Genomic DNA, 64,920 nt, shown 5'->3' with positions numbered 1-64,920 from the left:
TATCCCTATTAATATATTTATTGTATGTTTAATGTTTGCACCAAAAATCGAAGCAAACTCCTTGTAAGTGAAAGAAGAATATTTTTTTCACTTGCTTTAAAACTCGCTGCAGCCTCTGAAAGACAGTACCGTCAGNTTATTTAGTTTTGTATCCCTATTAATATATTTATTGTATGTTTAATGTTTGCACCAAAAATCGAAGCAAACTCCTTGTAAGTGAAAGAAGAATATTTTTTTCACTTGCTTTAAAACTCGCTGCAGCCTCTGAAAGACAGTACCGTCAGCTGAAGAAGGCAGGTGTCCTAGCGGTGTGAAGGCAGTTATCTCATTGTTTTGCCAGTTTCTATCTGTTGCTTCTACATTATCAGTGTGTAACGTCTGTCTCCACAGTCTCCGTTTGACGGCTCTCGGCTGGTCTTCCCTCCGGGCCTGGCCTCATTAGTGGTGGGAAGTTTCTATCTAATCCTCTGCAGCACGCTCCCAGAGATCCTTGGGACGTCCGTGTTTGTTGGAGGACTGTGTGGCTACGTCGTGTACGACATGATCCACTACTACCTGCACTATGGTTCGCCCAAGAGAGGCTCATATATGTACAGCCTGAAGGCGTACCACGTCAAACACCACTTTGAGCACCAGAGAGCAGGTGAGCATTGGAAACCTGAAATCTGATCAACATATACGACGTAGACCAAGAAGGGATTCTTAGGTTTAATTTTTATTGTCATTATGTTTTCGGGTCTTTTCGTTCCATGCTCGTGAATGCAGTATCTCAAAAAAGGGAATTTCTTCAAATTTGGTATAAACATCCACTTGGACTCAATGTTGAACTGATGAAATTTTGGTGGTCAGAGGTCATATGTGACTTTGTCTTATTATTGTAAACATGATATCATGAGAATTTCTTAAAATTTGGCACAAACGTTCGCTTGGACTCAACAACGAACTGATTAGAATTTGTTCACCAAAGGTCAAGGTCACAGTTACCTTGCGTCTGTCTTATTCCCATGAATGCAATATCTCAAGAAGGCCTTGGGGGAGTTTTCTCAAATTTGGCACAAACATCCACTTGGATGATTTGATTTGAATTCGGTGGTTAAAGGTCAAGGTCAGTGTGACCCCAAAAAACATGTTTATTGCCATGAATTCCCACTAATTATGACAAATCTTCACACAAATATTGGATTTATGAGGAGATAAAATAATAAAATTGTGACATTTAACATCAAAAAGTTCAAAGACTAACTTCACTGTGCCATAATTAAACGTCATAACTCAGGAGCTGAAGGGGAAACATTTGGTCAGATACTAAATTGGCGACACTAATCTTGGATGTCCACTTTGAAACTGTGATGATTATATAGGTCTTCTGTGTGTGAAGCATCTATTGTTGTCACAGACACTTTACTGATGCTCGGAGGTGTGCAACCGTTGTAGTTGATGCTGTAGTTTCTTTGTGATCTATCAGATGTAATATTTATCGCTCTTTGCAGGTTTTGGAATCACCTCCACGTTCTGGGACCACCCCTTCAACACAGTCATCCCCGATGAGAAGTTCTAACAAAGAAACGGCTCTCCCGAGGGGCCACAGGACTTATCAAGCACCCTTCTTAGCTACCAGCCCACATGCTTTAACCACCCTGACACCCTTAGTTCAATCTGTGCAGCAACAGCTTACACAACCAAAGAGGAGCTTCTACTTCTGAGGGCCTCTGCAACTAATCCATACACCCATACTGCACCACATATCATCCTGCTTTTTGATTCCAGCCAGCAACACATTCTTTGAGCTCAGTCCTCTGGGCGCGCAGTCCGCATTGTTTCCACGCTGTGATCAGTCCTGCGCAGCTGCAAGGCCTTTCTGTGCCATTTTTATAACCAAAGCAACATCTATTACTGCTGTGCTCTTCACCACACTGACCTTACCAGCCAGTCATCACCTGACCGCCATTCACAGCATCATTATGTACAGATAGAAGTTGGGCAATAGAGAAAGAGAGGGACACACACACACACACACACACACACACACACACACACACTTAAGGAAATTACATGATTCCTCTAAATCTGTAGAATACTATAGAGCACATTCAAAATCACAATGAAGAAACTCAAAAATACTGAAAACGACACTCTTTTCCTGATTCCTAAAAGTTTGCCAACAGCGTTTCACACAAAGGAACAGACACACATTGTTTGTGGAAATGTGCACACACACACACACACACACACACACAAAGGCGCTCTAGTAATGAGACTTAGGAGAGCAAACATGATTTTTCAAACCCACTTTTTGATCATGCCACGTTGCTTTTTTTAAGAGTTTGATCAAAAATAGTTCTATTTGAACAATTCACATGTAGTGTATAAGTTAAAAGCTAAATTTCCCGTCCTTAGTTAAGCTGTTTTCTCCCATGAACTCCAGACCATGTGCAGTGAATCAGGTCCCGACATGTTAAGTTGCCCTTTCACACATGTTGCACTTGACAGGTCCTTGTCAGATGTGTTCTCACCTACTTATAAAATCTGTTCAGTTTAGGCAAGGGGTGCAGGAGTCAGGACATGATGCAAAAAAGTGCTGCGGCTAGCATTTTTTAAACTTTTCACCAGAATATAAATGGTGTTAAAATTACAAGAAGTCACACAAAGTCCTCTTTTCACTTAGTGTCACCTATCTTGCACCCCGACTTTACAATGCAACTATAACCAGGCGTCCACACACACTGTCCAAACTTCCCTCGGAGGACGGTAGAGGGAAAAGGAAGTGATAGATGGTCGGTGAATGTGGAAGACGGAGAAGGGAGGGGTGTGAAAGAGTGGCAGAGAGTGTGTGAGAGAGTGTGTGTAAAGATTGAACATGAGAGAGGCCTTTATCTGGTGAACCAACTCAGGAAACAAACATGTCTATCCTTCCTGCATGCTATCTGCAGCTTTAACCTTCCTCGTCCCTACATCTCTTTTTGCTCTCAGTCACTAAGCTTCCCAGCAATGCTGCTACACTCACTTATACTGCAGGTTTGCAACAGCGCACAGAAAATCCCTCCAAGGTGTTTAGTCTCACTGTAGTTTTAGGAAACAGCTATGAACAGAAAACATTTGGTTTCAGATATTTGACCGTGCTGAGAGATTCGTCTGGCAGTTTAGATTTAATTTATTAATTATCAGCAAAGCTGCACAGGTGAAATGATGCTGTAGGGCACTAATGCAATGTGCTGTTCATGTAAAGCAGAGTCCTAAATGTTTGAAACCACTCTGGAGATATATTTTTGCAAGTGTTTTGTAACATTCCCTTTTCATTTTTCTTTTGTTTTCATAATTAATGATACAACAAAGATGTAGAAAAAATATTTTGTAAGAAGCTTTGTACAGAAGAAGAGAGTCTGTAATCACACCAGCTTGGGCTGTGTGAGCAGATGTTTTCATATTGGTTAAGAAAACCACGGATGGATGTGTTGTCTTGGTGTCAGAGGGACAGAGCTGAAGGCATGAGGCCAGTCCGTCAGATCTTCTGCTGTGGGGATCTCGGGTTTAAAGGGTTGACTAAGTGACAAAAGTCGCTTTATTGTCTCTTGGAAAAATTATATTCAGAATTGATTGATTTCAACACAGAATTAAAAAAAATTGGGTCTTCGAAAAATAAATCTGAAAAGACCCATTGTCACTTCATCCATTTAAACCACTGTTTTTAGTGTCCCTGCAGATCCCAGCAGGATGACGATGGATGAACCATCTGACTGGACGGCAGGAGGTCTTAATAGTGACTGGCGGATCCTCATAATGTCTCTTCTAAACACTCAACAACAACGCTGTTAACTATAGCAGAACAAACCATTAGAATCATTTACATTAATAAGTTGAGCACAGTGAGAATATATTACAGGAAATAATTTTTTATCCACTTTTCTAGTTCGAAGAAAGACCCCCCCCCCCCCCTTACATAATATGTATAAAATAACGTGCAAAATCTGTTTCAGACTATTCTAACATTTTTTGAAGAAGAATAGTAAATAATAATGCTGTAAAATGCTTCAATTTGCTTAATTTTTTTTTCTTAATATTCAGTGCAGCAATAAAAAGGTCCTCAGGTAAACTTTAAGAGGGCTGTGTCTCCAAAACACTGTCAGGGCTGGCAGGATTGAGCTTTAACTGCACTGATATGTGTCCTGTGTCTGCAGCACATATATCAGTCCATCATATCACTTTGTCTTAACATGCACACAGTCCAGTTAATAATGAATGTTAAAGCTGTCATACAGAAAGAATTTGAACTTTAATATAATGACTGTAACACAAAAAAGTAGCTTCAAAAAGAACCAAAAATTATTTTTGTTGCTGGTAATAATGGTGGAGAGAGTGAAAACCATAATAATGATGATGAGTGTAATAATGATTGTGACGGCTGCTTGGCGAAGTGAAAATAAACACCTGTCGGAATGAAGTACATCCAGATCTTATTTATGTATATTTATACGATACAGATGAAAGACAGCAGCTTGTAAGCCTTGATTCTGACAAGTGAACTTTTCCTTGTGCTAAATTATGCAGCGTAACAATAATTTTTCCTAAATCTGTTTACTATAATATCTTATAGCTTTTATTTTGGAATTTAAATGTATATGCAAATGCAAACGTATTTGTAAATAAATGTATATTTCTGATATCAGTCTGCCTTGTACCATTTGTTTGAGAATTTTGTTGTTAAGGAAAAACCAACAAATATTGCTCATCATCTTTAGGGAGACATGAATGTCTGTAAATCCATCGAATATCTGTTGGGATATTTCAATCAGGACCAAAGTAGTGGACAGCCAATTAACATAACTGCTCCTAGACATACAGCGCTAGTGTAGCGAAAAATTTGTATATTCAGAATAGTCTTGCAATAATATGCAATGCAATAATAACAAACAAATCCATATTATTACTAACATGGAGCCTTGGTTCCCAACCAGATAAAACAATAGAAAACCACAGTAAGACCAGTGAGTCCTAAAACCTGAAAATGAGTTTTCACCTCTGGTTCCCTCGTCTCAAAGTCAATGGGTTTTTGGTTAGAAGCCTGAAATAAGATCTGTGGTTAACACTACCTTAAGAGACTTCCACATTTTGTTCACAACATAAAATTTGTCAGTAAATTGTGTGACTTCTAGTTCAACAGGTCGAGTGTGCACCCCGTACAGGCTGAGTCCTCTGCAGCAGCTCATGTTTATTTCCAACCTGCAGCTCTTAGCTGCTTGTTCTCTTTCCTGTTTAGCAAAACCCCCCAAAAATATAATATATAAAAAAAATGTGTAAATACCCCACTTTTATATGTGCCAAAAATGACAGTTGCTAGCAAGATGCTAAATGAGACTACCGAACGTCATCACACCGAATCGCGCCAAACAGCCTGGTAGTGGTAGCGACGCAACCGTGGTGTAGTTCATTCATAGTCTGGCATTAGCTTTTTACTTACGGCAATTACATTAAGGCTTCAAAAATCACCGGAGTTGTGCTCATTTGTGAAGATTATCCTGCTGAACAAAATGTGTAAGTATCAGAATTGTTTGTTTACCAAAGAGCTCATTTTCTGCAATAATTCAAAATCCTATGGAAAAATCCTGTAGGCTTTTTGTTAAGGAAATCAGGATGATGTTAGCTTCCGGGTTGGCCTACAGAAAAACATAATTCCTGGGGTATTCTATTTATTTGGCATTTTATTTTTCATGTAGCGCCACCACCAGATCAACACCTTGTCTAATGCTTTTTTTATGATTTCATCTTTGTACAATTTTTATAATTCCAGTCAGCCTCAATTGTACTTTGTTTGGTGCTAATTAGCAAATGTTAGCATGCTAACATGCTATGGTTAACATTACCTGCTAAATATTAGCATGTCTTGACTGTCAGTGTCAGCATGCTAATATTAGCATTTATCTCAAAGCATTGTTGTTCAGAAGTACAGTGTGGTCGACTCTTTTGTTTGCGTGTAACTCCCTTAACACAGAGTCTTCTGGTGAATCGAATGACATGCAAACATACTGTTTACCTGCATCTATATTAACCCTTTGTCTTAAACGCCCCATTTTTAGCTCTTTTTTCTTTCCTGGATTCTCTGCATTCATGGCCCCACTGAGTAAATGTACAAGTGTAGGGTGTCCAGATGTCGCCGTTTTCCAAAGACAGTCCCCGTTTTTGGTGGCTGGATCTGTCCGTGGAAATATAACCATTTTTAGGGCTGTTAACTTTTAAATGACTGTCAGTCCCACGCCATTGACACTTGACACCTTTGAGACAGTGGGCCCTTAAGCACAGTTATGCACAGGGCCCCCCCACTTCTTTATGTGTCTTCACTTATTTATTATTAAACGTCTCTTAATTGTCATTATGAACCTTGATGTGGTTCTGTGTCTATTTCTATTAAATGTGTGTCATTTTCTTGTCTCTTTAGAGATATTTCTCTGTTTTGTTTCACTTATTTTTGTAATTGTTTTGTGTCTCTTTATTTGCATCTCTCGCATTTTTTCTCATAGAAAGCAGGACAGGACGGGCTTTTCTCTCACATAACGGTCTCTAGACACACAGTGGACACATATGTTGAAAAGTCATGAAGAAGTATGGCTTCATTTTTGCACCATTGTTTGACAAATAGAAAAAAAAGAAATATTAGAAATCCTTATTGTGCATGACAAAATGCTTTTTTTTTTTTCCATTTCCTGTTTTGATAATCATGTCATGTCCTCTAATACTATCTCATGACCTCTTTTAGGGTTGTAACCCTCATGTTGGGAACAACTGATACTGTATTAAAAATCTGGTCCTTGACAGGATGCCAGGTGGCCCCCCAACCATTTCCTAATTCACGATAATAATTGTGTGATTCATACTGGCAATTGTTTTTGTACTTTAAGTACACTTAAGGTGCCAGAGTGCATAAAACTGCATCTTAATAGAGCTTGTTTATCAAAAAAGTGCCCGTAAAGGATCACCCTCATACTCGAACAGGCCCCTAATGTCCTAAAATCCAAGAAATGTCCAAGATATCTAGAAATGTCCTCAAGTCCTAGAAACGTCTAAAATTCCTAGAAATGTCCTAAAGTCCTTGAAATGTCCTAAAATCCAAGAAATGTCCAACATTACTAGAAATATGCTAAAGTCGTAGAAATTTCCTAAAATCCTAGAAACGTACTTTAATCCCAGAAATGTCCATAATTCCTAGAAATGTCCTAGACATGTCCTAAAATCCTCGAATGTCATAAAATATGAAAAAATCCTGGAAACATGTATGCAGTTTCTTTAACTGGCCCCTGACCTCCTGTCATTTTACAAAAGTGGCCCCGAGGCAAAGAAAGTTGAGTATCCCTGCTGCAGTATGTGATTCAGTGTAATCTGAGTGTCAATCAATAGATTTGTTTCGTTATTTGAGGACAGTAAAAGTCATCAGGCTTCTCTGACATGTTCAAAGCAGGAGGTTGTCTGAGGTTACAAACCAAAGTTACCCCGAAGCATCTTTTGGTACGCGTGTGTGTTTTTCACACAGGCTGGTGGAGCAGTAGGACCCTGGGCTGCCGCAGCAGCAGTAAAGCAGAGAGCAGGCAGAAGGGAGGAGCCTGAATATAAACCAAACAACCCTCCACACCCTGCAGTCTCTGGGAAGTTCCTCCGCATTCCTGCCATACACACACACACACACACACACACACACACAGGTACAGAAAGCTGGGAGGAACCTCACACTGAGGCTGGGTGAGTGTGTGCAGAGAGTGTGAGTGTGTTGTTCCCGGATTTTCGTTTCAAACTGAGTGGATGTTGTTGTCTTCATGTTCATGTTCATGCTTATGTGCGTGTGTGTTTGTGTGTGTTCAGACAGGAGTTTGGAGGGGGCCTGCTGTGGGACCAGAGACCAGAACCTCATCATCAGCGCTCCCTACCAGGTGCTGTATTTCCTGACTCATCCTCCGTCACCCTGTATGCCTCTCTCTCTCTGTCTCTCTCTTGCTGTCACTGTCTGTTGAACTCAATCACAATAGGAGGGACATTTGCACTTTCAGTTCTGTCTTCCTGTCTCTGTCAGTCGTCCATGACTTGGTCTCTCTGTCAGTTTATCTTCAAGCTCAGCTGTAATGCAGTCAAAACAGAGGAAGTTATTTTTTAGTACCGAAACAACCACTGTTTCCTCCCTGAGAAACATTAAGCGTTGATTCATATCTGAAGGGTGCAGCAAGTGACTGAAATTACAGTCAGAGTGTGAACGTACAGTACAGCATGCAGATTACTGGAATTGGACTGAAATTGCTGTAAGTTAAACCTCACATGCAAATCTAAGAGCTCTGTAAGCAGTCTAGTGTTAAAATGTAATAGCTGGTGATGCAAATACAGACATAAAAACTTAAAACTTAACTATCGAGATATGGCTGCACTCAAAAATGTAAATAATGCATTATAAAGCAGCATATTGCAGCATCTCACAGAGGAGGTTACAAAGGTTGGTAGTGGTTGGTGCCACACTGACAGAGTCTTTCACAAGGTACATAAGTTCTAACTAACAAAACCGTTTTTTATTGCATCATAACTTTGAACCTGACTGTATGGCCAAGATATAACAGTGAACTAAACCAACATTTGCATGCAAACATGCTCATGCTAAGAATGTTTACCACAGACTGATCTTAGGTTAGCATTTCAGCATTATTTTTTTCTGAAAACTTAATTTCCTGATTTTCAAATTATTGAACAGATGCACACAGTACAGAAAACCGACAACAGCGCAGAACAGAAGTAATAATAATGATAATAATAATACCCCACATCCCTTTCCGAAGCTCAAAAAACAAAACAAAAAACAACAACAAAAAGGCACAAGCACAAGTTAGCATGCTGACATTTGAACTTTGAACCTGCTGCTTACTTTTGTGTTGCTGTGTAACACGAGAAAAAACCCCAATTCTTTTTACAGTTTCACCAAACAATAGGTAGTTTTTGGAAGATGACCTACCTCCCTAACTGTCCAACTGGGAGTTGATGATGATGATGATGATTGATTGAAATGCTCAACTCAAAATCTGACACTGTTTTATCATCATTTCTTCTCAGTCTCACCATGAGTAAGGTGGGAGGTGATGAAGGTGGGGGCGAAAGCAGCAGTGAAGCACTCCTGCAGCCGGAGGAAAAGGCTCCAGCGGGGAAACTGAGCAAACTGAGTGCTGCCACACTCGGACCAGGCTGGACTAAAGTCAGCTGCCCCTGCTGTTACTCGGAGCGGGTGGAGCCGCTGGTTCTGGTGAAGCTGGGAGAAAAAATTCGGCCTGAGACAAAAAGGTGGCTCATAAGAGTGATTGGAGCTCCTCAGAAAGATGGAGGTGAGGATTCGGATATCGGTGAGGAGTTGCAGGAGTCCTGCAAAGCTACTGATCCATCTGCATTGATTGAAACCTTGCAAAGAAAAACATGCACATCAAACATTCATGAGCCTCTTTCTCCCTCATAGTGAAACTGGAGTCATTGCCTGCAGGGTCTCCAGCATTTAAACAACTGATTGCTTTTATTAGTATATGCATGCCAGTTGGCAGTGCAGATAGATGCTCTAGGCTAGAGGTGGTTAAAATTTAACTACTGAAAACACAAAATGAGAAACATGTTGTTTTAAGCAGCTAAATTCACATCACATGCACGTTTTATATATAATATTCAAGTTATTTTATTCATGTGTGGATGGATAATTCATTTTTAGCCTGATTTAAAAAAAATAACTGCTATTTTGTTTCACTTCGCCATTGTCATTATGGTCTCGAAGTCTGGATCTGTTCACTTCTTTTTGGTGGAAATTTGAGATCACTGAAGTCAAAAAGTTTTACACTGGTCGACAAGTCATTAAAGCTATACTGTGCTGCCCAAAAATGTTCAACTGCAAAGAACTCTGAAACTGTGGAGGAGATCCCAGAGTTTCCAAACCCTCTGCCTCTTTGCTCCACCCCAGGTGCTGCATTACTGGCCCACCCGGGCGAGGACGCCAGTGGTGACATCATCGTGGTCTCTGCCCCACGCTGCACGTTACTTAAAGCCACTGAAGAGTTGGGTCTGTGTAAGACTTACCGCAGCGGAGACATGGAGTCCTTCTCCTACAACGACAGAGACAACTTTAAAGATTCAGGTACAGCGGTGGAGCTTTGAGTGTATTTTACATGTTGAAACTATAACATGGTAGAGGGTGTGTGTTAGTAACATTTACAACACTACTAGAGTCAAAATTTATGATCAAACAAGGGCGCACCATGTAAGGTTTTACTGTCTGTTTACTTAACCAATAGCTCAGATTTCCATCTGTTGAAAAGTTTGTATCTATTCTGCTTAAAGGGTTAACATTTTATTGTGACCCACTGATCTAACAGTAGCATCCTGTTTCTAATCCTTTAAAGGAAAGCTTTCGTCATACACCAACAGCCTGGCAGTTAGACAAAAGTTCAGTTGTGTTGTGTTTTTCCATCGGCTTCCTGTTTCAAGGCAACTGTCCACTGAAAGTCATGTTCGTTCAAATTTGGTGATTTTAAGTTTTTCAAATGCAAGGAGGAATTTGGTGTACTTCATTTTTTTTACTTTCTTGATCCCCTGACCTTTCCGATAACTCCATCATCTAGTCAGAATTTCAATCCAATACTTTGGTTTATGACCAAATACCTGCAAAACTATTGACATCATCAGCCGCAGCTGTAGCCTTCTTTGTGTTAGCCAATGTTAGCATGCTACCATGCTAAATGGAGATGATACGGTAACATGGTAGCATGTAAAATACTGAACAACTGCATGTGATTTTAGGAATAAGCTTTAGTTTCTAAGCTGTTCTCTATGGCTGTATACCAGTGATACTCAGTTTACAGCCTGCTGGCTATATCTGGCCCCCAATAGGGTGCCGAGTGGCCCCCCAACCATTTTCTAATTCACAATAAAAAATAAAGTTATTCCACTGGGAATTGTTTTTGTACTTTTAGTATACATAAGGTGGCAGAGTGCATAAAAGCTGCCAGTGGAGGATCCCCTGCACCCCCCGACAGAGGTCCTAGTTAAGCCCCAAATGTCTTGAAATCCTAGAAACACCCCAAAATCCTTGAAACATCCTAAAATCCCAGAGATGTCCTAAAATCCTGAAACCTTCCAAAAACTCGAGAAATGTCCTTAAGTCTTAGAGACATATGGAGCTGCTGCAACCGGCCCCTGGCCTCCTGTCATTTTGCAAATGTGGCCCCAAAGCAAAGAAAGTTGAGCATCCCTGCTGTGGACTCTGAACTATTTTTCCTTGTTGTGTGTGTTTATATTCATGCATCACTGGCTTTATCCATCTGTGTTTGTTCATGTGTGTGACAGACAACATGGAGACGTTCCTGACCCTGGCGGAGCGGCAGTACATAGTGAAGTATGAGCTGGACGGTCTGCGGGCGCAGAGAGACCTGAGAATACCGGGTCTTTCTGACAGAGTCACACTGCAACACCGTGACAACATCTGTGAGTGCTCTCTGTGTCACACACACTGGAAAAATATCTATCCAGATAAATACTTAATTGTGAGGATTTTTTTCTGTTAGTTACATGATTTGATAATTTAAATGAATGCCTTGTGACAATGACCAAAATACACACACAAACAGCAACTGAACATCTTATGATCACCACTTGTTTTAGACATTTTTGCAGCACACTCATCACATCACATTGAAAACTCCCATCTAGTTCATATATTATGTTTAAAATGATCTAATCTGCAGTTAGGGTTTTGTTTTTTTGGATATGTTGACAGCTATGTTGTAAATATTAGTTGTTGACCACACTCAGACAGTATTTGGATGGATTATGTGTATGCTATTGATGTCTAGCCGACCTCAGCTGTTCTCTGCGAACATTCAATCAAGAAATCGCCTCAGTCAGCATCAGCCTCAGTGTGTGTGATGCACTGTATATGTGTGTGTGTGTGTGTGTGTGCATCAGTTCCATGATGCCATGTGTGTAAAACTGTGTTGTTGTTGTTGCAGGGCAGAAGCTCGGGTCAGCTGGTGTTATTGTGGACATGTTTCCCCTCCACAACCCGGACAAACTGAAGGACCTCAGGGAAGCCTGGTACTCTGGGAATCAGCTGGCTCAGCCGCTGGGTGGGTCGAAATAACACACAAACACACTTTACCACATGACTGCTTGTACACTGTAAAAGTTGACCGTTATGAACCAGCTCATGAAGGGAAAGGGAAGCAACATAAAACCACTTTTTTGGATTGTCAAATTAAATTGTTTTTTAACAAAGAAAATCAGGATTATAGACCAAAAAAACTCAAACACAAAGAAATAACCATAAAAGAACTCTTTAAATCAAGAGCTGCTAAACTTATCTAATGAAATCAAAAACAGAAATCAACAACTTGTGTGACCTAAATGTCGTAGTGAAAACAAAATACATCTAGTACAGAGGCACATTAAATTCATTGAATAAAAAAGTATTTGACACTTTTTCTCATAATTACGAGATAAGATCTCGTAACTATGAGATCAGGATCTCGCAATCGCTGCTAAACACAACACAACACAGTAAATGATGGTGCTATCACAATTAATCTGTTTTTACTTTCTTCTCGTCGTGAGACATCTGGAAATATTTACAATTCTTAAAAATGAGGATGGAATAAATATTAGCATGTCAACACTGCAGGCTTTTAAAAATGTTTGGGTTGTAAAATTAATAATAAAATTTATAAAATAAAATTTTATCCATGAATTTTGCTTTTACAGTGTACACACACACACAAGAGCAGAATCACATGCAAATATACAGTAGTTAAAAATATAACAATTGACAAAGGATGACTGTGAGGTTGAATGTTTATTTCTTGCCTGTAAAACAATGAGCCATGCATGCTCTGACACCAGACCTGTATGCTACTTTATCCAGATTCAGTCAATGCGTATTTTGGAAGCTCTGTGGCTTTCTACTTCAGCTTCCTTGATTTCTACACTTGGTCTCTGCTTCCACCAGCGATACTGGGCCTGTCCATCACATACTTCTCAGGTAGGTGTGTGGATGCATCATTTATTTTTCTCATGTGCATACATTTACATTTTGTCCCAGCACACAGTTTTGAAGAGTACTTTCATCAGAAACTTTTTTTTCACCCTGAGATGTATCTTAAAGTTGTATACACACATCACTTACACTTCTTCACCTTGTGATATGAATATTGCAAGTCTTTGGGAAGAAGCCTTTGGGAATTGTTTTTGTATTTTTAGTATACATAAGGTGCCAGAGTGCATAAAACAGCATCAAAATAGAGCTTGTTTATCAAAGAAAGTGCCCCTACAGAGGTCCTAGCTAGACTCCTAATGTCCAAAAAGCATAGAAATGTCATAAAGTCAAAAAAATGTCCTAAAATCCTGGTGAAGTTCCAAATTCCTTGAAATATCCTAGAACCATCCTAAAATCCTAGACATGTTCTAAAATCCGAGAAACATGTATGGGGCTGCTGTGATTGGCCCCTGCCCCCAAGCAAAACTGAGCATCTCTGATTTACAGCAAAAGATAACAAAGGTACAAGAAATGATTGAAATAATACTAACAGTCTGTCAGGCTAATGGCCCTGTGAGGCTATAATACTTGCCAAAAAAAGAAAAGTCATGCTAATCTTATCAATGGAAGCCAGGAATGGATGATGCAATTATTTTATTTAATCCTGTAATCTTGGTTAAAGAAAACTTTTGTTTTTCAAGATAAGATTGTTCTGGATCACCAGAATACAACACTGTTACCACAAGATTACAGGTAATTTACCCATGTTCTTGAGATAAAATAAAATGATTGCAGCTGTTTTTGGCTTCCATACTCATCCTTCACTTTTCCTGGGAAAATGTTTTTTGCCCACAATGTCAAACTTAGCCTGAGGGTGGTAACAGAGTAAGACTATTTTGTTAAGTGTTTGCATGTTAAAGCATGTTAACATGCCTATAGTTCTTGTCACCGAGGTGAGTGCAAAGCGGCAAGGAGCAGGACCCAAATGCAGACAGACCAGGCAGACAGGAAGAGTCCAGCAGCTTATTGTTAAAATGAAAGTACACACGCTTATGTACAGTATGTGTAGAGAAGTCCAAACAGAGGTAACAGAGTGCACAGGTAAACAGGAACGAGGCTGGAAAAAGGTACAGGCAGGCAGGTAAAGATTTCGGTTAGGCTCAGGTTACAGGTTACAGGTTCAGGATTCAGGATTCAGGATTCAGGATACACGTGGCTCGAAAGCAAGGTACAAAGCAATACTGAAACATCTAAAGTCTAACAGGGAGTGAATGGGAATACCTAAATACTGCTGCAGGGCTGTGTGGGGAAACTGGTGAGCAGGTGGGCCAGGAAGCTCAGGTGACTGGGACTAGAGGGAAACAGATCACTGCAGGACAGATGAAAGGGGGTGTCTTTGGGGTTGGACTTGCTTTCGGAGCCAGCCTCAAGTGGCCATTAGAAGAACTGCAGTTTTTTGTTCATCAGCCCGGGGGTTTGCCGCTTCGGTTGACGGGAGGGTAGACAGTGACGCAGTAAAGCCACACAGAGGTAACTGGACACTAACTTCTTCTTGACCATCACAGGTGAGGTTCAGAAGCAGATCGAGGAGTCCGTGTCAGGCTCATCGGTCACAGATGTTGAAGATGACTCAGGACCAACCATCGGCGGTCACATGATCCAGGCGGTTTTCAGCATGCTCTGGTCCACGGTGGTTATGGAGCTGTGGAAGCGGCGGAGCTCCTCCCTGTCCTACCGCTGGGGGACCCTACACCTCGCTGAGCGCTTCGCAGAGCCCCGGCCCGGTTTCCACGGCGAACTCGGGGTCAACCCTGTTACGGGTCGCGTGGAGCCGCTCTTTCCTGAATGGCAGAGACACCTGCGTATGGCACTGGTGTCAATCCCAGTGGTTGGGCTGTTTCTGGGTACAACTTGAGTTTTAAATATGCGCTAAGTGAAAACATGCCGACACTCTGCAAACCTGCCTCTGTCCTCATGTCTCCTGCCCTGTCACATCTCCCTCTGCAGGGTTGGTGGTACTGGGTATGCTTGGTTTCTACTGGGGGGAGGCCCAGGTGAAACACCTCCACGCAGACTGGGACTCCCTGCTGTCTGAGGCTTTGCTCTACATGCCCTCAGTGCTTCACATCGTCTATACAAATGTGCTAGCTACCGTTTACAGGACGGTGGCACGGTGTCTGACTGAATATGGTGAGTGAGACAGAGGGGATGCCACTGTCAGAATTAATTAATACATATATGAATACAATGACAAAGAATTTGTATAAAAGATCCAGTCAGGTTAAGGAAAAGGGTAATGAGACACACTTTTTCATCCCAAGTCATCACATATTGCCACTTTGCAGTGGACGTCTGCATCTACATATTATGTTCAAGGTATCCTTCTGTGTTTGCTGCTGACAGTCCGGGATGGTGCGACCATGATGTCATGTGATCATGTTTATGCACAAGGCAACCACACTGTGATGTAAATGAATGCACATGCTGGCACAGATGGTTAAGGTTCAGGCAGAGCTTGCACATGGTAAAGTGTAAAAAAAACATCACATTTGGATGGGTGTGAACACCGGACTCCCACATGAAAGTCCAGGGTTTGCTGGATCCATCCACTGCCCCTACCGCCCACCCTATGGGACCTTCTTACTCCTTATATTACGTCTTTACCTGCAGCGTTTCAACCTTATCGTATCGGCGTATCATGTGGATGTGACAGGTTCCATCCATTTGGCCGTCCGGCGACATATATTTAACACCTTGAACTCTTCTGTGCAGCTGTGTTCTCAGCTGACGCCGTTCAGCAGCGTATCACGCAAATGTGAAAGTTGGCTTTTGGTGTTGGGATCTTAGCCCAAATCACTGCAAAAGCAGCAGTATTTGACGATTTCAGAATGAGAACGGGCTGTTATGGTAAGTCGTCAGGGACACAGAAGGAGAAGAGAGTATGGAAAATAGTCATCCAGCTAATCAGGTTATACAGTTCTATCACTGACTGATTAGCTGGTAATTTCGCTTCTATTTCGCTTCTATTTCCCTTTAGAGAACCACAGAGAGGAATCTTCCCATGACAACCATCTGACAGCCAAAGTCTTGGTGGTAAGTTCCTCCTCTCCTCTCCAACCATAAGACTTAATATAACCCAGCAGGCTCTTTTACCAGCCTCTTGTCTCTCTTCCCTCAGTTCACCTTCTTCAACTACTTTACAGTCCTCTTCCACATCGCCTTCTTTAAGCAGGATGTGCCTTTGCTTCGTAAGGTAACAGCTGAGCTCTACAAATCTTCCATTGCAGTTTCAGTAAAGTGTTTTGTCTAAGAGTAGGTATTCGACTGATTTAGTAATGCATGATTAAATCATTTTATCCCCATTCAAGTTGGAAGTTAGCTACTAAGATAGTAAGTTTTAACCAGTGAAAACAGCTTTCTGTGCAAACAACACCGAGCATATTCGGCGTGCATGATAAATCTGAGACGTGGGCAGCAATTCAAAGGTCTGGAGCCAAAATAGAGGACTACTCTCTTTATCTTCAGTTGTAATATTAGTTAAATGCCTTTCAGAATGAGTGCAAAGTTGAGCTGTGACCAAAAAATAAGTCAGCAAATGAAATAAATATGCCTCCTAACAATGCATTTACACATTTTCTATGTCTGTCTAAAGCGTCTAGCGTCTTTGCTGATAGTGACTCAGCTGATAAACCAGGTGACAGAGGTGGTCATTCCCTTCCTGGTGGATCGCTTCATCAGCGCCCCCAAAAGAACAGAAAGTGAAGACGACCCAGATGAGGACAAATTTAGGAACCAAGCCACCTTGCCTGCTTTCCCAGTGAGTGTACAATATGTAGAAAAAGTTCACATGAGAACATGGATAAGAAGACTCCCTGCCAGTGTCTGACACAGCTTCTTGTCTCTTCACAGGGCTTGTTTGCAGAATATATCGAGCTCCTGGTGCAGTTTGGGTATTTGAGTCTTTTCTCCTGTGTGTATCCACTGACGGCAGTGCTGCTGCTCATTAATAACCTAACGGAGATTCGATCGGACGCCTACAAGATCTGCAAACTCTTCAGGAAGCCTTTCTCCCCCCCTGTGGCTAACATGGGCGTCTGGCGGGTCAGCAGGAAACAAAACACAGCACAATAGAAATGAGACGCACCCGGTCTGTCACACTCAGCTATAAGCGAACAGCTCAGGTCATTGTCTTGTGTTTCAGATTGCTTTCGAGGTCTTGAGTTTTGTCTCCGTCGTGTCCAACTGCTGGCTGCTGCTGCTGTCACCATGGTTACAAAGGCTGATTCATGAGGGCGAGATGAGCAGCACAAACATTCTGATGTTGGCTGTTTTGGCGGAGGTAAGATGGAGGACGCAGAGGTCGTTAGTGAGAATCACATTAAAAATAATTACAGCCTGACATTTTGACCTCTGTGTGTGTGTGTTTGCAGCATGTGCTGATCCTGGTGAAGGTTATCATGGCGCTGGTGATCCCCGACGAGCCGGACTGGATCCGGAAAAAGAGAGAGCACATTGAGTTTACATCCATGCAGGCCTTGAGAGAACAGGTAAATCCTCCAACACAGATTTCATTGTTACAGGGTTCCTACATTCATGAAAAACCTGGAAAAGTAATATTGAAAGTTTGGGAAGTTTTCGTGTAATTTTTTTGTGTGTAATGGCGATGTTATGGTAGTCTTCTATGAAAAACCCAAAAAGTAATGTAACAGATGATAATCAGACAAGGCATAATGATTTTGTGTTGTAAATTAGTAACATCTATTTAAGATGATTAAATAAATAATAATAATATTTATTTTATATTTTAAAATAATATAATATCATATAATATATTTTATAATATCTTTTCATTAAACTCATGGAAATTAAGGCAGTGAGATCTCATATACAGAGTAAGAAACAGAAAACTTGCAAACATAGTTTTAACAAGTATTTAACAATTGTAACCAGATTTTTTTTCACATGACCAAACACTGAAAAACGGTCCTTAACACTGAGTAAAAAATGTTACCTCAGTTTACTCATTGTAAAATTGGTCTTTAATTCTATGCCAGGTGGCATAGATATATGTAGTATTTAAAAATAATCAAATATGACTTGCCTTAAGCCTTCTGCAGACTGTGAGATTTTTGCAGTCTTATCAGTTTAGTGCAAAGCACACCCTACGACACGAATCTTAATAAACTGTGGCTGTAGAAACCCCTGGTTTTCTATCCTGTACGTTTCTCCATTTTCTCCTTGCGTTCTCTGTGTATTCCAGCTAGCTGATATTATGTTTGAACAGAGTTTAATTTGTCTGAAAAGCACTGGGCAAGTGGAGCTAGAAAAAATATATATTATTATGAATCCTGGAAAAGTCAAGTTAGAAACTTTGAAAACTCGCTTATGAAAATGTGTGGGAACTCTGTTATTAAGCATTTTTGTGTTCTCTTTCATCAGTGTTATAACTTCTTTTTCTTCTCTTTCAGAAACTGCACTATAAAGAGTCTTGATTGCGTTTCAAAGCGTCCTGTGGTGGGCTGCTTCCGCCAAAAGATAAATACCAACGTCAGTGTTGTGTGGACCCACAGAGAAGAAGAAGGGCCCACAAGGTGTACTGCTGTACTAATACTAATACTCCCCCTGCACACTTCAGTGTTTCTGCTGCTCTCACTAATTAACACGGTGCTTTTGCAATGCACGTCCTCTGATATGCAGCCTCATATAACATACAGTATACACTGCAAGTGCAATTAAAACAGCAGCTAAAAAGTTTTTTTAAATGTTAGACAGCAGATAGAATGTATTGTTAATTTGTACAGAGTCTATGACTTTTAAGAAAGAGATAATGTTATGGTAGCAGACGTTTTACAGGACATTTTACGGGGTTTGTTCAGATTTAATGAGGGAAAACCAAAGAGCTCTGTAAAATCACTATGTCTACATTGTATACAGTTAATATTTACTGTAGTAAGGGACAGAAAGGACACTGTATTTGATGTTGTGGGTAGATTCAAAGAGACAGAATACTTGACAAAATCTTTCATTTTTTTGCCTGCTGTAGGACTCTTTCAGGAGTGTTTTTGCTCAGATTACTTTTTTATAAGCTACAGTTTGAGTTCAGCATTTACAAGTAGAGGACAGTATCATCACTCAAGGGATCATGAGATCAGAATAGATGAGATAAAAAGATAAAACTTGATCAGTTCCAAGGAAGATTGCAGTAGCTGCAATATAAAGTGGGAGCAGTGCAAATCTAAGTCTGTAAGACACAAAGCTACAAATATAAAGTCAGCCTTAAAAACTGCTCTAATCAATAATTTGGCAAAAAGGTTTGCTCGTAATGATGAAGCCACTGAGAACGATCACCCAACAGTGCCGTTTCGTGCAGCTCAGCAGAGCATCGTAGCATCTTTTACTTTATTGTTTCACTTTTTTGGCCCACAAATTAGCTTTGTTTATCGACTCTTGCCGCTCCAGTCAGCCTGAATTCAGCTAATTTAAGTAATAAAAACAGCTCTTATCAACCCACTGTATTCAACCAAACAGTCCTCGGACAAATTAGACTAGCTTCTGAACATGGTGGAGCATTGGTGGGCAAGATATTTACCTTAGGAGTTGGTGGAGACCAAAATCAGAGCTAAAAGGGAAGTGACTATCGGATATCAGGTGGACAGAAACCCCACAATAAATAAAAAAAATGCTAATGTTGCTTTGTAACGACTGAAATAATGTCACATAAGGGGCACTGTGTTAAAGGGACAGTTCAACCTAAAATCCAAAACATATAGTTCTTTTTACCTGTAGTGCTATCTATCAATCTAGATTGTTTTGGTGTGAGTTGTTGAGTGTTGGAGTTTTCGGGCATAGAGATGTCTGTCCTCTTTGTAATATAATTGAACTAGATGGCACTCAAATTGTGGCGCTCAGAGCGCTAAAACAAAAAACTCTGTAAAAACTCAACAGCAATGTCTCTATCCAGAAATCATGACCCGGTTACTCAAGATAATCCACAGACCTTGTCGTGAGCAGTTTCATGTAGGAACTATTTCCTGTCTACCGAACTACATCCACCAACCATGTCACCACACAGAAGGAAGCGTGCATCTACTGCTAGCACCACTGAGTTAGCTAATGTTACAGCTCAGCCAAGCGCTGTCACGAGCACAAAGCTCTTGTCCAGCAGTAGATGCACGCTTCCTTCAGCACGGTGATACAGTTTGCTGGCGGTATTTAGTAGAAAGGAAATAGTTCCTACATGAAATTGCTCAGAGAAAGGTGTGTAGATTATCTTGAGTTACTGGGTCATGATTTCTGGAAAGAGATATTGCTGTTAATTTTTTTTTTTTTAAATTAAGCACCACAAGAGGAGAGTGCCATGTAGTTCTATTATGTTGGAGAGAAGGCAGCCATCTTCACCACCCTGCAAATCAAACCAAAATAACTTAGATGGATGGCCAGCACTACAGGTGAGAGGAAAAATATGTTATTTTTTTTATGATGATGATTTTGTTCACTTTAATTTTGTGCTTACATTTTGTTGTGCACTTAAAAACAACATCAACAACAAACAATTATTACAGCTTCAGTTTCAGAAAATTACTAACTTATGCTATTGCTCCATCAAATGGAGAAAAAGCAGTTTGTGTTGTTATCCTTACATGTAAACTGCAGTCTGTATTTTCAGTGAAAGAATGGTGCCAGATGAGTTTAGTGCTCAGTCAGTATTGACAATGAAAAAAGTAAAATAGTCGGAGATAAAGACTTTTAAAATGGTGTATTTTTAAACACATTTATTTATAAATGTCCTCCAATAAGGGGTTTATAATCTGTTATTGTGCAAAATACACATTATGGTCTGAACTGACATTTAAAGGTCTCATATGTAAGATTTGGTGGCACCTAGTGGTGACGAACTGAAACTTCTTGTGCGTGCCAAGTATGTAGAACTTCAACAGCCGACGCAAGTAGCCTATGTAAAAACGCGAAACTAAGAGAGGTACTAGTTCGAGCCAGCGTTTGGTTTGTCCTTTCATGGCTACTGTAGAAACGACATAGCAGACTCCGTGGACAAGGACCTGCTCCGTATGTAGATATAAACAGCTTCTTGTAAGGCAGTAAAAACATGAATATTATTTCCAGGTTATTTTTTAACTAATGAAAGCATAGTTAGGAATATTAAATACCATTTCTGCTGATAGATGCCTCTAAATTCTACACAGTGGATTTTAGGAAGTAGCGAAAAATCATGAGAAATGTCTAAATATTTGTGTCTGGTTGAGTAGTTATTGGTACACCCGATTCTCTACCTTGATGGTGCTGCCCTAAATTATCACACTATGGTTATAGTCTGTAGGGTTATTAAACGAGAATAGATTTGGTTTGCAGTGAAAGTAATGGGGATCTACCAAAGAGCCGCTTAGCTAATTAGGAGTGTGTTTTTATATATATATATATATATATATATATATATATATATATATATAGATATATATCTTTTTTCTTTTTTTTTGTGGATTTCACACTTTATTTGCTTGCCAATCTGTTGTGTGCCTCTGAGTGATGATGATGAAGAGTGATGGCTTCTTTTCACTGTGCTGCAACAACTAATTCATCTTATAGTCACACTTTACATTTATATAATATAGTGTTATTGCACTGTTTCACTGCTGGCAGGTTAGACTTAATATAATGAATGTGCAGAGGAATCCAACAGGGAACTGCACCATTTGCTCCATACTTGTTTAGCAATTGTGTGTTCACTATATAAATTATTGTTTGTAGTAGTAATCTTTGCAGCCACCAGGGGGCAGTATGACCTTTCCATGTTATTCCACATGCAGCTTTTCATAAACCCTGGTGGCTGCAGGACTGCCTCAGTAAAGATGCAGATGTGTGGTGAAACCTCCTCATGCAGCTGCACATGTGCACTCCTGACACTAATCATAAACCTAGGTGTGTGTGTGTGTGTGTGTGTGTGTGTTCGCCCTGTTCTTAAGGTTGTAATGAATTTGTGAAGATAAACTCCTGGTCCCGGGATCAGGTATCAGGTCAGAGACAGAGGTGATGATGTTTGCTGTTTGTCCTACAATAAATTCACAGAAGGAAACTGTTGTCTTTGCTGTGTCTCTAAAAAAAGCTAGTAGATTAAAGGAATCAGCCTTTCCAACCCTTTACACACACACACACACACACACACACACACACACACACACAGATAGATAGATAGATATATTTATCTATATATTCTTTAAAGTCGCCCTCTAAGAACAAATTCAAATCCCCTAAACCCATCAATGTCCCTAGTGCGTGTGTGTGAGAGAGAGTGATATTATGTAGGGGTGGAAGATTGAGAGTCTAAACAGATATTTTATTCCCATTTAAAACCCCATAGAAATTCAGTACAAATGCCTCTATACCGTGCACAATGACACACTGAATAATCACAAATTCATTATCAATGAATGATCATTTTCCCTTTTCAGTCGGTATTATAAGAGTCTGGACAATGTGTGTATGAAAGATTATTAAGATCTGATACTCCAAACCTATTGTTTTCAATATGTGTTTTCAAGCACAGGTCAATAGTTTCCATGTATTCCTATGGGATGATAAATCCTATAGTCAGCCCAAGTATGTTCTGAATTTATTCAATTTTAATTTTTGATATGTTGAATGTTATGTTCAATGTAAACAAAACAAATCTTGTTCTTTTTCAATAATATATTATTAATAATTTATTTATTTTCAATGCTAAAAAAGTAAACATACTCAAAAAGGGCATCACAAAGGCTACAATAATATATAAAATATATATATAATGGTTAAAAAAAAAAACTGAATTTATTAAAAACATTAAGTAGTTAATCATAAATGTCTTCAAGCCTGCAATAATTATACAAGAGAAATCTAACCAGCAATGAATTTATTAAAACATTTCCATCTGTTATGGCCTTTTTCCTATATAAATATGGAAATATTTTCACAAAGAAATGGGTTAATCTGAAGGATTAATCGAGAACAACAAGCTATAATAGGGGGGTTTTCAGCCATTTGTAGGACATGCTAAAATTTGAGATTTTTCGCCATGATATATTATGATGTTTTGGACCTTTATGGGCCTTTGTTTTCAACGCAATATGCTAGAACGCATCTCTATTAGCTAGGATAAACTGTTTTCAGCTATTTTTTTGAAAAGTCAAAATTTGAGATTTTTTGCTGTATGTGGGTTTTGACAATTTTTTTGACATGCTAAATTATGATTTTTTGGCCTTTTGACTCTTTTTTTCAACACGCTATGCTATAACACGTCTCTGTGAGCCAAAATAAGCTGTTTTCAGCCATTTCTTGGACAAGTCAAAATTTGAGATTTTACACCATACTATACTATGCGGTTTTTGACGATTTTTTTGACATGCTAAATTATGATGTTTTTTTGGCCTGTTTTGACTCTTTTTTTCCACACGCTATGCTATAACGCGCATCTACGAGCTATAATAAGCTGTTTTCAGCCCTTTTTAAAACAAGTCAAAATTTGAGATTTTTGCCATACTATACTATGCGGTTTTTTGACGATTTTTTTTGACATGCTAAATTATGACGTTTTTGGCATTTCTTGACTCTTTTTTTCAACATGCTATGCTATAACGCGTATCTACGAGCCATAATAAGCTGTTTTCAGCCATTTTTTGGAAAAGTCAAATTTGAGATTTTTGCCATACTATACTATGCGGTTTTTGACGATTTTTTTTGACATGCTAAATTATGCCGTTTTTGACATTTCTTGACTCTTTTTTTCAACACGCTATGCTATAACGCGTTTCTACAAGCTATAATAAGCTGTTTTCAGCCGTTTTTTTTAAAAAAGTCAAAATTTGAGATTTTCGCCATACTATACTATGCGGGTTTTGACGATTTTTTTGACATGCTAAATTATGACGTTTTTGGCATTTCTTGACTCTTTTTTTCAACATCGCTATGCTATAACACGTATCTACGAGCCATAATAAGCTGTTTTCAGCCATTTTTTAAAAAGTCAAAATTTGAGATTTTTGCCATACTATACTATGCGGTTTTTGACGATTTTTTTTGACATGCTAAATTATGACGTTTTTGGCATTTCTTGACTCTTTTTTTCAACATGCTATGCTATAACGCGTATCTACGAGCCATAATAAGCTGTTTTCAGCCATTTTTTGGAAAAGTCAAAATTTGAGATTTTCGCCATACTATACTATGCGGTTTTTGACGATTTTTTTGACATGCTAAATTATGACGTTTTTGGCCTTTCTTGACTCTTTTTTTTCAACACGCTATGCTATAACGCGCATCACAAGCTATAATAAGCTGTTTTCAGCCCTTTTTAAAACAAGTCAAAATTTGAGATTTTTGCCATACTATACTATGCGGTTTTTGACGATTTTTTTGACATGCTAAATTATGACGTTTTTGGCCTGTTTTGACTCTTTTTTTCAACACGCTATGCTATTACGCGCATCTATGAGCTATAATAAGCTGTTTTCAGCCCTTTTTAAAACAAGTCAAAATTTGGGATTTTTGCCATACTATACTATGCGGTTTTTGACGATTTTTTTGACATGCTAAATTATGACGTTTTTGGCATTTCTTGACTCTTTTTTTCAACATGCTATGCTATAACGCGCATCTACGAGCCATAATAAGCTGTTTTCAGCCATTTTTTGGAAAAGTCAAAATTTGAGATTTTCGCCATACTATACTATGCGGTTTTTGACGATTTTTTTGACATGCTAAATTATGATGTTTTATCCTTTTTTGAGTCTTTTTTTCAACATGCTATGCTATAACGCGCATCCACAAGCTATAATAAGCTGTTTTCAGCCCTTTTTAAAACAAGTCAAAATTTGAGATTTTTGCCATACTATACTATGCGGTTTTTGACAATTTTTTTGACATGCTAAATTATGACGTTTTTGGCATTCCTTGACTCTTTTTTTCAACATGCTATGCTATAACGCGTATCTACGAGCCATAATAAGCTGTTTTCAGCCATTTTTTGGAAAAGTCAAAATTTGAGATTTTCGCCATACTATACTATGCGGTTTTTGACGATTTTTTTGACATGCTAAATTATGATGTTTTAGGCTTTTTTGAGTCTTTTTTTCAACATGCTATGCTATAACGCACATCCACAAGCTATAATAAGCTGTTTTCAGCCCTTTTTAAAACAAGTCAAAATTTGAGATTTTTGCCATACTATACTATGCGGTTTTTGACAATTTTTTTGACATGCTAAATTATGACGTTTTTGGCATTTCTTGACTCTTTTTTTCAACACGCTATGCTATAACACGTATCTACGAGCCATAATAAGCTGTTTTCAGCCATTTGTTGGAAAAGTCAAAATTTGAGATTTGTTTGACTTTCATGGCGAAAAATGTCAAATTTTTACATGCCCCAAAGATGGCTGAAAACAACATATTGCAGTATGTAGATTCACGTCATAGCATACAAAGTCGAAAAAAACGGCCAAAAAAGTCATAATTTAGCATGTCTAAAAATTGGCCAAAAATCACATCCTATAGTATGGCAAAAAATGTCAAATTTTGACACACCCCCTGACATGCCCCAAAAATGGCTGAAAACCACATATTATAGCTGATAGAGACCGGTCACAATATGCAATGTGGGAACAAAGGCCAAAAAAGGCCAAAGACGTGGTAATTTAGCATGTCAAATAAATAACCAACAAAGCAATAGAATGTCGAAAAAAGGCCAAATTCATATAAATCATCATCAAATCATATAAATGGCTGAAAATGACACATTATAGCTTATAGAGACGCGTCATAGTATACAAAGTGGGTACAAAGTCATAAGAAGGCTGTGAATGTCATAATTTAGCATGTCAAAACTGCCAAAAACCGCACAGTACAGCATGTCATGAAATCTAAAAATTTGACGTCCCAAAAATTGCTGAAAGCCGCATATAATAGCTTGTAGAGACGTGTCACAGTTGAGCAAAAACATCATAATTTATTTTAGCATTTTAATTTCACTTTAGCATATGGCTGAAAACCGCAATTTTTTTTTTGCTGTGCTATATTATCATATTTTCAGCCTTTTGTGGCCTTTTTTGGACATGCTTTACTATGATGCACCTCCTCTAGCTATAATATGTGGTTTTCAGCCATTTTTAGGACATTACAAAATTTGAGATTTTTTGACATACTATTCTCTTTGGGTTTTGGGCATTTTTATGACGTTCTATATTATGATGTTTTGGCCCTTTTTTGGCCTTTTTCTTTTTTTAACATGCTATTCTATGACACATGCTATAATATTCACTTTTTAGCCATTTTTTGGACATGTCAAGGCCAAAAAACTTCACAATTTAGTATGTCGAAAAAAATGGTAAAAAATAACATAATAGTATGTTGAAAACATCAGATTTTGACATGTCCAAAAAAGTTGATAAAACAACATATTATAGCCTGTAGAGACACGCTATGGTATTGCACGTCGAAAAAAAAGGGCCCAAAACATCATAATATAGCATGTCGAAAAAATGGCCGAAATCCGCATAGTATAGTATGTCGAAAAATCTCGTGTCAAAATTTGACAGTTTTTTCGACATACTATACGGTGACGTTTTCTCACATTTTTTTGACATGCTAAACTGTGACATTTATGGCCTTTTTTGACGTGCAATACCATGTTGGGTCTCTACAAGCTATAACATGTCGTATTTAGACATTTTGTTTGACATGTCAAAAAACTGCAGTGAAGAAGACACCCTGGACCCCCAAGTTTTTGTTGCGACTTGATCTCATCTCTTGCAAAGATTAGTGGGGACAGCAAGCATTGAAATGTTGAAAACAGGCAACTCATTATTGTCTACTAATAAATGTTATTGTTTGTTTATTAACTGGCCCCTGGACTCCTATCATGTTGCAAAAGAACCCCAAGGCAAAGCAAGTTGAGTATAAACAGCATCCTTGTCCCTTTTCTCTGTAAAAACAGCACACTGCATACATTCACTCTGTTGATTTAATATATTTTAATAAATAAATACAGAAAAATAAGTTCATGGCTCCAAAGAGACGTGGTCCTAGTTATAATGCAGGTCAGTAGACACAGACACACTGAGAAGAGACAGGCTGCAATCACACGGGGACAGATAATGGGATTTTATCCCTCTTTTGCAAAGATTATATGCTTCTATGGCTGATGAAATGTGAGCGATAATCTGATTTCACGTGACATCTGCTCCTTTTATACAGCAGGTGGGGGCTGTCCCATACAGGTCACACGTTTATAATCCACCGTGCAGTGACTGACAGGAATCTGTTTGCTGAACTAAAGGAGGAAAATGGAGTTTATTATACAGCTTTGGCCTTCTGTAACTTTAAAAATGTTTCACTTCTTATCTCAGCTTCAAAACAGGAAAATTACAGTGTGTGTGAGAAAATAGAGAAACACACAGAGGCATTACATGGTAAAATAATACCATACGGCAGGACTCCTCAGCTACACAACAACATATCACATCAGTCGGTCTGAAGGACCAACAAATCTATTCATCAGTCCAAAGATACTGCTCGTAGAAAGCTACCAGCTATAGTAGTCGTACTGTGTGCAATTCATCTTTCAGTTACAGTTACACGAGAAACAATGTCCTGTCAGATCCAAGACACATGGAGGTATATTTGATAAATAACAGTATTAACATGCACAAAGTCACGGATCTCTGCAGAGAATTAATATCTTTGTCACGTTATAAAAAAAACTTCATAGCCGCACATCCAAAATAAGACTGTTAAACTGTTCGGTATGAATAAAAAGAAGACGATGGAAGACCTGCATCCCAATCAATGATCCTATCAATAGTAGTATACAGTATGTTAGGACAAGACTTAAAGGTTTAAGAGAACATATCATCATCTTAGTCTGAGGCATATATTATACAGTATCATATATATCATATATCATAACAGTCTCAGTCTTTCTTTAATAGAGCTTATATTAAGAGCTTTTAAACCAATGAGAGAAGCAGGTTGTGCAAAGGGAAGAGGGAACGAGTGCTACTCTGTAGCAGAAGCTGGTTCAAAGTTTAATTTATGTATTATAAAATATGAAATCATGGATCTACTGCGCGCTCGACCATTCTGACTCTTTTTACAGTCAGAACCAAAATGACACGATGGCCGTGTACAGTGCGAAACCCATATCGTCGCTGTAGGCACCTTTTAAACAAACAAAACGGACGATAGCTTATTTGATAAAAACTGTCGCACCCATCGCGCCTGTCGTTCTTCGTAGGTCCAGTATTGTTCCTAAGCTACAGATCACTGTAATTCTGTATCAGCAGCAAATGCATGAGGTTCTACTAAGTCTGACTACTGTGCTGTACACCACCTCTAGCTTAACACGATGTTTATTACATGAGCACAACGCTAGAACTTGTAGGTATGAAGCTGTACACGTCCTACCCTAGTGTCTGCATGCTGAGGGCCTTTCCTCTCCGGCCTCCAGGTCTCTGCAGCAGAAAGGCTCAGCAGGCAGCTCAGCGGTTTGCCACTTCACAAAGTGTGTGCTCTGCAGCCGGCCGACCGCTCGCTGCTAAACAGTCTGAGAGCGAGCGAGCGGCACGTCACAGGCAGCGCAGTTTCACTTATAGCACATGGCAGCAGTTGTACTGAGCCAGCGGCAGGATCTTGGGCTTGTTGTGTGCCGGTATGTTGAAGGCCAGAGCTTTCTCGCACAGAGGGAACTGAAAGAGTCTCTCACGTAGCTTTATGCTGTGTCGTTTGCCCTGCTCCATCCTCGGAGCGGCTTCGTCTCGGGCCCCTGGTGCATTATGGGGTTGAGATCTGTCTGTCAAGAGGTCATCTCTTCCGCCCTCCTCTGCTTTCTCATCTTGTTCTGATTCTCTTTGCGTTTTTCTGGCCTCTTTCTCATTCAGGATGAGTCCGGAGGAGGCGGCAGGAAAAGAGGGTGCGGAGGGCTCGGGGAGGAGAGGAGGAGGTTTGTTGTTGTTGTTGTTTGGTTCCCTCTCGTCGTCCTGTCCTTCTTCCGGACTCGTGGAGTCCGGCTGCCCCTGACAGCAAGGCACCACCAAACCAGACAGAGACGAAGGTGGGACTTCAGGTGTCTTACAAACCGGCTTGTCTCCGTGACTGACTGGCTGGTCTGAAATGACGCACCCACTGTCTTCTCTATCTAATTCCATCTCTTCTTGCTCCTCCTCTTCCTCCTCCATTATCTCAACTAAGCTTCCTAATCCTTCTTTTTGCTCCTCTTCCATGCTCTCTTGACCATCGGCACCATCGAGGATCTCTTCTGCTTCTTTTTCTTGCTCTGCTACTGACAAAGCAGCCAAAACGTCACGCTCTTTTGCCAAACTGCCCTCCTCCTCTTCCTCCTCTTCCTCTTCTTCTTCTTCTTCTTCCTCTTCGTCTTCCTCACAGATCTGCTGCAGTGCGGGAAGGTTCTTAGCGGCTGGAGGCTCCTCAGCTGGAGGTGGACGGAGGGTGAAGCTGAGGCTGGGCTGCCAGGGGCCAGGGAAAGCTTGCTGAGATGGGGGCCTCGCAGCGAGCAGGTCCCCACACTCAGGTACTCCTGAGCGGGGAGAGCTGGGAGAGAGGGCCCCTGACAGCCAGTGTGGTGGGGCCTCTGGGCTGAGCAGGGCGTCATCAAGGCCCTGCAGCCAGCGATGGGCCTCGATCTCCTCGAGGGACGCGCGGCGAGACGGGTCCTTCTGGAGCATCCTGGAGATCAGACTGATTGGAAAACACAGAAAGGTTTATTGTTTCATGGATTATCAGCCAACACAGCAACTGAAATGATCAGATTACGATCTGACCTCGAGTCTTCTACACAGATCCTAAAAAATAGCTTGAAACCTGTATAAATTGAATGTCCAGGAGGTTGTTCTGCTCTTTTCTGTAATCAAATACACTATCATGTGGCTGCAGGCTAAGTCATATGACAAGTGGTGGTTCAGATGTACCAGGATGTGTTTGCAGCAGCAGATAATCTAACAAAACACTTGTTGAGGGGATTTCTGCCTGTTGCCTTCTACAGAACAGGAAATCTGTGTATCAGGCGTTCATTCAGCGATCTTTCAGAGAAAGATCTGCATGCAGATACAGCGGTTGTTACACACATGCAACCTGTAGTTCTGATGCAATATGTACCACACTAACCACTGTTACATAATTAACACATTTGGTTATGTTTCAGTGTTGTTGCTATGTGTTTACATAGCTGATTTCCCCATTGTGGCTGTATATATGCTCATATTTAAAGGATACGGTTGGTTTTGCTCTATTTTTTGTGGTTGTCAACAGAGCCAATCCAATTAAAAGACCAAAATAAGAATGTTAGTCCACCTCTCAATCGTACAAAAACTGACACTTGCCCATTATGAATCATCGAGCTTTCTGACTGACTGAATCCTACAATTAGATACAAAATAAATAAATTAAACCAAAAGCCCTGCTTACAGACAATTTCATACCATTTTAAACAGTGACATTCAATCTGGCCCCTGATAGGGTGCCGGGCGGAGACCCAACCATTTTCCAGTTCACTATAAAAATAACGTGGTTCACACGGGAAACTGGTTTTGTACTTTTAGTATCTACAAGGTGCCAGAGTGCATAAAACAGCATCAAAATAGAGCTTGTTTGTTAAAAAAAAGTACCAGTGGAGGATCCCCACACCCCCCAAAAGAGGTCCTGTCTAAGTCCCTACAGTCCTAAAATCCTAGAAATGTCTGAAAATCCGTGTGACAACCTAAAATCCTAACCACGTCCCAAATGTCCTGAAATCCTAAATACATCTTAAAATCCTGGAAATGTCCTAATATCCTAGAAACGTCCGTAAATTCAAGAAACATCTTTAAATACTGAAAACATCCTGAAATCCTCGAAACCAACTAAAATCCTGAAAAACATCTTAAAATCCTACAAATGCACTGAAAACCTAGAAACGTGTATGTGGCTGCTGGAGTTTAAAAGCAAATGAAAAAGGGATCAGTGCATTTTGAGCTTGGATCCGAATTTTCATTTGCTTTTAATGTCCTGCCAACCATTTACTTCCTCTGATTGATTATTCCTCTGAAAAGTCAATGGTGAGTTAGTGAAAATTTCTGGAAGACCGTTCGCTCTGCAAAGCTGCAGCAGCAGATCAAACTGTACTGATGTTTACCCTGCGGTCCACTGAGCAGAGGACAGAGTGTGTGTTTTGGTTGGAGGTGTGAGGAGTGAAGGTGAAGTGAGAAGACACACGAGCACATGTGAGTTGTGTTTTGTTCCAGGTGTGTGCGCGCTGACAGGACTGAAACAAGAGTAAAACAACAGTATTAGATGAACATGAGATAACGCTCACTGTTAAAAGCCAAAGAAAGTGTTTCGCACAGAAAGGAGGCAGGTCAAGACTTTCACGCACTTTAGGGATGAAATTGTTATCTGCACAACCATCTGTTGCAAGAAAATTGTGCACATTCGTAAATGGAGCAAACATGCTACCAAGGCCTAAAATCAGCATTTTATTGATTAACTATTGCTTTAACATTTGCGTACTGCCAAATTTAAGCTCAAAACACATGCTGACGGCTGATGCCGCTCCAGTGTGACTGTTGGCAGACTCGCAAAATATCCTGGTGGCAACTATTTACTGGTGTTTACCAACCGATTGACACTCAAAGGACATTGGCAAAAACTGAAACCACAGCTGTTATTGGCTTTCTAGTTTAAAACCACAATGGTTCTCAACTGGTCAAGCCACAGGGCCCACATCTCTCTCAAAGCCTCCTGCAGACTGTGAGATTTTTGCAATCTTAATGTTTTGTGCAGCTACACGGTGCGGCATGAATCTTAATAAACTTGGGTCTGACATCAAGTTTGCCGTATGCAGACTCTACAATGACAACACCTCCTGAACTGCAGGCTACGAACTACGTCCATCGACATCAACGTGCAAGAAGAAAACGTTATCAGCCTGTCATCCATTTACGCCTTTGTATTGATGAGAGAAAAATGAAAACAAAGATGAATCGAGGCCTCGCTACAATGGCATTTCTGTGTGTCGAAAAAGTCTGATGAAGAGGAAGAGAATGTGAACGCAGTCGTGGCTGGAGAAAAGAGACCAAGTTGGCATGCCGGTTTTGCAACGAGAGATAGAGGTATTTTTAAGCATCTACTCGCATTTAGCATTCACTAGTTGCGCTAATCAGTGCATCATTTCATGCTGCATTTCTGCTGGTTGGTTAGCAGACGTAGGCTGTAACAGCAGACACACAGTGAGATGGTCATCCTAAATTTTATCCCAGGCTGTCTTTGATCACAACACTATAACGACGGCCATCTCTCACTGTGTGATGTAGGACCAACGTACGACCAAAGATATCGCCACGTTCCTTTTCCAATGGTCATATTTTATCTGGGATCGCCCAAAATCGCATTGTGTATACCGGGCCTCAGGCATTAATTCAAGGTCCACACCTGAGATACCACGTATTCAATATTATTTCAACAAATGTGAACATGTGGGCTCAGAGCACACTGAAATAAGACGTATTTCAAGAACAAAGTGCAATTACTTAAAAATCTGTCAGTAAATAGGACTAATAGAATAGGACAGGAAAAAAAACAGCCTTAAACAAAGTCTGTAAGTCTATGCGTTAAAATAAAGTGATTTCTTTTACACCACGACACACCAACTGGGAAAGACTGATCTACTACATTTCATCAAATAATTAATAATTTTGTTCTCCTCTTAATAACATTCAAATGCTTTTCCAAGCACAAATTTAAAAAAGGTCTGGATTTCAAGGTACTCTAGGACTTCAGTTCTTATTCAAACACTTTAAGCTCCTTGTATGAACCCTGTCAGACGGAGATCACCGTTTTAAGGAAAAACTAAATTTGCAGCAGGGTGAAGAAACCTCGGAGATAACTGGGACACTAACATTATCCACTGAAACGCACGCTAATGAGATGATTTTACGGTCAGTAGCTTCTTAAGATAGAGTGACCCACCACATCTAGTCCACAGCAAAAAAACACCAAGAGCAGAATAAGCCTTTAATGAAGATTCAATTCACAGGAAATTAAAACTACAAAGATGATACAATATTTTATATATAACTCTTTTTCTGAAGCTATGATCATACATGGACCTTAAAGAAGTATTTCACAGATATAAAGGGAGTCCGCACAAAAAAATTGGATGTCTCTGCAGAAGAAAGATGTAAATACTTTTGAAATTAGTGCTGCACGGCAACAGAAATCAGAGAAAAGGACTGTGGCATTGGCTTTTGCTCAAAAGGTAGAAAACCCTCAAATACCAGACTGCATTTGCATGCACGCTAAAACAGGTTTCTGACAACATTTAAGGTGAGAAATATGCAACTAACTAACAGAATCTTGGTTGGTATTTGATCACGGGGCATTAAAGTACATTTCTGAAAACATTTTAGGCAGAAATCGGCAGTGAGGTAACAGAATCTTGATCTATATTCGATCAGCACTGCCTAGTTTCACTGTTTCACCGTTCACTGTGATCGGTCTGAGTTTGAAAGACAGAGTATACTCTGTGTGTGTGTGTGTGATGGCGGCATGATTGGCGGGCCATTAGAAAATGCGAAGTACAGACCATACTTCGAGCAACAGCACCGAGAGCCAGCAAAACTAGGGATGGGGTATGTTCATTTTTATTGACATCATTATTGAAACTTCTCAACGATCGGAGTCTTTATCGATACTTTTCCATTATTTGGTGGCAAGACGAGGCAACTTTTTTTGAAAAAACTATTTTAATTTAAATATTTACTTTGAATAATCTTTGCATCAGTAGTTTTAATTATGTATTATCAGATTATTAGAGCTCAAGAAAGGACGATAAACAGGTGGTAATTCAGTCTCTACTGTCCATTTTATGTTGCTGTGAAAATAATATTTCTCACTCATACAACTGTATTATTCAAGTTCTCACGAAAAACAGAATTTTCTTTTTATTGATGTTACATTTGAACACATCACGATGACATTTTATTTACCTTTGCCTTAAAGTCATTTTACTGAGCCGACCTTAAACACATCCCAATGAAACCTTATGCAGCCTCGTGTATTTAGCTAACTAGCTCTTATCCAGATAATGTCAACTCTATTTCAACATTGGATTACTATTTTAAAGTGGCAGGACTTGCTTCAAAGTTTGGGAGTGCTTCCCACTGCTGCGCTGAGTGAATGATGATGAAGACTGTGCCGCAAAAACTGACGGAGTTGAAAGGGTTTTTCTTTTAACCCGAATAGAGTCAAAAGTACTGCATTAACGTTTAATTCAATGCACAATCAATGATAGTGGACCAGTGATGGATTTTAATGACGTGACTCAACTCGAGATATAATGTTGCATTAAAGAATCCACGGGTCTCGATAGCAGTATCGATTAGTTCAAACGTTATTGATTTTCGGGTTTTGATAAAAGCAGAACCTGGTCCTATACAGAACTAGGTTTCAGTCCCCACCCCTACATACTACCCGCATTGTTTTGATACAAAGCTGATTGAAAATTGGTGAAATATCCCTTTAATCTACTATGGTCTAACGCTGGTGTCAGTCATCAGTACTCACTCTCTGCAGTCTTCTGAAACATGTTCGGGGACGCAGTAGCGACAGTCCAGGATCATGACCAGAGTCTCACTGTCGTTGGTTTCCTGGAAGGGAGGGACTCCACACACCAACATGTACAGGATCACCCCGAGAGACCAGATATCTGGAACACACACACACACACACACACACACACACACAGAGCACAAAATTAGCCTTAAATAGCAAATCATGTCAGCCCTTAAAAAAACCCACAATCCCTCTGCTATCAGATCATATTTAGAAATCTGTGAGCTTCATTGGGGATATTTAAAAATAAATGTCCCTTTTGAAATGGCTTGAAAACACCCCTGCAGTTATTTTGTAAAGCCGCACACAGATGAGGTGAACATTTGATTCTGTCCTGAAAATCCACTTATAAGGATCAACTCTTCTCAACTATCTCCTTTTGCCTCCTTCACGTCCTCCACAGAGAGGTCAGAGGTCAGGGTGAGAAACATGGTGGTGTTCCTGCCGAGTGGTCCATCAGGTTACTTTAGGTTATTTCTCAATGAAGTGGAAAAATGTGGGAGAGAAGTGCATGAGTAGCAGCAGGATGACCGGGTTTACGTGTGTAAATTTCGAAGCCTAAGCTGCAGACGGCTGGGCTTGGCGCTCTTGACCCGCGACTCAGATACACAGATGCTGACAAACACACACGCACGGACGGACCCACACGCACAGAGAAACCGACATTGCTGACAGTGTGTTCTTTCCCGTCCCTCCCTTTCCTTCCTCCTCTCCCCCCTCCCTCTCTGCGGAGACGCAGTGAGAGGAGGTCCATGCAAACTCAGAACAGCCTGAACTGGGCGAGAACACTGTGGCAACCGGTTCAAGGAAACACACACACACAAGCATGGGAAAGAGAGCTGAGGGCTGAGGGCCATAACAAACAGAGGGCTTGTTGTGGTGTTGTGCTATTCTGAGAATGATCTTGCCCCTTTTTTTCTGTCTCTTTTTGTGTTTCCACCAAACACTGGAAAAAGGGAACACTGCACATGCTGTTCACACTGTGTGTTGGCTCTGATGTAACACAAGAAAAAAAAAGCCAGATCAGGTACCGAATAAATGCAGCTTTTGCTGATATCACTTTGTTTTGATGAGTCAGTTGAAGGATAATGAGTTATTTTTGACCCTGGTCTTTCCCCCATTTTTGCTTCCTTAATTTGTCATCAGTTTTGTCATCGTAGAGTTATACAGGGAGCACTCTTAGATTAAAACACAGTAGCGCAGTCATTTTCAAAAATGTGGTGTAATGATGTCTCACGACATCTCTACTCAAAATGACTAATAATTTTCATGCTTCTTCACATATTTCTGTTTTCTCTTCTGGCTGTTTCTCTGTTATACTCAGGGATTTTTAACTTTACGATACGATACGATTGGATAAGATACGATATACTTTTATTGTCCCTGTCGAGAAATTTGTCTTGGCCTCAGATGCTACGCACATAAATGCCTTCACATTTACAATAACACAAATTACATATGAACAAAGCAGCACTCGCTCTTCCTAGTCACACCAATAAATAGCACATAATCCAACTGCACATACAAAATATTGCACATACATTGCGCGACACACATTACACACACTCAGTGGTAAAACATCATGAAATCATTGCACAATCCCTGCAGCCTTAAGCAGTATTGTTTAAAAGTTTCATAGAGGTAGGAACAAATACGATTTTAAAACAACTAAGTTTGCAGTGGGCAAGCATTTTTAATACTGAATGTATCAGTGATGTTTAACTAACCACAATAAGCAACAGCACGTTGTTGTGTTATTTATTAGCCATGTAGCACTGTAGCTATATGGATAGCAATGCTGTTCAGTCCTTCAGTCAGTCCAATACTCTAGTCCAGACTTAATTACTGTAAAACTTCAAATATTAGCCTCTCTCAATTAAATGCCCGGTCACTTTTTACAAGCCAGGTGTCTGTTTATTTTAACTTTCATACTAACTTGCCAAAAAAACGTCCCGGATTCAGATAATCATTGCCTTTAACTGTAGGCCTACTATCTGCAGAACATTTTAGAACAAGATTAATAAGCAACAATACATAGTCATAGCAAAATAAAAAAAATAAAAACTCAAAAAAGAGCCAGGTGTTGTCAGAGACTTGCCTTTGGACATAAATGTTTTCGCTGTAATATCATAAGCAGATCACACAGACAGGACACAATAGAAACACTGACTTTCATTCAGATCTGTATCTACCCACAGATTCTCACGTACCAGTCCCATGTGTGATAAACATCAGCCATTGTCCCACATTATACTCATGATGGTCCAAACAACAGCCCTCAGTCATCGCCATACAATGTATGCTTACGTGCACGTGAGCGTGCACGCCTATGTGCATGCTCACAGGCACGCTCATTCTGTCTAGAGAAGTGTTATGCAACAGGGAGGAGAAGCCACTGAGTGCTGGGAGTGTACTTTTCTCTGCTCGCTGGGGAATATCGCACTTTCTCACCACGCATTAGTGGCCTGCTGACAGTACAAACATCAACTCAGCGTACACACACGCACACGCACACACTGTACAAACCAGATGTTGAGTTGCAAAACTTTGTGCACAGAGTTCATCAGCAGATTGAACGATCCTGGTTACGTGATTGGCTATGACCCATTTTAGGCACTGACCCACAGAGTCCACATTTAAGGACTAAATACGTCATAAAGGGTCAACAAAGTCAGGCCCGTCTCAAAGGGACGTCCCAGTGCAGACAAAGAATGCAGCCCGTTTTTGCCCACATTTGGAGGATAAAACTGAAGTATCCCAGCATGCATTGCATGGCAGTAACTTATGAAATGATGCATTCAGGTCATCAGTTATTGATGAATGTATTTTATCATGTACACTGGAACAATTATGAAGCTACTTTTCTTATGTTCTTGACAAATCTCATTATTCTGATAATATTATCTCCTGAATCAGACATGTTGGTCTTGATAAAGCCGGGAGACAGATTATTATGTACAGAGCAGAGGTGCATTTTTCTTTCCTTAATAGGAAAGCAGAAATAATAGTCATTTTTCACCTTCGAGTGACATTATAATAGCTCAAGTAGAAATCCCACTCTGATCTGTCTAACATTGCATTACTTCCTGAGAATCAGCTGAGCTTCATGGATAATGTAAGACATGTTACATGTTCTTCAAATATTTGTACCCTTTAAAAAAACGGCAACACTAACCCTAAGATTTGATTTATGACAGATTTTAAAAAACAGCCAGGTTGTGTTATGCACTAACTGAAAGCAACATGGGTTTACACAGAGTAAAAGATGGTGTGAAACGAAATATGAATTAAAAGTACTTTTCTGTTAAAGATACCTAAGGTAACTTTTATTTAATTTTTTTAAGTCAAATTTGCTGAAACTGTCACGATATCCACACAGTAGTACACGAGACAGATAATCTGTGAGAAAAATAATCCTCCTTGTCCTCCTCACAGTGCCTCTAATGGCATTTGCAAGAATCAACTGCTTCTGTTTTTGCATTGAATATTTCTCACTTCAAATGTTTTCAGAAACATATTTTGGTGAACTGTTAAGCTGTAAAATGAGAGTTTGCCGTGGATTGTGGGCTTTGCTTAGTTTTTGGTTTGGTTGCTTCCACCATTGCTGCAGGTCCTCAATATTTCGCATTTTAAAGCTGAGCAGTACACTAAAATATGTTTCTGAAAACATTTTATGCAAAAAATAAGCAATGCAGTAACAGATCCTGACTCATAATTGATCAGCGCTGACTGGTTTGACAATTTGGCCCCAGTTCACAAGCCGTGATTGACATGATAGACAGCGTTAGATATTTCTCTGCTCTGATCGGCCAATTTCTTACAAATGCCATTGGATAGTCTGCCTCGTGTACTACTGTGTGGATATAGTGACAATTCTGGAAAATATGAAAAAACAAATTTTTATAAACTTGAAAGATTCAAAAAATCAAGGCTGAGCCTTGAGTTTAGTGTATAAAATTTTAGTGTATAAAATAAGATAAAGAAAAATGAAAATCCAATCAACAAACACACATCGCAGAACATATTTCACGTAATGTTAGACACGTTTGGGGATTTTCATGAAGATATTTTAAACAGAAGCCAAAACAATGCAGATTCAAAACTTTTAAAAAAAAAATCTGTAAATTCCAAACCACTTCCAGGCCAGTAAGTTCAGCTCAGTTTTTATTTCATAACTTCTCCAGGAATTTCATAACTCTGGGAACTCTGGTAGTTGGAGCCAATGAGGAGGGAAGTCAATGTTTCTTAAGAGCACCTTTGCACACACTCACTCACATGCTGTTCCTAAATGACTAAGTTTAGTCTTGCGCAATTTCCCCCAAAGAGATGTGACTGTTTTTGGATTCTGTTGCTAAGAGAGACGATTTGTTGTCTGCGCCGTTATATTTCCAACACGTCTGCTGCTGACGTGCTGGCTCTGGGCTTTGCAAGCTTTAGAAAAGTCCTTGCAGAATAAACAGTCCAGCAGCCTTCAGGTTGATATGAAAACACTGACAAAGAGGTTCTGTCTGGAAAACAGTTATCCAACTATCCTTTGATCTAAATGGTGTTTTATAGGGGGCTTTCCATGTGTTGCTCCGAGCTGGGCAATAGCAACCTTCACCCTCCACCCTGGAGCAGAGAGATGAGTGGCATATATGATGTTGCATCCAGCCAAAGAGGCGGCATGTAAAGTGATTATTCTAAATGAAACTTTGTGCTGTGGTTCAATGCATCACACTTTGTGGAGACTGGACAGCACATCAGAGAGCTCTTAGTCAACTTGACCTCAGACTTTATTACCCTGTCTGACGTATTTTCATTCATCTTCCTCATCTTGTAAATGCTCATAAAGGACTGACACCAAATTCTGCTATTATAGAGAGCAGCCTTTTCTCCAATAAAACTTAATATGTGCTGCACTGAAAATAAATTAACCGTCTACTTGGCTCAATTATCCAAGTTTATTAGACAACTGGACCACATCAAAAAAATACCAGAAAATAGCAAAGTATGTCACCGTCAGGCTGCTTTTCATAACAAGGTTGAAACACTTATGGGCGAATCTTTCCATTATAACCATGTTTAACTATTTTTACACCTCGTAGCATAAATAACGTGTGTGTTGCCTCTCTGGGTGTGTGGCTGACACCCAGAGAGGCTTTCAGGATGTGCTAAATGCAGCGCTTCCTCTTGCTAAGAACATATCTTCCTCACTTCTTCCTTTGTCAACAGCTTCCCCGTCATAACTCACCAGATTTTGTCATATTAAGATTGATTTAGGCAAAGCACATTCACACACATACCAACTATAATTTGCAGTCTTCTACTTGACAAATGACAAAAGAGGCTGACCCTGTTCTGTCCAAATATTTAGTGCTGATCACGATGACAAAAAGACAATTTGACCAAGAAAGAGGACAAACGTTTATCATTAGCAGGCAAGCGTGTGATGCACCAGCGGTGACGACCGACTTTAAGTCTGTGAACCTAACATGAAGCATCACATGAACACTTAGACCTCAAACAGTGTACACACATGCGTGCACACAGTAATGGGAGGCCGTTACGTAACTGTCAGCAGTGTTTATCTTTGTTAAACGCTGTCTCTCCTCCACATCATATGACTATCATCAAACACATCATGCACCATGTCCTCAAACAGTGCACACATATACTGCAAAGACTCCCAGCACTGAATGAACCACAGTGAATTTAAAAGCAGTCTGTTTATTCACAGAAATATCAAAGAGACGCACAGAACAGTCTAAGTATGTGTGTGTGTGTGTGTGTGTGTGTGTGTGTGTGTGTGTGTGTGTGTGTGTGGATAGAGACGGCTTTATGAGTCACCTTACTAAGCTGAGATCACTAAGGGACATCTCTTCCCCTGTGCAGCTCAGGATTATCACACACACATACATATATTTATGGGTGTGTGGGTGGGTGATGATGGAAGTGTGCATTTCTAACAGTGATGATGTAATGGTGATATCCACAGGTTGAATCATGTTAAAACAGAACTGAAAAGTGCACTTGAGTTGAGGTGAAGCAGGAAACTGTCTTAGAGGATGTAATAATAGCTGTGCGCGCACGCACACACACACACACACACACACACACACACACACACACACACACACACACACACACACACACACAGAGATAGATTTAAATGAACGCCCTTCACATGGACACTTTTAAAAACAGGAACTAACATGAAAAAAGGAACTAACGCAACACATAAGTGCTCATGATACGGACATGTGAGCCGGGGATCTTCATAACCACACCCTGTCAGGCCCTTGGTTAACGAAGAAAATTTGTATTATTTGTATCATATAGGGATGCAATGATTGTACATTTTGGGTCAATAGCAATATTTTGTTGTTAATTTTATTGATGTTGTTATTTATTCCCACTTTTGTGCCAATGAAAAAAGGAACTGAACTGTTTTACACTCTTTAATTACACTATCTTTACATAATTATACAAAACCTTCTTTTATGTGAAACAATACATTTAAAATAAAATAATTGCTTCAAAAGCCTTTTTACTATAAATGTTAGTAAAATTCCCGCTCTAATATCCATTTTAATTTGCTGTGGAAACACCAACAAATTTCTCCTTAAACAACTATTTATTCCAGATTCTCACTGTTTTTTTTTTCACTAAATAGAGCTTCAACACATCATATTGAAACTCAATGCAACTCATGGATTTATAAAGAGAACTGAATACAATATTGGAGGTGGGGCCCAGTTCATTTCTACTAAGTTTCTCAGTGTTGCATGAAGCCAAAAACTTTAGTGTTTAGTGTTTAGTGTTTACTGTGTCCTTTTTTTACTGAAGGCTTTTTCAGCCTGCGCAAAACCGATGTGACACAACAGAAAAACATCAGCCACTACCATCTGTGAATGTCATATCATTTGCTGATAGGCTCACTGCAGTCAACAAGGCGAATACAAGACGATATTCGCCCGACAAATCAGTGTGTCCTTTGTATTATGAGCAGACAACAACACAAGATGATATGAGAAAAAGAAAACTAAGACCTTTAGTCTGTTAAATAACATATTCACTAGTTTTGACACAGTTGCAGCTCATCCTTGCCATAGGCGGTGAAACAAATGCTGTAGATGTCCTTCCACAAGAACACCTCCTAATTGCAGTTAGGATGCATTTGTATTCAGTGCAGATGCATTTGTAGTCACCAGAATAAATAGCGCCCACACTCTGCCAAAATCTGTCCTAGTCCAGCTTAGAAGATAAAAACATGCTGTGCGCCCCCCCACCCCCAGGAGACATGGGACCAAATCCCTCAGTTTTTTGTCTGTTCCTATAATGTCAAATCCTACAGTCTATCGACCGGCCTCACCTCTAAAGTCACACAGATCCCAGCTGTGCAGACCAACCTCGCTACTATGGCTAAACACTGATGCATGGCACTTTCTCTTTCTGCCATTTGTCTCTGTCTTTTACACACACACACACACACACACACACACACACACACACACACACACACACACACACACACACACAAATGCTTGCTCTGCAGTGTGAGAGACCAGTGGTGAGCTGCAGTGTTTGGTTCCACTGCAGAACGTGCCCGCTTGGCTCACGACAGGCTGGCTTGCTTAGACTGACCCAGATACACACACTAATCCTTTATGGATATACACACGTACAAACGCACACACAGATCTATACATACACACAAGCGCAAACAAATACAAGCACATACATATGGAGGGGTATACAGAGCAGGAACACACACACACACACACACACACTGAGAGATAAGAAATAGACAGGGATACACACACACACGGGGTCAAAGGGGTGAATGTGGCCGCAGAACACTCCCACACACACAGAAAGTGATGAATACACACATGCAAACAGGCACAATCAGAAACAATGCAGATCTCCAGCTAAATATGGCATATTTGTAATGTTTTCAATGTTTTGTTTTTGTTTTAGTCTTAATTCTTGACCTTGGAAATGGCACGACTTAAACTTATGCTGACAGTGTGGTGTGATTGAAAGCTCCAGAACAGCTACTAAATGGACCTTAAATTACGACTTCTTTGTCAACTGCTCTACCTGAGGTCAAGCCCTTTGATGTGCTCAGAAAAAAGTGGAAATTTGTACATCTACTATTCCCCAAAAAAATGTTGATCTGACATGGGATCCAATGATAATTGAGGCATATGATGGAAAGCTCCAGAAAAGTCACTAAATGGCTGAGTAAGATTTTTTTTAGATTTTGGTCCATATTTCTTCAAGAGAAACATTTTAAAAGCTTGTCTCAGAACAGACCAGGATGCTATATATAGTTCCTGGCTATGATTTGAATGTACGCGCGAGTGTAATGTCAGTATCTGCAGTGTGTAATTACAACCTACACATATTAGCTTATCTAGGCCAGTGGTTCACAACCTCTTAAGCTTGTGGCCCCTTGTAATTGGCTGCATGTTTCTACCTGTTGTCACCAGCTTAACCCCTTGAAACTTGAGCATCTTGACCTGTTTTCTTTCAAAAACACAGGAGCGCAACAAGAAGCTTGATAAGAAATGGCCCAAAAATAAGCAAGAAATTAGTAAAAAGTTCAAAGAAAATCACTGGAAAATAAGCGAAAAAGGAAAGTAAAAAACAAGAGAAGAGAATGGCCTTAAGAAAGTGCTAAAAATACACATACATTTTTTTTCTTTTTCTATGATATTATTTTAGATATATAATAAAAGAGAATTCTAAATATAGTTTTCTAGACATATGTCTCTTGTTTACTTATTTATTTATTTTTTGATAATATCTAATTATTCATCCCCAATATTTTTCAGATTTTTTTTGTCACCATTCATTATTTTATTTGTTTTTTGCAATTGCAGAACATATCTTGCCATGTTGCTTATTATATTTTTCCCATGTTTATTTAAAAGAAATACAATCAATTTTCTCAGGTTCTTAGAAGTTTAAATGCTAGTGAAAGGCATCTGAATGCAGCGCAAGAAAACTGATGTTGATCCAGGTGTTTAAGGGTTAACCAAAGAGCGTTTTGTTTTTTTTTGTCTTCATAACATACAAATCATTCATCATGGCTAAAATTGTCCAATGGCTCCCGAATCAGCAGAAAGTAAGCTTTGTTTAGAGGAAAGCATGAAAAAATAAATATAATTTGATGAAGCACAAGTGTTTATTTTATGTTTTTCTACTTTTTTATTCTGGTAATCATCTTGAGCCATAAGATTTCTACAGAGACCCCATGTGGGGTCCTGACCCCCATTTTGGGGAACCACTGATTGAGACCAACAGTTCAGTTTTAACATTCCCCAAATAATTATTTTTTTCTCTCTTACCTACAGCTGGAGCATCATACTCTTCTCCCAGCAGAATCTCTGGAGCGGAGTACGCCAGCGACCCGCAGCTGGTGGCCAACATCGTCCCAGGTTGGAATAAGTTGCTGAACCCGAAGTCCGTCAACTTCACCGCTCCCTGCTGGGGAAAGAACACCACGTTCTCTGGTTTAAGGTCCCGGTGCACCACGTGAAGCTGGTGGCAGTACGCCACAGCACGCACAATCTGGGCAAAGTGACGTTTGGCAGTGGTTTCTGCCACACCTCCCTCGTGGCGGAGGATGTAGTCATAGAGGTCGCCCCCCTCAGCCAGCTCCATGACCAGGTAGAGGGTGGTAGGCGTGTCGATGACCTCGTAGAGGCGGACCACGTTGGGATGCTGCACCAGCCTCATGCACCTGAAAATATTCAGTAATGAAGATAAGTTAACTGTCAGGGTAATGAAGGAAACTGAGAATATTAGCTTTTAACAGTTTTAAATGTGGACGCATGGAAGGCACCTTAAAATCTAGAAAGGCGCATTATTTTTTCGTTCAATTTTTGGATTCAGATAAATCACACACAGTAATCAGTCTGTATGAAATCCCATTAAATATGACCAAACAAAGCTTTAAAGTAGGGCTGCAACTAACAATTATTTTGATAATCAATTTTACTTTTCCAAATGAACAGATTTTTAAAAAAAATAGAAGGAACGAAATAAGCTTTTTTTCTCCCATCACTTTGTTCAAAAACAAATTATCATTGACAAGTTAAAAATGTGCATAAACAGGCGGTTGAACATCCCTCAGCTGTCAAAGTAATATCAAATAATAAATAACTACAAAATCAAATATGCAACAATTCAAAAACTAAATGTTGACAGCTTTTACAGCATTGCGTGTCCTTACTTTACTGAACAAGCGTCGTTTTTTGTCGAGACTTACCCGCCGTTAAACTCCTCCTCACTTTCGTTTCAGATGCTGCATCATAACCGTCGTGCTCGCGTGCCGTGCCGCGTCACTTTTGCATAAGTAGCAGCTAACACACTTCCTTGTTTTGCGTAACGTGAGGTGCTCCCAAACTTTTAAGTTTTCGTACGAAACGTCCTCTCTGCCTCCGCCATGCTTCTTCAAAACACCCGCTTCTACCGGCTGCGTGTGACGTAAGCAGTCCCGCGACGCAGCGAATGACGTAATAATCGCGCGCGCAACGAATGGATATTTTTCTAATATTCTAATTTAATCGATTTTATCGATTCATAGTTGCAGCCCTACTTTAAAGTGCTTTCACTGTTGTTTTTCAGGCACACGGGGTTCACACAAATTTCAGAAATACATTTTTAACTTTTCCATGACTTTTCCAGGACCAATAATGACTTTTTTTCTTGACCCACTTACTGGGTATTTTTTGAAGATATCAAACAATATTTAATCATAATATCAGCTAGCTGGCACACATGAAGGGAAAGACAGAACATGAGGAGAAAACGAAGACACATACAGGATGGCAAAGCGAGTTAGATTTACTTTTTAAAGACTTTTTACAATAACCAAAACTGAAGAAAAAAAATTATCCAACACTTCTTACTTAGTTTTAAGGGCAATTTTGGCAGTTTTTGGTCCGGTGAAAAATCTGGCTAGAACTACAAAATACCTAGGTGGCAAGTTTTCTGTTTCTCACAGTGCACTGGATTCAACTACCTTATAATTTCCACAATGTAAACAAGAAGTATTCATCAAATTATTATTGCTTTAAATACGTTACTAATTAAGATTTTACAATGCAACATCAAAAAATAAAAAAAATAAATCACTGAATCCTGTTTCCCTTGTCTAAACATTTTAAACATGTTTAAGACTTTTAAAAGTTTGACTTAAGTAACTTTAATATCAATTAAGGCCTTATTTTAACATTAATGAAATCAATGCCTTTTAAGACTTTTTAAGGATCCGCTACAAAAAATAAATTTGCAGTTATGTTACTTCATGTGTTATTCATGGAAGACACAGCGTCTTTACACACAACAAAATTCCATGATGTTTCCATGACTTTTCCAGGCCTGGGAAATGTAATTGTGATAATCCATGAATTTTCCAGGGTTTTCCATGACCAAGGGAACAAATTTCAAAACTTTTTTTAAACTTTATCTTTTCTTCTAACCCCGTCTTTCGTAACAGTCAGCATCATTACCTCACTTCCTGTAAGAGATGGCTCGTTGCCATAACATCAAGTTTTGTCTTGTCAATCATCTTGACAGCGACCAGTTGCCCCGTGTTGACATGACGAGCCAGTTTGACCACAGCAAAGTGGCCCCTGCCCAACGTCCGTCCCAGGTGGTACAGTCCGCTGAGATCGGAGCGACCGGGGCTGCTCCTGGGGTCGAGATGTCCGTCCTGGGCTGAGGATATTTCTCCAGAGGAGTCCATGTTTGGAACAAAGACAGGATTTCAAGGGGAGGACTGGAGATTTTCAGGAAGATGAAGAGAGGGATTAAAGGAAACAGGAGATGGAAAATAGTTGTGTGAAGGTGTCAGGGACGGAGGGAGGAGGGGGTGCTGGGCGGCCAAGTTCCTCACTGACGGGGAGCTGCCTGGCAGGACAAAGAAAAGACAACACAGTGAGACAAAATGACAGCGCTGACGATTGGCCCAAAGAGAAAAGGGCTCAGATGAGGTCAGCTGCTGCTAATGCGTCATCCCTTCATGCACTTGACCAGAAATGGATTTATATTTCACTTCTTTTTTAAGTTTGCAATGTATAACAACCTGAGCAAAAACATGGAAGGAAAGCAATGAGCAAAGTAAATAAATGACCCCAAAATTGGCAAGAAATTTGTGAAAGGTGCAATGAATTTACCTGTAAAAAGTGAAAAAGAAAAAAGAAAAAACAAGAAAATGAACTGAAAAAGTGCCTACAATTAAAATGATTATGTAACATAATTTCAAACGATAATTGGTCATTATTATGAATTTAATATACTTTCCTCTAGACATTTTCCCCTGGCTTTTCAAAAAATAATTTTCTACATTGACTAATTTCTTGCAATTTGCGGAACATTTCTTGCCAAGGTGCTCATTGCCTTTTTTTCTCATGTCATCCAATTTGCTCAGGGTTAAAACGTTTAAAACTGTGTCTAAAAGCAGCACAAGAAAAGTAATGTTGATCCGGGTTTCAAAGGGTTAAACTGTAGTTGAATGAGAGCAGTAAAGGGTGAAATATTCTTTTATTGTCTGTGATGTTCAAGGGCTGTTTGGCTCTATCTCAAATAACACCCACCCAGCACAAATGGCATGCCAAATCAATAATGTAACAGGAAACCATAATGTATGTATACGTGTGTGCGTGTGTGTTGTGTGTGTGTGTGTGTGTTTGCAAGAGCGTGAATTTGTGTGTCATTAGTTTGTCTAAGAGGGTCAAAAGGTGGCATTATACCTAATGATGTCATCATCAGATCTTCCTCAGGGTAACAAGTTCATCATCTTCATTACCATGAATCAATACATTTACCACTGTCAGCTCTCCAGAGTTCCCACACATTTCCATGGACAATATTTTTTAATTTTCCCATGGCTTTTCAAGGACCTTTTTTTTTCCTTGCCACATTCTCCAAGCATTTTTCAAACACATAAGATTCAAATATAATTTTAGCATCTCCAATGATGTGTCCGATGACTGTCGAAAATGTAAAAACAATAATAATTTCTGTTTTTACAGTTTCTGGTAATTATGAGCTGTTAAAGTTTGTAGATTTTTAATGAAAACATACACTCCAAACCTGTTTTACTCAAAAAATAAACCGGAAAAAATGAATTTTCAGTTTTCTTTTCTGTTTTTTCTGTTTTCAGAGAACATGCTTTCCAAACTCATAGTTTTCTTTTAAAAAATTTAAATAAAAATCACCAAAAAATATATTTTCTTTAGAACTTGCAGAAAAAAACGCAAAGATAAAAGATGACATTTTAAAAAAAAACAAAAAGTTATGTAAAAATCGCCCAAAGAATATCCAGACAAAAACAACTCGACGCTGCTTTACTTAAGAAAAAAAAAAAAAAACTTATTTTTTTTTTTTTTTGAAGAAAGCTCGCAAAGGCAGGTAAATCATGCAAATTTACTTGTGAAACACCATGACTTTTCTGGCTTTTCCGTGACCGTGGAAACCTTAACTTTCAACAGCTCATCTTCACTTACTTACCAATATCACTGTGGCATCACTCTGCCCATTAAAGACAACAGCAGCCTTTTCCTCCACATGTTTAAAGCCCCCCTCACAGCTACACTGGGCCAAGTGTACAGCAGCAGGCCTCACCGTGTTAATACGCGCTGATATCCTCGGCAGCACACTTTTATCAGATCCAAAACACTGCGTAATCTTGCCCACAGGCTGCTACACTTGTGTTTAGGCCAGCTGTTCTCCACTTGGCCTCAACTGCAGTCCCGAGTTGGCACATACGCATGTAGTCATCCTGCTGGCTGCTGCTCAACACCTCCAAACAAACGCTACCAACAACCTCGCTAACACTGACAGCGCCGCAGGACAACACAACGCCGCCGCCGGACCACGGAGGCGGCTATGAAAACACAGTAACCTCGGCGCCAACTTACCATTGTTGTGCAAATATCCGCGAGCCGTTCAGCCTCCAGTGCTCTGTCACTCACACTTGGTGTCACCGCTGAATTCAGTCGTAGAAAATGACAGCGCCGCCTTCTCCTCTCCTTTCATAACACTCCATGTTTGCGGTCCATGTGTGCAGATACTTTTCTCCTCACTGCCTGCCTCGATTCATTCCACTGTCTCGAGCTGTGTGACCGCGCGCCCGCCCCGCAGAGACACACACACACACACGAGAGACAGAGTGGGACGGAACATCTCGTGTGTGCGCGCGCACATACGCGCGTGTGTGTCCCAGCTTCCTTCTGACGTCAATGCATTCCAACTCGCTCCCGCGGCTCAGCAGCAGCAGCAGCAGCCAGCGGCCGCGAGCCTCTCGCGCGCAGTGGAGAGGAAAATGACTGAATGAGTACTTCGGAAGTCCAAGAAATTATATAACTGACTAATGTGTGTGTGTTTTTCTCAGCACCATGGAGGCACAATGAGCTATGCCATAACACGCATAATCACTTACATTCCTGAGATGCTTCTGTTATAATGACTTTATTTTTTTGGAATAAAGTTCACGCAGAAGACTCAGAGGACCTAAAGAAGAAAAGTAGTTTCTATTCATACCCCTATTTGCCCTTAGAAATTGGAGTGTGGAAAATTTACATAGTATTCCCGTGCTATAAGGAGACTGTAATGTCTCCACTGGGAGCCACAGTGTGTCAAATATTATTTAGTGACCTCATCATGTAGGCTTAAATGGACGTTTTTGTGTGTGTAGACTATCATTTCACCCTGATGTCAAATTTAGCATCACCTCACACTGGTATTCAAATTCTTGAACTGGCTGCATTTGTAATGTCTTTTTGTTGTTATCTGTAGGTTTTAGAGATGAAGCACTGTTATATTGAAAAGTCTGCACTGGATGATCTCATCCCAGCTGCTCTTTGTTTCATCTAACCAGCAGAATAACGGGGACATCTAGTGGTCATTTTCATTTCTCTTCTTTTCTTTCTCTCTTGATTCTACCTACCTGTTAGACGGCAAAAAGACACACACTATAGCTGCTTATCGGTAGACTGTATGTGACAATCAAACACACATTTTCAGAATAACTGAGTTGAACTATTGACTCAACCTACATTAAGTCAGTAGTGTAACTTCAGCTAAATTATTATAATAATATGTGGGAATGTTTATGAATTGTCACATATAGCCTACTCTAATATGTTAAACATCTACAGTATAAAAAGTTGAATTGTGAATTTCAAATCACAAGATAATGAAATGTTACAGATAATTTATAAACTATAGGCCTATGTAGATAGACTATCCAAACAAAGTGTTACCTAAAACACACTGCATGTCACCTGGTGGTGTTAACCAAGGGGGTGTCTCTTTACTTTTTTTCAGTAGACTAGTCCAATTTTGCTATTTTGTGGTTTGTTTCAGATTTTTGAACACCCTTTCAAGTTTTCTAAAACTTGCATTTGATTTATTATAGTTTTTTGGCCATCTGCTCAATTCAATAATACAGATATGATTTCAATGTAAAAAGTTTTATGCTTGTGCATACCAGAAACTGTAAGTATATCTATGCAGTCTGTGGTGTATAAGAGAAAACTTGGCTATGTTCATTTTTACCGTACCATTTACCAATAATCAAATCTGTGTTTGAGTTAAGCACATAATACTCATGTTAAATGGTTTCAAGGAAACTTCCAAGACACTGAGTGCAACCTCCAAACAGATGCAGGTTGAACTCTCAGTGCATCTCAGGGAAAAGGCAAACCTGCATATTTCCACAAATCATCAATAGAGGAATATGTAAATATACTTTATTGTTAAAACATTTTTCAAACCAACGTTTTTTAAGTTTTTACTCTGAGCTCTTTCTGATTTTTTTTTGCATGAGAATTATGTAAAAGCAAAATACACAACGGGTATGACAAAACAAATTAAAAAAAGCCCCTGGTTAGGAATATAGTGCAACATAAATTACTTAAATAGAGTTGAGAATTTTCTCACCTGTAATTACATTACAGTGTGGCACTTCTCTGATACATAATCAGCCAGAACATCAATAACCTTCACAAAGATACAACACTTGATAATTTTGTATTGCGCATTAGATTTAGCAAGGCAGCTAATCAAATAGCACATGCACTTTTTTGTTTAGTTCAACTTGATGCAAGAAAATCACTTAAAATTAGACATTGTTCCTCAGAAAATGTATTAAACACAAATATCTTAACTTATCAGTTTAAATATAGTATATTTTCAACAACAACAAAAAAAAGTGAATACAATTGTAAAGTGCCTTCTGATATGCTGCTACACCGTAGTATTGCTAAGGAGGAATGGCTGTTCTTTGGTCACCCTTATTAAAAACACTTACATTGTCAAGTCTTGTGAATTTAGTGATCTTCATTTAATGCTTAGGTTACTAAAATAAAATCTGGCCCACCCTTCCCCAGCCAGCACAGAGACTCGCTCCTGCTCAGCAGATGTGGCTCCACCATCACATCTGGAATCCCCTTTCTGTTATCAGAGCCTCCGTCAGCCTCTCTCGCATGATCTCCTTGGATGAGTATAAGGGCAGGTACAGAATAGAGTGACATGTCAGAGACTCAGGGAAGTGCTGATCGTAGTGCTTAGCACTCTGGATTTGGGGAATTTGAACGTCCATCTGGACCTGGTCCATGCCGAGAATAGGAACTCTCCTAAAACCAGTGAGGAACCCTGAAGAACACCCGTGGAGGGAAAAAAAGGATCAAGTAACGTTTATTTCCATTTTTGTGCATTGGCATCATCTGCTCAGCTGTATTTTATTTATTTGATTATATTATATTTTCTTTTGAACAACTTCTGAAAAATAATTGTTTTGACTTTCAAAGCTAAGGCACCTAATGATGTTATGGCTGCATTCCATTTAGGTGTTAAAGTTGCACTGCTGTGTTTCTGTCCATGCTGATGTACTGAGACGGTGGAAACAGAGCTATCTTGATACTATTATTATTTATTTATTTATAGCCCACGTAGTCTGCCAAAGAATTACTGCAATGATGCTGCGTTCTTGCGACTCATCCGCTCCTTGCATATTATATAACATTTACCAGATTTGTATATTTATGTAAATATGCACACCTTACTTATGGATATAAAAGCACTTTGTATTTTTTTCTCATTTTGACAAAGTTTTCCTTGGACATTCACTAATTTTCTACAAGACGCTACAGACTTTCATCTTCTGTATTGTTAGACTTCCCTGAATAATCATTCACTGAGACACAAAAGACCATCTCTTTGGAACCACTTATTTCCATTACTACGATCAACATTATCCTTATTCAAAAACATCTAAAAAGGTCTTTAATTATATAACAAAGACTTATAACACTTCATGGATTTTACTGTAATGCATCATGACTTGTAAACTAAATCTTCTTTGTAAATTGAACACTTCTAACAGTTTTGTATTGGTGCCTAGTCTACAACCTTTGATGAATTATGCTACTTGTAACTACCGATATTTTAACGGGGAAGGATTCTTGATAAACCATTTTTGACTGATGACATCTCCCGCAAATGTTTAAACTACTTTTTAAAAAAATCATTCTGTCTTTTTTATATCTATATGTGTGTGCAAATAAACTAAATACATCAGGTACAATACTTACAAAGAAAATCTTTCCTTTGTTCTTCAGTCAGTTCATCAAAAACCTCCCAAAACATCTGTCTGGTATGGTGGCTGATTCGAGGATCCCACACTGTGTTCTAATTTAGGCAGCAACAACAAAAAAAAGTTAAAATGTTTGACAGAGTAAAGTCAAATATTTAAAGATGCAGTTAATCAGTTCCAGAGAAAAACAAAAGAAACTTGTGTTTTTCAACAGTACCTGTTTCAGTTTTGCCCAGTCATAGACGTCTTGGCCCACCAGGACTTGCCGTAGCTCCTCTGGCCGAAACAGCTTCACCAGATCCTGGTCGCACACCTGGAAGAAGCCTCGCTTAAACTCCTGAAACACACCGTCCACTGATGCGTTGAAGGCATAATTCACGTAAGCATCCACAAACTCCTTCCTGTTCAGCAGATTAAAGGTTAAATTCAACAAACATTTATCTAAGCAGGTCATGTACTAAAGTTAGATTGAAATATTTTTTAAAGTCTTACTTATTTTGACATGTCAGTGGCTTTTCAGGATTTGGGGGATCAAGGTCAACCTCTGACCCATCCCAGTTAATCTGTTGATCAGTGATAGATAGATAGATAGATAGATAGATAGATAGATAGATAGATAGATAGATAGATAGATAGTAATCCCAAATATTCAGGTCAGGTTCAGCTCAGTACCTTGTTCTACAGACATAAAAGCTGCCGTGAAGAATCACAATACATGATAAAAGAGGTCTAAAAATATTAAAAGGCTATAAAAGAATATATATTTAAAAAAAAAAAAAAAACAAGACCGAAAGAGCCATTGAAAGGGTATAAAAGTGCAGAATAAAACAAACATTTGATGTTTATGATAAAACAATCACTGCAAAACCTTTTCAATACTGTAAGAAAGACAGACAAGACACATCATCTGCTTTTAAAAAAATAAAATACCAACCAAAAAGTCCAGGTCTTTTAGGTCTTCATCTTTGTAGTTCAAGGTTTCCTGCAGGCTCCTTAAAAAAAGAAAAAAAATGAGTTATAATAAAAGAAATGTTAATTTGCTTATTGGACAGTATATGTAGATGAATACTGACTTTCCAACCGATGGGCTGAATTCCATCATGTCCTCTAGAGTCGGCTCTATATCGAGCAGCTTCTTGAACAGAGCCAGCGGAAACGGTAAGTGTATGATACTCTGGTTGTACAGGGCCAATCCACACAGAACGCCAAACAGGAAGAAGTTTGTCTTGTCTTCTTCTGTTGCCTGTATTGATGAAAGTAGAAACAATGGAAAATTGGAGGAGATTATTGAAATAATGTTGACCAATACTGCACATTGCTCCATTTTGCTTATTAACATTAGCAGGAATACATAAACGAAGTCAATGAAGTGAATAGTCTAGAGTTAAATGGTCAATGGTCTGTGTATGTAGATTTAACCTTTTGATACCTGAGAAAATTGGCTTTATTTCTTTCAAACGAATGGCAAAAAATGCAATGAGCAACTCAACAAGAGATGAACCAAAAAAATATCAAGAAACTATTAAAGTCACAAGAATATTACCAAAAACAAGCAAATAGAAGCAATAAATAAATGTAAATAATAATATATATTTTAAGATAAGATAAGATAAGATAAGATAAGATAATCCTTTATTAGTCCCACAGTGGGGAAATTTCCAACATTGCAGCAGCAAAGGGATAGCGAAATAGCAAGATAACTGTGCAAAATAAACTATATTAATAAATAAGTACAAAAACGTGCAGGATGAAGATGAAGGAAATGAAGGAAATAAGCACAGAGGACGACATAAACAAACAATAAATACAGTATTTACAACGCCGAGAAACTCAACAGTTAAATAAAGAATGTTCACACTTGCATGGGTTACTGTAAACTGATTTAAAATACATAATTGTAATAAACATAAATATGGTTTTCTTGATATTTTTCCATAGTTATTTGGTGATTTTCTACTGATTCTCTTGCTCTGCTTTTAAAGCTTAATTTTCAGGTCATTTTCTTGTCACCTTTTATTTATTTATTTCAATTTGCAGGACATTTCATGACAAGTTGCTGATTGCGTTTTTCTCCTTGTTTTAAATAAATTAAACTAAACATGCACACACTTCAAAGGTTTACATGTTTGTGAAAGCCATCTGAACAAAGCACAAGAAAACTGTAGCTGATCCAGGGTTTAAAGGGTTAGAGACTTACGTTGGAGGGGAACCATGCCAGCGTTTCGTTGAACATGAACATCCCAGATTTGACTGACACCATTTCATGAAACAAGTGGTGAAAAAGGTCTTTATGGTTGACAAGTGAGATCTTTGGGTCCTCGTCAAAATAGACCTAAGAGACAAAAGTTATAGTTTTTCCTGTTAGGTAGACAGATAATTACAGATAGAAAAGATACAAGCAAGTGCAAAAATAATTTGGCTATGATTTAATGATCAGAACAAAACAAAATATTTACCACAAGTGGCTTCTTGAAGGCAGTGTGATGAGCGGCAGCCAGCTGTTTGAAGGTGTCTTCCCAAAATGACGCTCGCTTCAGCCTCAGCTCAAAATAATGAAGACTTGAGTCCATAACCAGCAGGTGTTCTCTCTAAAATACAATTCAAGATGCCATTTATAAAAACATTTTCCTATGTTAATTGCATTTAATGTGATGTATTGCAGTGCATTTTATTATCTAAAACTGCATTAGTTTTTATGACCACTTGGGGCCAGCACAACAAGCTGTAAAAACAACAGGGACATGTTATCAGCTTGTAAAGTCGTAAACTTAGAAAACAGTTTCCATTTACACATTTAACAGACACACGGCTGCATTAGCATTTATTTAAAGTCGTGTTTCTGGACACCTGATAAATGTAATGTCTCCTTTTAGCTCTATTTTTCTCTGTACTGGGAATTTTTGGAGCTTTTCTGATGCCACCAGCTGCATGCTGCTGCTGGATTTGAGGTTCACAACAGTGATGAGAGTGAACCCAACTGACAAAGCTACCAAAACAATGAGCTCAAAGAGGCTTAAACATCCAAAAAGCTGAGAGGATACAGATGTAGGTGATAATTTTCCATGACTCCTTTCACATACATAATCGTAATTTGATCTATTGTTGATAAAAAAAATAATTATTGTTGTTTTAAAAACAAGATTGCTAATGTAAACAGGCTGTATAACGTATAATCTAAGAGTTGTTATTTTGGAGATTATGACCCTGACAATATTGTTTGTATGGGTTATTTCCCACGAGCCAAAGTTCAAGTTATTCAACTCAAATTACCTGAGTCCACACAGCATGGGTGTCAAAAGCCATTTTCTTTGATTTCAGATCCATCACATATGGGAAGTCACAAAAGATGAGTGGCTGAAGAAGACATTGATTATTCATGTCCTGAGAAAACAGCATATCAGTATTCAACCAAAAAAATAGAAATGTGACGCTCTATAACTTTTTACATGAACACTAAAGTGACACACAAGGATGAGAGAGAGAGACAGACAGACAGACAGACGGAGGAAACGAAATGCCCGTTATCCCAAGATGAATTCATATGCGTTTTTTGTTTTTGTTTTTTTTCTTTTCTGCTTTTTTACCTTGATTTTTGACATCGAACGCCAAATCTGCAGGTCTTTTTCAAGAAATATTTGGTTAATCTCCAAACCGAAAGTTTTTTCTGGGATTCTCTGACGTCTTGCAATCATGTTGTTAGCCTTTAAAAAAAAAGGTATGTTTAGGTTGGAGTTAATTAGATGAAAGAGTGGTAGATAGAGTCAGCAAGATAACATTTGTTGTGGTTTGGAATTCACTGAAAAAACAATATAAATGATACTCACGCCGTACATATACTTGAGGACAAGTAGCATGTTTCTGACTCCAGATGTGCAGGAATAACACATCACTGACAGGGCCTGCTTCCACACCTTGACATGTCTAACCCTGGTGGAGGTGGAAAGTGAGCTCCACCAGTTTGCTTTGGAGGAATCATAGAAATACACAGACATTAATGTCAGTGAGCATATGTCACAGATATAGCTGGAGTCTGGAGTGTGCCACCACAATAACTCTTAATAACTACCAGACTTCCCAAGTAATAAATGATAATTAATCAATCATTTGATAAAGTAGCAATTATGAATTGATTAATAAATTTGCCTTTGCATTGATATTCATGTCTTACAGAACTTCAACTATAAAAATAAATATCGAGAAAGCATGTCATTGATTTTAATCTATTGTAAATTAATAATCCACTGATTAATAATAATTCAGATAGATATAGACAGCTAGATAAGTAATGCAACTATATCTGCTTTTCCACAGGAAACAACATGGTGGCCAGCTTTTAACAAATAATCTTCAATCGAAGTTAAATGGTATGCTCAAATATGTTTATGAAAGCATTTTGGATGACACATAGGCAACACAGTAATAGAATACTGGTCCATATTTGATCAGCACTGTTTTACTATTTGATTTCTGGTTTTTTGCCTCTGTTGTAACAGTACAGGAACCAGTGTGGTCACTCTTACAGCCAAACAGTGCACTAAAATATATTTCTGAAAACATTTTAGACACAAAATAGGCAACGCAGTAACAGAATCTTAGTTTATATATTTGGTTTATATCATAACTGGCTAGATATACTGTTTGATCTGATTTTGATCTGAGTTTGAGAGATGGGCGACTTTCTCTCTCAATCCAGTTAAAATTCAAAAATGCAGAAGCTCAGTCTGTATTTTAGGTGACAGCGTGAGAGCCGGTGAAAATCCGTCTGCTGATGAGACACACATCTGGGCACTGGTTAGATGTAGGGAAGTTTACTACAGTTCATTTATACATTCTACACACATTGTTATGATACAAAGCCGGTTGAAAATAGGCAAAATATCCCTTTAACAATTTGAATGTCATTCACATGCACATTCATACACTAATGGAGGCGCGAATTGGGAGCAAGTTTAGGTTCAGTGTCTTGCTCAAGGACACTTCAACATGTGGACGAGAGGAGCTGGGGATCAAACCACCAACCATGTGTTAAGAGGACAACCTGATCTACCTCCTGAGCCACAGATACCCATGAGAATGAAAATGTAAAACGTTAAAAAAAAAAAAAGCTGCCGATTCTGGGCTGGGGTGTTAGAAAACAATATCATTATAGAATGACCATGTTTTCGGAAAACCAGTCTTAATCAACTATAGGCAACATCTGATTATCAACTTATTATCAACTCCCCTGCAGAGAAGAGCATCCTGCCCTCCTTTAATCAGACTCCACAGTTTTACTGCAAGGTCTGATTAGACACTATTGCATGATCCTAATATCAGTGCTAAATGAAGCCTTTCAGACATTCAAACATTTATCTCTCACAGTACCTATGACCTGCCGGCTTTCATCCGAGAGTCTCTGTGTAGCAGCAGCGAGCGCCTCAGCGAGCTTTGTGCTTGTTTGTTGCAGATTGTGCCTCTGGATCACATGCAGGAGCTCAGGGAGAAGCAGGAAGAGCCTCAATCCCTCCACACCCGCTGGGCTCGGGTCGAGAGTGGACAGCAGGTGCAGGACAGCAGCCTCAACCTGTAAAGATGTTAAGAACATATACCGTTATAAATGAGTAGAGCCCTAAAAGGTCACATAAAGGTTTTGAAAATAAACTTCACAATTTCCTTGCTAATTACCGATCGGTTACAAAACATACGTAGTTACATTTCTGTTTCGTACCTCTTCCAAAACATTGCCCTTCTTTGGCAGTTTTTCAAAAGCAGATTGCACAAGTGAAAAGTTCAAGCCGGAGTACTTCGGTGAGGTCTGGAAATGTTTATCTTTGCTATTAAGACAAAGTGAAGGTAAATATTATATAATTCATCAGACATGAAGACCTGAAGCTCTTGCTCAGATGCTGTTTACCTTTGGTTGAGGAAGATTTGATTCATACAGGATGCAGAGGAAAACATCCTGTGGATTTTCCTGTCAGGTTTTCAAATGGTTAGTCGATGACACAGAGAATACAGTGTTAATAGCTTTGAAACCAAATAACAGTCATAAAACACTGCACTACTCAACAAACCAGTTATATATGGAGAAAATAATATTACCCCTGTAATTTACCACCTTGAGAGACCCATTTATCAAACATATCATCAACAGGGTGCTGTGTTGCATAACGGACACTGTCACTGTTTGACCCTTCCTGTGAAAGAAATATGAAAGAGTTTATGCTTGTTTTTTTTTTTTTAAATATGACTTTACACTGTAGGTTTAAATAATCGGGCTAAATGTATTATTACGCCCCTCACAATTTAAGTCTGTATATATGTATTTGAGTTGGTACCTGAGCAGACGTGCATGTTGCAAAGGAACAATTTGCTCCTGCGAAGATGTTTCTAACAGTGAGACCGTTAGTGGTGTCTGGAATAATAACAGAACAAAAGTGATCTCTATCCTTAAAATAGGTTGACAATAAAGTTTATCGCATCACATCGTATTATAATAATAACATAAATAGTATCGTATCATATTTTAGAAATACAGTTACCCAGTGGCAGTTGAACACGTAGTGGCACAGACGGATGACTCTCCTCTCCATGTCCCAGCTGCCCCTGTTCCCCACGACCAAAGGAGTAGATCCTTTTGGAGTCCGTCATCACTAATGTGTGATGTCTGATGAAAAACACGACATAGCACAAACAATATTTTAAAGTTCTAGTAATGTGGAAGTAATCTAAAACTTTAAAATAGGCTATAAATTTAACTATGGTATTTGTAAGACAAAAAACAGTCACTGTTGAAAGAAGTAAAATAAATAAACTATTGGAACTGCAATGGTAACAAGCAGAACTGCCTCAGAATAACTCGTTTGAGTTGAATGTTAACGTTGTACTGTACCGTCCACATGCAATCTCGGTGACCTTTGCCCCCCAGAGTTCTGCGACAAGCCGAGGTCGTAGTTCATCGCTGAATGAGTTGTGCCCAAGCTGTCCATACCGACCAGAGCCAAAAGTGAACACTGCACCATCCTGAGAGAGCAACCACACAACCATCATTTAAAGTCCAACATACTCAGTTACTTCTTTACATATCTGTGGGAACACAGACATTTTATTTTAAGAAATTTGAGTTGACATGTTTTGACATGTTTACATGTATTTTAAAAGTCCAGTTTTAGTCACACTTACACAATATTTCAGCTTTTTCCCAGCTTTTTTTTTCATCATGTAAAAATACAGACTTGCCTGGGATAGTCAAACATTGCCTGTTGAATTAAGTCAAAGTTTTCTGAATCCCCAAATGCATATTTTCTTTTAATAGTGAGCAAAGTCAGTACTTCACAGCAGATACATCATGTACATGTGGAGCCCAGAAGTACAATTACCACACAGTACTGTATGTTTTGTGAGAGCGGGCGCTGCATTGGTGAGATTAGCTATAAACCATTAAAAACGTATGCCATCAGTCCTGTGTCACTTGTTTAGGCTAGAACTGTTTGCTCTTATACATTTTTACACCGGCAGTAAAATGTGTTAGGTTACAACATGACAGTTTTCACTCTCTAACCTTTGTCAAAACGGCAGTGTGGTCCTCCCCACAGGACATGTAAACAGTTTTCTTCATGTTAAGGCCATAAACAGGTGTTGGTATATCTCTGTCTATAGAAAAGAAATTAACACTCAGGTTCACATGTAAAGGAAATAGTATATACTGTATTTTTTTAATAAATCTGAGATGTCATGACTGCTTGATTTTACCTGTTGTGTCTCTCAGTCCGAGCTGCCCACAGTCGTTTCTGCCCCAGCCAAACACACCTCCGGAGACAGAGAGGGCGAAGCTCTGCTCTCCCCCTGCAGCGATCTGGACCAGGGGCATCACTGACAGGGACTGGAGGTGTTGGAGTGAACTGGCGCCCGGCGTCCGGTTCCCCAGCTGGCCCCTGGAGTTCTGGCCCCATGTGTACACCTGACCATCTACAGAGAAATCACTAGGACTTTCACAACACTTTTCTGACATCTTTGCCTTTTACAAACTACTTTTTAATCACAGTTTGTGCTAAATTTATTGTGATTGTGTCCTTCATCTCAGCCACAATAAGACTTAGAGTCAGCTTTTACTATCCTGTCTCAATGCTAACTTCTGTGTTGGCCTCACAACCTCTGAGGCTGAAGTCCGGGTTAAAATGTCCAACTTTATGATTGGCCTACAAAAAAGTCATCTCTGCAGCACTCTGTAGACTCTTAATTTAAGCTTGTTCATTAGCAGCAGTTTACTGTACACTTTAATTACCTTTGGTCAGGGCAATTGAATGCTGGTTCCCACAAGCAACCTGAGATACCACTTTGTTACACAAAACGTCCAGAGGCCTGAAACAGCAAGAGACAGAAAATAACAGCTCAAACAGTTATCAAAGTTAACTATGAATCCAAGTACGAAGGAGTTTTGGGGCCACATTGAGGAAAAGATTGTTTTTGAGACTTACAGAATACAGACATAATATTATGGGAAAAAAACTAAATATTACGAGAATAAAGTCGGAATTTTATGAGAAAAAACTTGTAATTTTATGATAATAAAGTCGTAACATTACAAGAATAAAGTGACAGTTTTAGGAGAAAAAAGTCATGACTGTACGAGAATAAAGGCATAATTTTACGAGAAAGGGGATGTTATATTACAGGAATAAAAAATATTGCCAGCAAACTTTGAAACAGGCGAGAGCACAGGCAGCCTCCTTGGCGTCCACTCTCCTTGGTTGCCAGGAAGGCTGCCTGTAATATTACAAGTTTATTCTCATAACATTACTACTTTACTCTCAAAACTTAATGCTCATAACATTATTCTCAAAATCCAACTTTTTTTTCTTGTACATGGCCCTAATCATCCGTTGTATCTAGTTGAACATTTTGTCAGTCAGCATTTTTTTACTTATATTCTCAAATTCACTGGTTGACAGACTGGTTTCTCCTTACTTGGGAATGTAGGTGTGAGTTGTGTCCACACAGAGGACTTTTCCTGTCTCAGACAGCAGAGTGACCACATTATCAGCACAGCTCACAGCCTGGATCTTCTCTTTACACTTCACAAGCTCTGAAACAACATCATCATGTCCTTACGGAAAATAAGCAAACTTTATTTTGCAAAAACTTTGCACCGGAAGTTCAAGATAGGGAAATAAGACTGATACTCACTCCGTTTTCCTCTGACTCTGCTCCCATCTTTGCTCTCATTTGTGCGAATGATGAATGCTTCTCCTTTGCTGCTGATGAAGGCGAGCACTCTGTGACCTGCCGACAGATCCCTGATGTGATGACCCAATTTTAAAAAGTTAACTCCATCACCTGTTGAGGTATTTGAGCCATCTTTCAGCCGGAAGCCCTGCTGACTGTCCTCTCCCCATGAAAACATTCTGGTAAAGTGTCTCTGTGGAGATCTGGCAGCTGTTTTTCATCCCTCAGCTCTGCCAGTCAGAAACGAAACTTGACGGGTTTATTATGGAAACAAAACTTAAGCTGCAACAAATGACACAACAAAAATATCACACCCAGTGAGTCAGAGGCAGGAGGGGCTTTCTGAATGACTGGTGGAAAGAAAAACGAAAGTGAAACTGGAATTGGTAGGTTTTTTTTGCATGAGCAGCAGTAAACTGATCATTAAAGGAAGTAAATAGAAATACAGAATTGAAATACTTAGCTCAGGGGTAACTGGATGAAAAACTCATCACATATTTCAACAATATGTCAATTTCTGCTTCCAAAACTGTAAAACTCTAAAACTGTAGTTGGATACTAATAAGTGCAAAGTACAAGATTGCACTATATGTGGATATTAAAGGTCAAGTGCAGTGATACTTAATTCATGACCCATGGACCAAATTTGGACCCTAATAGGATGCTGAGTGACCTCCACACCACTCTCTAATTCTCAATAAAAAATAATATGATTCACATTAGCAATTGTTTTTGTGTTTTTAGTACACATAAGGTGCCAGAGTGCATAAAACAGCATCAAAATTGAGCATGTTTGAACAAAACAAAAAAAAAGTACTGGAGGAGGATCCCGCACACCCCCAGACAGGGATCCCAGCTAAGCCTCTAATGTCCCAAAATCCGAGAAATGTTCTGAAATCCTAGAAACGTCCTTTAGTCAAAGAAATGTTCTGAAATCAAAAACAAAAACATTTGTGAGGTTATATTAGAAAAGACATTTTGGCATGGATGGATTATGAAACAAAGGGCACACAGAAGCCTCCACATCCTCTCCCACATAAAAGCAAGAGATAACGAGATAAAACTTTGTTGCAGTTATTTAATAAGTCAGCATTTACTAAGACTGCAAGAGTAGCAAAGATGACATAAATTGGTTCTAAGCTAAATTTAACAGCTTGTAGTGTTTTGTACGTCTGTAACAATACTGATTAAAGTTCGTTTATTTAGGACTCAAAGGAGGAAATGTACAAAAATATTTCTGACTTGTTTTTGATTTGATCTTACAGTATACCTATGTTGAGTTTTTTATTGGTTAATAATTTCACCACTGAGAAGCAAATAAGATTTTTTTTTTTTTATTACTCCATCTTGAAAAATCATATATGTTACAAATATTTCCTATGTTAGATTTCACATTTTGGGAAATATCACTTAATATAATAAATATTTACAATCTCTACAATATAGAGTATCATTTACTGTACACATTATGGACCATTTATTGTTACATTTATTGTTATTATAACCAACTCTACTTCCAGAGGAGATGCAAAAGAAAACAAATTAAATCACTTATTAAAGATTTTCATGCAACCTATTTATACACATCATATTATCACCTATATCAGTGTTTTCACTATGAGAAAAACATTTTTGATGAACACCCACCACACATCATCATCAGCATAGAGAGCCTCATGTTTGCTTATACACAGGTACTGCTCTATTACAAAGCTCATCCCTGGTAGATCCTCTTATTTCTGCTCAGGGCCTCCGTCAGCTTGGTTTGCATGATCTCCTTGGTTGAGTACAAGGGCAGTTCCAGGGTTGAGAAACACGTATGTGTCTGAGGGTAGTACTGGTCATAGGAGAGGTCCTCGACTAGTCTGACTTTGATTTTCATCTTGAGCTGTTCCATGTTAAGAATGGGCACTCTGTCAAAACCAGTCACGAACCCTAGTGAAAGGAAAAAGTAGTAATCTGTAAGTTTCTTGCTTTTTCATTTCTTCTTGTGTACTGCCCCTTCTTAAGGTCCAAGCCACAATCACTGTTGGTGAAACATCATCTACTGTGCATGCTCATTTTCCCATAAATGACATACCAGATATACCAAGCATATAGTAAGCAGTAAAACATTTAACAAACCATCTAGACTGAAATAGCTCGGGATAAAAGGGATGCATGTCATCAGTATCAGCCGATAGTAGCTTAGAAGTGAAATATCGTAATTGTAAATAGAAGCTTTCTTCAACTGACCACTTCTTTTTACAATTGTGATTTTTGAGTCGGCACCCAGAATACTCTAAAGAATTTTTGAGTGAGCACGCCACTTCTTTTGTTTGAAATATTGGAATTGGCCAACAAGCTGAATTTTTTTTTTTTTTTTAATTGACAAAGTGAACATATAAAAACATCAACCCTAATATTTTTTCTTATTTCGCACAATGAATGAACATTAAATTCATGGAAAAGCATTGTATTCGTATGCTGGTGGGCCATCACGATAACAGTATTTTTAACTGAATTTATAAGGACAACACAACATAATCAACATTTTTGTAAATGTGCCAGTGTTAGCCATCAGGCAAAATGCTTTGAATCCTGTTAAATACTAAAATTCACATACCAACGGCAGCAGCACACCATAAAGCAACAGTAGGCAACACCTACAACAAAAAGGAACTCCCAAGACAGAAGACAAACCACGCGAGGCAACAACAAACAGCAGAGCACAAGTACAAAACAATAGCACAGCAGCAACATAGCACTGCAGCACAATCAGCCATGCACGCAACATGAAGCAACACCTTAGACCTTTTTGGCACAAACAGCCATGTATGCAGCATGAAGCAATGCCACACAACTAAGCATAACATGCAGACATGCAGAGCAGCAATAGCAACAAGAAACAGCAATAGACAGAAGCAGAATATGATGTTAATACCACTACAGAAGAGACTTGGTGATCACTAAAATTAGGTGGGGAGTTGTAATATATCAACATATTGGATATCGGCAAAAAAAAACAGTATTGTATATAATATGTTCTCATTGTACATTTCTGAAAACCACAGATACGTTTGTATGTTAAGTATTTCAACGTTTCTAAAGTGACGCAGTTTGTGAGGTGACTTTGTCTTGCTAAGTAAGAGGTGATAATAGACGGTGTGTCAACTAGGTAGGACACCTACCAAGCTGCAGACCACGATTTGAGACCAACAAACAAAACTGGTTGTGTTTTAGCTAGTTATCACTGTTTCAAGTAGCCTTTGTAGCCACAAAACATTTGAAATTTTTAGAAACCTGTCACTGTGTTGGAACAAGGCACAACACAATGAAAAGTTGTTGTTTCTTACGAAGACATTGCTGCATTTCCTTCTGGGATGTTGCTGCTAAAAGCAGTTGTTTTTTGAATTTCTAGTAGGGATAGATAGTATTTCAAATATAAAGAAAATTTCAACAAAGCCCCTACAAAA

The 64,920-nt window shown here is 39.1% G+C and overlaps 4 protein-coding genes across 5 annotated transcripts in view; 1 reads left to right on the top strand and 3 right to left on the bottom strand.

Annotated features, from left to right (window-relative positions):
- Positions 1 to 7,658: 7,658 nt before the first annotated feature.
- Positions 7,659 to 19,817, top strand: ano10b (anoctamin 10b). The gene is made up of 16 exons (XM_042495412.1): positions 7,659 to 7,725; positions 7,846 to 7,913; positions 9,073 to 9,338; positions 9,956 to 10,129; positions 11,338 to 11,475; positions 12,000 to 12,116; positions 12,908 to 13,024; positions 14,584 to 14,922; positions 15,026 to 15,208; positions 16,056 to 16,111; positions 16,197 to 16,271; positions 16,671 to 16,835; positions 16,928 to 17,119; positions 17,220 to 17,357; positions 17,449 to 17,565; positions 18,487 to 19,817. The coding sequence occupies exons 3-16, from the start codon at positions 9,080 to 9,082 to the stop codon at positions 18,508 to 18,510; spliced, it is 2,094 nt and encodes a 697-aa protein (XP_042351346.1). The 5' UTR covers positions 7,659 to 7,725; positions 7,846 to 7,913; positions 9,073 to 9,079; the 3' UTR covers positions 18,511 to 19,817.
- A 7,203-nt stretch (positions 19,818 to 27,020) lies between these two features.
- Positions 27,021 to 48,833, bottom strand: snrkb (SNF related kinase b). The gene is made up of 5 exons (XM_042496143.1): positions 48,585 to 48,833; positions 46,173 to 46,572; positions 44,004 to 44,398; positions 34,618 to 34,759; positions 27,021 to 29,757 (listed from the first exon to the last, which is right to left on the bottom strand). The coding sequence occupies exons 2-5, from the start codon at positions 46,406 to 46,408 to the stop codon at positions 28,650 to 28,652; spliced, it is 1,881 nt and encodes a 626-aa protein (XP_042352077.1). The 5' UTR covers positions 46,409 to 46,572; positions 48,585 to 48,833; the 3' UTR covers positions 27,021 to 28,649.
- A 1,798-nt stretch (positions 48,834 to 50,631) lies between these two features.
- LOC121949912 (probable E3 ubiquitin-protein ligase HERC3) lies at positions 50,632 to 61,698 on the bottom strand. Of its 2 annotated transcripts, none has more exons than XM_042495749.1 (23): positions 61,427 to 61,698; positions 61,208 to 61,325; positions 60,525 to 60,601; positions 59,993 to 60,208; positions 59,802 to 59,893; positions 59,133 to 59,263; positions 58,783 to 58,907; positions 58,579 to 58,655; positions 58,343 to 58,437; positions 58,155 to 58,214; positions 57,969 to 58,074; positions 57,626 to 57,824; positions 56,086 to 56,222; positions 55,846 to 55,962; positions 55,532 to 55,642; positions 54,718 to 54,849; positions 54,459 to 54,593; positions 53,335 to 53,504; positions 53,196 to 53,253; positions 52,754 to 52,824; positions 52,479 to 52,662; positions 52,260 to 52,356; positions 50,632 to 51,321 (listed from the first exon to the last, which is right to left on the bottom strand). In XM_042495749.1, the coding sequence occupies exons 1-23, from the start codon at positions 61,641 to 61,643 to the stop codon at positions 51,101 to 51,103; spliced, it is 2,946 nt and encodes a 981-aa protein (XP_042351683.1). In that variant the 5' UTR covers positions 61,644 to 61,698; the 3' UTR covers positions 50,632 to 51,100. The 2 variants fall into 2 exon arrangements, with proteins under 2 accessions (XP_042351683.1, XP_042351684.1); XM_042495750.1 differs by having other exon boundaries at positions 55,532 to 55,615.
- Positions 61,699 to 62,542: 844 nt separating this feature from the next.
- Positions 62,543 to 64,920, bottom strand: part of LOC121949911 (probable E3 ubiquitin-protein ligase HERC3) — a 12,091-nt gene continuing 9,713 nt past the window's right edge. Inside the window, exon 23 of the mRNA XM_042495748.1 lies at positions 62,543 to 63,400. Within this exon, the coding sequence (XP_042351682.1) occupies positions 63,180 to 63,400 (221 nt within the window). The 3' untranslated portion in view covers positions 62,543 to 63,179. The remainder of the gene's footprint in view (positions 63,401 to 64,920) is intronic.

The sequence above is a fragment of the Plectropomus leopardus genome, chromosome 11 (assembly GCF_008729295.1).
Source record: "Plectropomus leopardus isolate mb chromosome 11, YSFRI_Pleo_2.0, whole genome shotgun sequence".
Classification (NCBI taxonomy): domain Eukaryota; kingdom Metazoa; phylum Chordata; class Actinopteri; order Perciformes; family Serranidae; genus Plectropomus; species Plectropomus leopardus.
This window is presented reverse-complemented; position numbering and strand designations above follow the sequence as displayed.

Coding starts and splice junctions, on each gene's coding strand:
- snrkb (XM_042496143.1), bottom strand. CDS start 46,408: ATGGACTCCTCTGGAGAAATATCCTCAGCCCAGGACGGACATCTCGAC. Junction 34,760..44,003: donor GTATGATGCTCCAGCTGTAG/GTAAGAGAGAAA, acceptor TGTGTGTTCCAG/ATATCTGGTCTCTCGGGGTG. Junction 29,758..34,617: donor GTTTCAGAAGACTGCAGAGA/GTGAGTACTGAT, acceptor TTTTCCAATCAG/TCTGATCTCCAGGATGCTCC.
- ano10b (XM_042495412.1), top strand. CDS start 9,080: ATGAGTAAGGTGGGAGGTGATGAAGGTGGGGGCGAAAGCAGCAGTGAA. Junction 17,120..17,219: donor CTAACATGGGCGTCTGGCGG/GTCAGCAGGAAA, acceptor CTTGTGTTTCAG/ATTGCTTTCGAGGTCTTGAG. Junction 17,566..18,486: donor TGCAGGCCTTGAGAGAACAG/GTAAATCCTCCA, acceptor CTTCTCTTTCAG/AAACTGCACTATAAAGAGTC.
- LOC121949912 (XM_042495749.1), bottom strand. CDS start 61,643: ATGTTTTCATGGGGAGAGGACAGTCAGCAGGGCTTCCGGCTGAAAGAT. Junction 60,209..60,524: donor TTCAATTGCCCTGACCAAAG/GTAATTAAAGTG, acceptor ATTTCTCTGTAG/ATGGTCAGGTGTACACATGG. Junction 58,908..59,132: donor ACCGAGATTGCATGTGGACG/GTACAGTACAAC, acceptor GTTTTTCATCAG/ACATCACACATTAGTGATGA.